We start from the raw sequence: 71,590 nt of genomic DNA, 5'->3' as shown, positions 1-71,590 counted from the left end.
AGAGCGCGGCTCAATATTTAAGGTTTATTTTATTATGTTCACCTCCACCCCCAGCAGTTAAGTGCAGTGGCTTTCAAACTCGCTCACCCATTTTTATGCTATTATGGCATTCCTTTGCATTTTAATTGCAGGTTTCCATTTTCAAGAGGGCGGCAAATGTCCCCAAAAGTTTCGAAACTAGTAAAAAGCTTCATTCAGGGCACTGCTCTCAGCTGCACTCATTTTTTTAAATAGGAGGCAAAAGGAAAGCTGCTAAGAAAAATGACGGGATCCTGAGAGAACATAAAATGAGATGCTTCAGTGAAACAGTCCAACTTGGCTTTAGGCCAGTTGCCCATATATGTGTGTGTGTGTAAAAATGGGATGTTAGCTTGGTTAACGTAATGTATCAAATAAATCCAGGGTTGTTTATGGACAGTCAGTATTAGCATTTCCACTTGGTGCTCACCAACAGCAAGAGGGGGTCCTGCTTACCTGACCTCCTGCCACCACCATTGCGGTGGCGTACCAGGAGGATGTCAGAGACTGGCTGGATGAGGAAGAGAGGTGACAACTGCCCAGTCAAGAGCTCGCCAGGGAAGGTGCAGAGGAAGAGGATTTCGAGCCTGGGGATTGGTGGTGGGACACAGGCCACACCTCAGAGGAGAGGACAAGCTGTTTATGGACAGTCAGTATTAGCATTTCCACTTGGTGCTCACCAACAGCAAGAGGGGGTCCTGCTTACCTGACCTCCTGCCACCACCATTGCGGTGGCGTACCAGGAGGATGTCAGAGACTGGCTGGATGAGGAAGAGAGGTGACAACTGCCCAGTCAAGAGCTCGCCAGGGAAGGTGCAGAGGAAGAGGATTTCGAGCCTGGGGATTGGTGGTGGGACACAGGCCACACCTCAGAGGAGAGGACAAGCTGGGACATGCTAGGAGCAGGGCACTAGAGAGATAGCAAAGAGATGGAAGCAGGCACAGGCAAGGTGAGAAGGTTTCCAGTTTGGATGCAGGCACCGACAGAGATGACAGAGGAGAGGTAGACCCTGGAGCTTTCCCTCAGAGCCACTCTGACAGCTTCTCTGCTGACAGCTCACCGGCCCCACTCCTAGAATGAAGCGTTTATTGCATATTCCTGAGCAGTGAGCCAGGCAGACACAGAGAGAGTCCCAAAGATCACATAGAGAAGGGCCCGACACAGAAGATTAGGGAGTGATGGAAGAGCTTCAAGCCAGTTCAAACTGTTTCATTAAGTGTCAGGGACTGGGCAGAAGAGGAGTGGTGGAGACCGCCTCCCCATCCTGACTCTTCCAGGGAGGAGGAAGAGGAAGACAGTATAGATTTACAACAGGGGTTTGAGGGAGGTCCCAGCTCAGAGGCAGATGAGGGGAAAAGCTGGGAAATAATGAGAGGAGGAGGAGGAGCAGTCAGAGCCAGAGCAGCAGCTGGCTGACACGTCGTCATTAGAAAACATTCCAAACCCTCCATCTCCCAGAACCTGGTGGGCCTTAAAAGTAGGAGAGCAAAGAGCTCAAATACTTCTTCTTTGTGGCTTCTTCCTTGTGGAAAAGGAATTCAGTAATATGAAGCACCCATCATTCCTATGCTGGACCACAAAGCCATCTTCCTAGCCCCCTCACTTGTAAAGCTTAGATCCTCACCATACTCATCTACATCTTATTCCTGGTTCCTTATATTCTCCTTCTTGGTTATTTTTTTTTTCAATTACAGAGAAAAAGCTGCTATGGAGTGGAGAAAGGAAATGTGGTTGTATGAATCAGTCCCAAAGTCACTCATAAAGTTGATAATTTGATGTGTACAGGGTTGTGAATGTATATCTATCTGCCTCAACTTAATGGGTTACAAACTAATCTAAAATGTTTCCCCAATAGTAAAAGTTAATATATCCCCCAAATAAAACTATTCATTACCTATGATGGAGATCCATCTTGACAGTGCTGAGATGCAGTCTGACTGTTAACTGCTTTTGGCTTTACCAAGACTTAAAGCATATCCTCTTTGTGACATCACACATGACATCAGAATGGCATGTTTGCATTCAACCTAGACTATCTCCATGCCAACAGTAATGGCCAGTAAACTTCTGCAACCAAGTAACCATCAGCCTGACTACCCATTTGTTTCTGTCTAGACTATTGGATGTTCATTTTTTGCTCTCATAATCAAAGCCGGAAGAATGGCTGTGTATAATATAAAAACCTGCTTCTACTGTTAAAGAAAACTAATTGTCAGGGACTGGGCAGGGGTCAGACCTCCTCCTCATCCTGCCGCTTCCAGGGAGGATGAAGAGGAAGGCAGTATAGATTTACAACAGGGGTTCGAGGGAGGTTACAGCTCAGAGGCAGATGCGGTGGGGGGGGGAGTTGGGAAATCATGGGCGAGTCAGAACAACACTCGGCTGACACCTTGTCATCCTTGTCATTAGAAAGCATTCCAGACCCTCCATCTCCCAGAACCCAGTGAGCGTTAAAAGTAGGAGAGTAAAGAGCTCAAATACAGAGGAAACTTAGAGGCACCCGTAGAGGAGGTGATGATGATGACGAATAAGGAAGTGGGAGAGAAGGGGGTGGAGATTAACTTGGGACAATGCCGTTATCCAAGATGCTGGGTTCTATAGTCTTCCTCCATAAATATTGAAATAAAAAAGGACTGTAAGAAACTTTTCCTTGCCTTTATACTTTCCTGGGCAGTCAGCCGGGAGCCACTGACAGCATCCTGACAGAAAGACAGGGTCACCCTTTAGAAGTCTCTCTGTGTTCTTTGTTTTGCTTTCCTTAATAAAGAAGCTGACTGCAATTTTGCCATGTGCTTCTCTCTCTTTCTCTGACCTGCAAACAACCTGCTCCACCTGTGGGCTCCCTGACAGTTGACAAGTGAGAGTTCACGGCGGCAGTGAGACTGATGCTGTGCATGCAGGCTGTCCGAGCCAAACCACACTGCCCTTGGCACTGCCTCTGATCAACACCACCCAGCACACCGTAGCTGGGTAGCAATGGGAGGTTAGGTCAGCAGCCCTGCATCAGCAACCATGACTGGTACACATATTCAAACTGTGTGACCTGAGGAGTCAGGTTGTTCAGCTCCTCTCAATGAGGAGTGCAGGCATTTTCTCCTTGTTTAGCCTCTACAGAATCTGTTGAGCATGGGGAAAGAGGGTGGTGATGCCAAAGCAATGTGCTAACCTGGCAGAGGGAGCTAAACCCACCTCCAGTTGCAGCCGCTTTGTTCTAAAATCCAAGAATGGGTTGTGTTATGTAGTGTATTTTCACCCTGGGCCAACAGGGGGATACTGTATATAGTTTTCACTCAGGTCTGTAGATAGTTTTCACTCAGGTCCGCGGCAGTTAGTTTAGGCGGGAACTCTGAGCTGTTGTGGTTACAATGTTGACAGCCGGCTGCCTATAAATACAGGCCGGCTGAGCTGTTCGCAGTCAGTTCTATTCCAGCTTATCTTAATAAAAGAGCTACTTGAAGAAATCGCTGTGCCGGCTGCTATGTCAACCCACTACTTAATACTGGCGACGAGGATGGGATTGGATGGACATCAGAGCACAGCCAGATGCGGCCAGCCTCTGAACTGAGCTAAATCACAGAGCGAAATCACAGAGCGAAATCACTGAGCGAAATCACTGGGCAGAACCAATTCAGAGCTGACTGTTCTGGCTAGAGCACTGTGTTCCATCCATCGCCCTTCACGCCGGCATCGGAATCATGGCTTCATTTGTGCCTCTACCGCCGTTTGCACCAGCCTCTGAGTCATGGGACTCCTACCTCGCTCGGTTCGACTGCTACCTCCAAGCCAACGAGCTGACAGCAGTATCAGTGGATCGGAAGCGGGGCCTATTCCTCAGCCTCTGTGGGCCTGAGGTGTTTGAGACGGCCCGAGCATTGGTTGCGCCGGAAGCAGTCCAGGCAACACCATGGGACACGATCCAAGAGAAGCTCCGCAACCACTACGCACCAAAGCCATCCAAGATTGCTGCCCGCCATGCGTTCTACCACCGGAACCAGGCAGAGGGGGAGTCAACCAACAACTACGCCACCGCCCTGCGACAGGCTGCAATGCACTGTGAGTTCCGAGACTTAGACGATGCCCTGATGGATCGAATCGTCTGCGGGGTCCGGGACATCCATCTGCAACGGCGTCTCCTAGCCAAGCCAGACCTCACGCTACAGAAAGCCATTGAGGAGGCTGTGGCCTCAGAAGCTGCTGAACGCTCCGCCCAGGAGATCCGCAAGTCCAGCAGCCCGCGTCTTGCTAGGGGGCCAGTTCCGGTGCATCATGAAGAGGCCAGCAGTGATGAGGCATCCTCCCGTGAAGACGATGACGTGCACCAGACAAAGCGGGAGCGCAGGAAGCTCCAACAGAAGTCCAAGGGCCAACTGGAATGTGCTGGCTGCGGAGGCGACCATTCCCGTGCCAAGTGTCGATTCAGAGACGCCATCTGTAGGAGGTGTTCCAGAAGGGGCCACATCGCTAAGGTCTGCCGATCGGCTCCGTCTGACACCCCCCCTTCATCGACTCGCAAGTTCAAGTCTTCACTCCAGTCTGCCAAGGAAAGTTGTTTCGCTTTCACCAACTGCCGCTGCCCGTCTGGAACCACGATTGGCCAAACCGACTCGTCTACGCGACGCAAGCTGAACGTCACGGTGCTCATTGAAGGAGCTCCATGTGACATGGAGATCGACACCGGGTCTGCCCTGTCCGTCGTGTCATGGAGCACCATCAAAAGACTGGTACCCAGAGTATCCAAAAGGCAACTCGACTCTCACCGCGTACACCTGAGAGACTACCAGGGAAACGACATTCCCGTGGTAGGCGTTGGCCGGTTCCGGATCGACTTCAAGGATTTTTCGGGCCTGCTCCGGTTGGTGGTGGTCGAAGGTCAGCGGCCAAGCCTCCTAGGGCTAGACTGGTTCGATGCCCTCGGCCTGGAAGTCACCGGCATCAACTGCATCTCTAACGCAGAGACTGAGGGTCTGGTCAAAGACTTTGCCGAGGTTTTTGACGGCACCTTGGGACAATATACTGGTACGCCCATCTCCTTTAGCCTTGATCCACAAGTCGCCCCCATCAAGCTTAAGCCACGCCGGGTTCCCTTTGCTCTCAAGGCTAAGGTGGACGAACAACTGGACAAACTGATCGCCCAAGGAGTTTTGGAGCCCGTTGACCACGCAAAGTGGGAAACCCCCATCGTCATGCCTGTCAAGCCAGATGGGTCGGTGAGAATCTGCGCTGACTACAAGTGCACAATCAACAAGGCACTTCAGCAGCACGCTTATCCGGTTCCTGTTGTCCAACACCTGCTGCATTCCCTGGGTGAGGGTAAGGTCTTCGCTAAGCTGGACCTTGCCCAAGCCTATCAACAACTGCCAGTCGATGATGCCACTGCTGAAGCCCAGACGATCGTCACCCACCGGGGGGCATTCCGTTGCCGCCGGTTGCAGTTCGGGGTGAGTGTGGCTCCTGGCATCTTCCAAAGCCTTATGGAGCGTCTCCTGCAAGGGCTTCCGGGCGTGGTACCATATTTTGATGACGTCTTGGTGTCTGCAGAATCACACCAGCAGCTGTTCGAGCGCCTCCGTGCCGTGCTGACCAGGTTCCAGGAGGCCGGGCTCAAGGTAAAGAGGGAGAAGTGCCTGATTGCCGTTCCACAGGTAGAGTTCCTGGGCTATCTTATCGATGCCTCCGGCCTTCATCCAACCACATCCAAGATCCGCGCTATCCAGCAGGCCCCCACCCCAAAGGACAAAACGGAGTTGCAGGCATTCCTGGGGCTGCTGAACTTTTATAACATGTTCCTGCCCCACAAAGCCACTGTGGCTGAGCCTCTTCACCGACTCCTTAGCACTAAGACGCCTTGGGCCTGGGGTCATCGAGAGACAACGGCCTTCAACGCAGTCAAGGCTCTCCTTTCTTCAGACAGTGTACTGGTACAGTACAGTGAATCCAGGCCGCTGGTCCTTGCCTGCGATGCCTCACCTTTTGGCATCGGTGCTGTCCTTAGTCACCGTTTCCCAGATGGAAGAGAAGCACCGCTCGCCTACTTTTCCAGGACACTATCTCCGACGGAACGAAATTACAGCCAGCTCGACAAGGAGGCATTGGCACTTGTGGCTGGAGTGAAGAGGTTCCATGAATACCTCTATGGCAGGACTTTTGACCTCATCACTGACCACAAGCCACTCCTGGGCCTCCTCGCCGGTGATCGTCCGACTCCACCGGTCCTCTCACCGCGCATGCTGCGATGGACTGTTTTCCTGGCTGCCTACCACTACCGGCTCATCCATCGCCCGGGGAAATCGATGGGCCATGCCGACGCCCTCAGCCGTTGCCCTCTTCCAGCATTTGTGGAAGACCCGGCTCCAGCTTCATCGCTCCTTCTGATTGAGGATCTTCCGGCAGCACCTGTATCGGCTGCCACTGTGGCCTCCACGTCTGCCCAGGATCGCACCATCAGCCGGGTGCTCAACTGGGTGTGGAGGGGGTGGCCACAAGGGCCTTTTGCATTGGAGTTCCAGCCTTTCGCAACCAGACAACATGAACTCTCAGCTCATCGCGGCTGTCTGCTGTGGGGAGACCGCGTCGTGATTCCCCAGGGACTCCGTCAGCGCGTCCTGGAGGCTCTGCACGTTGGCCACCCGGGAATTGTCAAAATGAAGGCGTTGGCTCGGTGTTACGTCTGGTGGCCTAATATGGACGATGCCATCACTGCCTGGGTATCCGCCTGTCAAGCGTGCCAAGAGTCGAGGCCTGCACCACCGGCAGCTAAGGGACACACCTGGGAGACGCCAAAGACACCCTGGTCGAGGGTGCACATCGATCTGGCTGGCCCTTTTCACGGCCGGACCTTTATGGTAGTGGTGGACGCCTATTCCAAATGGCTGGAGGTCACCCTGATGCCCTCCACCACTACCGAAGCTGTCATCCGGGTGCTGCGAGGCCTGTTTGCAACGCATGGGTGTCCTGATGTCCTTGTCTCTGACAACGGACCGCAGTTCACGTCAGGCACGTTTGAGCGGTATCTTTTGGGACTGGGCATCCGCCATGCCCTAACGGCACCTTTTCATCCATCCAGCAACGGGCAAGCGGAAAGAATGGTGCGCTCGACAAAAGAGGCACTGGCGCGCCTGGACCGGGGAGACTGGCATGAGCGGGTCGCCGAATACTTGTTCGTGCAACACATCACGCCTCATGCGGCCACAGGGAGGAGTCCTGCTGAACTGCTTATGGGCCGCCGCCTCAGGTCACCGCTCGACCGGCTACACCCAGACTTTGCCGTGGCTGAACCCCCAGGCTCTGCCAACGCACCACGGTCATTTGTCCCAGGAAACCAGGTCTTTGCCCGGATCTATGTGGGGGACATCCCTTGGGTGCCAGCCACAGTAGTGGGAGTCACTGGACCTCACTCGTACCAGGTGGCACTCGAAGACGGACGTTTGTGGCGACAGCACATAGACCAGCTTAGGCGCAGGGTTGGCGACTTAGACACTACCGAGGTGCCCCCAACTGCGCTTGCGGCTCCAGAAGAGACACGTACAGATGGTGAGGCCCCACCTACACCTCCCTCGCAAACTGCCAGCGTGGAGCCGAACCAAGCCGTCTCAGAACAGACTCAGACCACTCCACTTGCGGAGGCTCCACCCACAGCAGCGGATCCAGGGGAGTTGGTTCCAACGCCACCTAGGGTCGCACCACAGCCTCAGCGAGAACTGTGTGGCCCTCCGGACTTGGCTACCAGTCCCCGGCGGTCTGGCAGAGTTTCCAAGCGCCGAACTCATTTAAAGGACTACGTTGTTGGACAGGTATCACTGTTGGTCTAAGTATGGGAAATGTAACCGATATGCTTTTGTGCCTAATTGAACCATTACGCGTAGTGCTGTATATAAGGAAACCATTACGATTGTAACTAACGCCTTATCTCGGTGGGGAGGGGTGTTATGTAGTGTATTTTCACCCTGGGCCAACAGGGGGATACTGTATATAGTTTTCACTCAGGTCTGTAGATAGTTTTCACTCAGGTCCGCGGCAGTTAGTTTAGGCGGGAACTCTGAGCTGTTGTGGTTACAATGTTGACAGCCGGCTGCCTATAAATACAGGCCGGCTGAGCTGTTCGCAGTCAGTTCTATTCCAGCTTATCTTAATAAAAGAGCTACTTGAAGAAATCGCTGTGCCGGCTGCTATGTCAACCCACTACTTAATAGGTTGAGGCAACAGCTACCCACAGAAGGAAACAGAAAGCTTTTTCAGCTGGCCACCAGACTACAACAGGCTCTGCTCCTTTAATTGTTCTAAGTTTTGGACCCCTTATCTCATCCCTTCCCCTGCCAGGAAACATGAATCTTGAAACCAAAAGCTGGCAACTCTCTTTGGCCATACAATTTTCATCTAACCATCTCATAGGAACATAAGGAGCTGCCTTATAGTGAGTCAGATCAATGGTCCATCCACTTCAGTATTGTGTACAATGGCTGGCAGCAGCTCTTCAGGATTTCTCTTTCATGGTCCTGAGAGCAGGGCCCCCAAGACTGGCAGGTAGATGAAGAAGCAGAGCTGAGCAGAGCTGCCACAGTCTTTTCTGGCTATTCCTCTGCAATTCACCTGGACTGCCTCTCATCATGTTGTAGTTTACAGCGCCACCTGTATGTAACCAACCAAACCACAGCATGACAACACTCTTACGTATTCATTATATAGCATATGTATTCTTTTCCCATACATTCAACTGGAGTAAACAGTAGAGAGGTTCTAGAGGGCACGCAGTAACTTTTGAATGAGAAATAATGTTTTATGATTTCAAACCCCTGTACACCACTCCGCAACCTGTTCTTAGCAAATCACTGTAGAAATAGTTTCTACAGGTATCCACTTCCCCTTCAGACAATGATTCAGCCCACACTTTTCTCTTGGCGTCCCTCCCAGTTCCTAATCTTCAGCCCTATGGGTGCCATATGGCAGTAGTAGCAGCAAATGCAGCCTCAGCTGTTTCCGTAGAAGATTATTTAATGGCTCCTACCTAGTTAGACTCCTAGCAAGGTTACCTAATTGTGGTTTAGGGTCATTTGCAGGATGCTTTAAGCCAATATGTCTGCCCATACCTCCTATGGTGACCATGAAAGGTATCTGAATACCTGATACATAGGACTAACAAGAGGAGATGTTGAATATCTTCCTTCCCTGGCTTAACTATCCTCAGGCATTGGACCAGCTGTCCACTATTCAAAACAAAACCCTGGACTAGTGGAACCTTGGTGTGATATGACAAGACCATTTTATTTTATTTTGAAGGGATATTCAGAAAATCACAAACTTTCCTGAATCCCCTACTAAGCTTCATTGGTATAGAGAGAAGCACCACAGTTAGTTCTATGTGGATAAGAAATTGGCAAGCAGTAACCCTAGGGACGCAGGTGGCGCTGTGGGTTAAACCACAGAGCCTAGGACTTGCCAATCAGAAGGTCACCGGTTCGAATCCCCGCAACGGGGTGAGCTCCCGTTGCTCGGTCCCTGCTCCTGCCAACCTAGCAGTTCGAAAGCACGTCAAAGTGCAAGTAGATAAATAGGTACCGCTCTGGCAGAAAGGTAAACAGCGTTTCCGTGCACTGCTATAGTTCACCAGAAGCGGCTTCGTCATGCTGGCCACATGACCTGGAAGCTGTATGCCGGCTCCCTCGGCCAATAAAGCGAGATGAGCGCCGCAACCCCAGAGTTGGCCACGACTGGACCTAATAGTCAGGGGTCCCTTTACCTTTACCTTTCACCCTAGGCTATGAGCCCTCCTGCTCCCAATATGTGCATTTTCCAGATGATTTATGGGTGTGTTGCAAAACTGGTAAAACTAAGCACAGTTGCAGACCAGAAGAGCAACCCCCGTCTCCGATGGATTTATGCCTTCTCCATCTTGGTCCTTTTATGAAAGTTGAATGGGATTTTTGCTTCCTACAGGTAGGTTGCAACTTACATGTCCAATCAGCGTCGCACTTGAACAGTTTATTAATTATTGTTGTTATTTTAAAGGGAGAGTTGATTTCAACAGATGCACTTTTGTCCTTATACAACCTCTTCAAGTGCAGCTAAATTTATTCTGGGGAAAGCGTATTTTCAGAACCACATTATCTCGGTGCATAAAGTTTTTAGAAGCCCAGCTAATGAATAACTGTATTTATGGGAGGGAATTGAAAATGGCCCAATTAGAACTGTTCTGATTAAATGCATAATTTACATTACGTGTGCACTGAATGTTGCAAAATAGAGTAGTTAGAGGAAGGTGATTATGTTTCCAAGAAACATAATTATGTATTAAAGATCTGTAATTACCCACCTGAGCTAGGTATCCGCGCTCAGATCATACATACTGTCATAATTATAAAATTTAAATCTTACCATTTATGCTTTGAACTCTTGCTAATGAGAGAGCGTCTGCTGCTTGCCCGGTGTTATTTGGTGGGGGAGTAAGGGATCCTTGCCTTCCTCTAAAAGTCGTTGTTGGCAATTCCCCAGAGCCCATGGTTGGCAACAGCCATCAGATAAACTTCTAGGAAGCCCGTATTACACTGAACTGAGGTTGACAGCACAATCCTAGGTATGCTTACTCAGAAATACATCCCACACTGTTCAGTGGGTTTCCTCCAGGTAATCCTGGAGCATCTAACCCAAGGCAATGTGAACATAAGATCCAAATGTTTATCCACCTATGGGGGCAAAAATATAATAAATAAATTGACCTTGAGTTTCCCTATAATGGTGCCCTCCCCAAAGATGATGCTACTGTTGGCTATTTTCTCAAATGGCAGGGCAGGACCTGAAGACCAGGATTTGGGGGGTAGTAGTAGTAGTAGTAGTAGTAGTAGTAGTAGTAGTAGTATACCAGCCGGTACTGCAGGTCTCAGGGCAGTTCACAAGATAAAATCACAGTATGAAAACACAGCACATTCTACTGCAAGATAAGCACATGGAATGAGCATCTCATATATTAAATATCATTCCTATTATTTTCTTTTTTTATAATGCTTTTGTTTATTTTTAATGTCACAGAAGATACATTTTGATAAAATAATTGTTACAGCAGAAAACAAAAAAAACTTATCCTGATAAAATTACAGACTTTTGCTGTTTTTTGCATAATTTTTATTGAAGCTTTTTTGATGCAACAAAATGAAAAATGGAAAAAGGAAAGAAAGAAAGAAAAGAGAAATGAAAGACAACAAGAACAACAATTATTATCAACACAATCTTCATTATTATTATTATTATTCCCTGCCCATCTGACCCTCCCCCAGAACTCCCAATAAAATTACAGACTTTTGTCATGCTATGTAATAAAGTTTCATTTAATCACTCTAAAAGATCGCACCGCATTTTTCCGTGAGTGTTGGGTGGACTCCTGCCCCACTCTAAAGAATTTGTATAGTCAATAAACATTTGCCATATGTTATAAAAAGAATAGGGATTGTGTTTGCCCTTTGCCGCTCTGACCTGACATGTTCATTTCTCAGCCAATGCTTTCTTGACAGTCAAGCAGATCCCTATTATGATTTTGCATTGCAGAAGGAGGACAAGAATTCATTTTTGCATGAAGGGTTATGACCTGTTCAGAGTTTATGGTGAGAGGGGATGTTGCTATTATCCAATTTTGGCTGCTGCTATCTAATTTTCGTCCTCATTACTTGTACATGTACAATTTTCACAACAGGAAAGAAGCTTGCCTTTTAAAAAAAAATGACCATCTTACAGAATGAATGGCTCTTCAGTAGGTCATCTGAATCCCCCTGCCTTTAGAAAATTTTCCATCATTGGACAAGGTGAGAGAAACCTGCATAAAGATTCTGAGCAGCAGCAGAGGGCAGAGATGTGGGGCAGAGATGCTTAACTGACTTCCCAGAAGGTGAGAAGCTGCTACTTATCGGAAATGGTGAGGCTGGACCAGGTCGGAGCAGTGCAAACACACTGGCTGAGCCCACCAGTGCTTTTGCACCATGCTGCCCTCCCATCTGTTTCATCCCTCCCTTTCTCCCTCCAAGTAAGCAGAAGCAGCTCACCTGCTGTTGGAAGCAGCCTAGAGTGACTGACTATGGTTTTCCCAGTAGTGATGTATGGAAGTGAAAGCTGGACCATAAAGAAGGCTGATCGCTGAAGAATTGATGCTTTTGAATTATGGTGCTGGAGGAGACTCTTGAGAGTCCCATGGACTGCAAGAAGATCAAACCTATCCATTCTGAAGGAAATCAGCCCTGAGTGCTCACTGGAAGGACAGATCCTGAAGCTGAGGCTCCAATACTTTGGCCACCTCATGAGAAGAGAAGACTCCCTGGAAAAGACCCTGGTGTTGGGAAAGATGGAGGGCACAAGGAGAAGGGGATGACAGAGGACAAGATGGTTGGACAGTGTTCTCGAAGGTACGGACATGAGCTTGACCAAACTGCGGGAGGCAGTGGAAGACAGGAGTGCCTGGTGTGCTCTGGTCCATGGGGTCACGAAGAGTCGGACACGACTAAACGACTAAACCACAACAACAAGAGTGACTGAGGCAACCTAGTAAGATGTGTAGGGTATAAACAATAAAATTATCATTGTGGAATGGGACGTCCCTATTTTCATCAGAGAAAAGTTGGAGGGTATGTGAAAGCAATGTGGCAAAAAGGGAGAAGCAGCATTTGGGTTGATTCACAAAGCAGCCCTAAGCAAAGCCTCTATGTTGTCAGAAGCCTTGAGATGACTGTAGTAGTGGCCATCCTTTCCAATGGCTGCTACAGTCACCTGCATAGACCCCCTTCTTCAGTGCTACCCAGCTGCCACCATAGTCACTTGCTTACTTCTTGGTAACACTAAGCTGCCTGAAGCAGCAGTAGAGAGGAGCACACAAGATACGGTGCCCTTCTTTCACCTCACAGTTTAGTGCTTTCAGCCATTACTTTGTACAAAGCAGCCCTCTCGATGGGTAAGCCTGTGAGCCTAAAGGCTTAGTTCGAGAAAGCCATCTGCTTTGAAGTGGGCGCAGAACCACAGGGCAACCTCAGAGCAGTGTTAGAAACTGAGGTATGAAAGCTAAGAGCTAAATGGCACCTTAAACCGAGGTTACGGGAGCAACAAGAGAATGTTTTTTTTTTTAAAATAACAAGAATACAAAGCTGAAAATGAATGAACTGCAGCTAAAATACTGTGTTCATTTCTCACATGATCTAGTCCTCCCCCTGCCCAACCCCCTAATATTCTTAAGAGGGTCTTTTCACCAGTCTTCAAAAAGTAGCTGGAAGTGGGGAGGCAGAAAAAGGTCCTCCTTTCCTTCCACTCTGCAGTTTTAATCTGAAATCTTAGGCACAGTACTGCTCCCAGAGCTCAGAGATGAGATCCCCTGTCACATAATACACCTAGAACTATGGGAGTTTCGAACACTGCATCAGAGCTATGGTGAGCACAGCACTCTGCCCTCAAATGTTGCATTTTTGCGGCGTGCATGTTAAGCAAAATGCATCACGGCACCAAGATGAAAGAGGCCTTTTCAATTTAGCCACATTTTCAATTACATTTCTGAGTAGCAGGGACATTCCAATAGTATATAGCATTGCAGCAGATACTGTAATGACACCCAAACTGCATTTGAGCCATTAAAAAAAATGTACCACTGAACTGCCAGTGCTTCTAATTACATCCTACCCTTTAAACAAATGGCAGGTGGCCAGTGAAATGCAAATATTCAAAAAATGGAATGTGTTCAGACAAAAGGGATGATTAAGCTGTGGTAGGACTTATAGTTATGTAAATGAAGATTTTTTTTCCCCCTCTCCAACAAGTTGTTGAGTCATCCCACGAAATGGAAACATTTGTCTGAATGACTAATTTGACAGGACTCACTTTGCTTAATATCAGATCATGCATTTTTTGTAATTAAAGTGTGGAATTGTCAGGAACAGGGCCAGAGAGCCCAGAATGCGGGCAGCCTCTCAGGATCTTTGCAGAACGCCAGCCAGAAGAGAGATTTGGCAGGTGCAGGTGCAGGATGGAATGAGGTCCAAGCAGAAGGCAAAGTAGGAGCTGGTCCAAGGCACAGAGGAAAGAGGATCCGGTCCTGTAATGTGAGGACAGATTATGCAGAAGGTAGAGAGACAACAAGAGAGGATTGGAGCCCAGGGCAACAAAGTAAATACAGTAAAAACAACAACAACAACAACAACAACAACAACAACAACAACAACAACAGAAATATTTTAAGGACATTAAGAAAATCAGCTGGTTCCAAAAGGGTGAGGACAAAAGAATGACAGAGGTTTGAAGGCAAGCAAAGACAAGGAGGAAGAGCTGCATTCTTCCTACTTTCTTTTGCTGACCCTGATGTGGGGCACTGGGTTCAATGATATGCATTTAGATTTAAGGGCTGTCTGGCCAATACCTGGGAGTCTGGTGGCCTCCCTCAGCAAAATTGGGTCCAGAATATTGAAGTGCACCTGGTGTGGGAGGTGCTTGTCATTTATCTAGGATGACCTGATTCCCAGGACTAAGAAGATTCTAAGCTTCAGTGACGGTGTCAGGAACTGCTAGGTTTGTAACTACAGGTTGTTTTGGACCTGTGTGTGGCTTCCCCATATGGTGAGCCACAGAACTGAAGATTGGAGCAGCAATTGCCTCAACAGTTATGACCTGCAAGCTGGCCATGGGACCTTCCTGGGCAGGAAGGACTATAAACGGGTATGGTTGCCTGGGACCAAGTCTTATTTAGCTCTCCTGAGTGTACATTGCTTTGCCCCTGACTTCTGGTTTGATCTTCAACAGTGGCTCCTGCTTGTCCCACAACTTCAACTTGCTCCTCAGCTCTGATTCCTTTTGCTCTTCATTGTTCACTCCCTGGCTAAACTCTTGCTTTCTGGCTCCTGGCTCCTGAACTGTCTTGGACAGCTGCCTATGACCCAGCCGTGATACCTGACTTTGAATGACTAGCTGTCTTCTCCTCCTCCAACCATCCGCGTGGAACATGGAACCACTGCCTGACTCACAGGGCTTCTGGTTCAAGGGCTGTAGCAGAGGAATCAAAATTGAACTGGGAGCAGGCAGATAACTAATAATAATAATAATAATAATAATAATTTTTTATTTATACCCCGCCCTCCCCAGCCAAGGCCGGGCTCAGAGCGGCTTACAAGCAATAATAAAAACAAGATGAGTGATTACAACTTAAAAACAAAAATAAAATACAACATTAAAATAATGGAACATTAAAATATTAAAATGGAGCCTCATTGCAGGAGAAGGAAAAGAAAAAAGAAAAAGGGGGCGGAGGGAATCAAATTGGCTCCAATCCAAAGGCCAGGCGGAACAACTCTGTCTTACAGGCCCTGCGGAAAGAGATCAGATCCTGCAGGGCCCTGGTCTCATGAGACAGAGCGTTCCACCAAGTTGGGGCCAGTGCTGAAAAGGCCCTGGCTCTGGTTGAAGCCAATCTAACTTCCTTAGGGCCTGGGACCACTAGGGTGTTGTTATTTATGGACCTTGAGGCTCTCCGTGGGGCATACCAGGCGAGGCGGTCCCGTAGGTACGAGGGTCCTAGGCCGTGAAGGGCTTTAAAGGTCAAAAGCAGCACCTTAAATCTGACCCTGTACTCCACTGGGAGCCAGTGCAGCTTGAAAAGCACTGGATGAATATGCTCCCATGGCAGAGACGCTGTGAGGAGCCTCGCTGCAGCATTCTGTACCCGCTGGAGTTTCTGGGACAGCTTCAAGGGCAGCCCCGCGTAGAGCGAGTTACAGTGGTCAAGCCTGGAGATGACTGTCGCATGGATCACTGTGGCCAGGTCGGGGTGGGAAAGGTAAGGGACCAACTGCTTGATGCGGCGAAGGTGGAAAAATGTCGCCTTGGCTGTTGCTGTGACTTGCGCCTCCATGGAAAGGGAGGCGTCAAGGATTACACCCAAACTCTTAACGGAAGGCAATGGCACTAATTGGGCCCCCGCAAGAGAAGGGAGTTGGTCCCTCATCCCCATGCTATCCCGACCTAGCCATAGGACCTCTGTCTTCGAAGGATTTAGTTTCAATCGGCTCCCACGAAACCATCCAGCCACAGCTTCCAAGCATCTGGTCAGTGTGTAAGGGGCCGAGTTGGTGTGGCCATCCATCAGTAGATAGAGCTGAGTGTCATCAGCATATTGATGACAGCCCAGCCCAAAGCTCCAGATAATCTGGGCAAGGGGGCGCATAAAGATGTTAAAAAGCATTGGGGAGAGAATTGCGCCCTGCGGCACTCCACACACCAAGGAGTGGCGTGACGACATTTCCCTCCCTAGTGCCACCCTCTGTCCCCGACCAGAGATAAAAGAGCACAACCAGTTACGGGCTATGCCCTGTATCCCCACGTCTGCAAGGCGATGGTCCAGAAGATCATGATCGACCATGTCAAAGGCTGCTGACAAATCTAAAAGGATCAGCAGTCCTGACCCGCCTCGATCCAGTTGTCTACGGATATCATCTGTTAGGGCAACCAGAGCCGTCTCCGTCCCAAAACCAGGACGGAAACCGGACTGAAATGGATCTAATGCCGATGTTTCCTCCAGAAACCTACCAAGCTGTTCAGCAACCGCTCTCTCAATTACCTTACCCAGGTATGGAAGATTTGAAACTGGGCGGTAATTGGATAGGTCTAAGGGATCTAATGAAGCTTTCTTTAAGAGTGGACGCACCACTGCTTCCTTCAGTTCCCCTGGGAATGTCCCTGTGTCAAGGGACAAATTGATAATTTCAACCAGGGGGGTCCGCGCAACATCTGGACACTCCCTAATCAGCCAAGACGGGCATGGATCAAGGAGGCAGGTGGTGGGCCTACCAACTTGGAGGAATCTATCCACATCAGTAGGGAGTATCCGATCGAAATGGTCCAACACTGGACCTGAAGTCAGTCGAGGGGCCTCCAGTTCAGTCACTGTATCTAAATTGGCAGGGAGGTCACGGCGGAGCAACAGGACTTTCTCCGCAAAAAAGCTCGCGAATGCCTCACAGCTGTGGGTCGAATTTGTGCTTAAATTTGGTTGTCCTCCTAAGGACGTTATTGACCTAATTATTCTAAAAAGTTGTGCCGGGCGAGAGCTAGCGGATGCAATAGAAGCTGCAAAGTAAGATTTCTTAGCAGCTTTCATAGCCATCTCATAGGCTTTCATAAGCGTCCTATAAGATGTTCTTGAGGCTCCGTCACGAGTCCGTCGCCATACTCGCTCTAGCCGTCTGAGATCCCGCTTCATTTTCCGGAGCTCCTCAGTAAACCAAGGGGCCCGGTTTCGACGGGGTCGCAGAGGGCGCTTAGGCGCGATTTCATCAATGGCTGCCAAGAGCCGGTTATTCCAGTCCTCAACAAGGTCATCTAATGAGTCGCCAGGAGGAGCAGGGTTCCGCAAGGCTTGTCGGAATCTATCAGGATCCATCAGTTTTCGCGGACGAGCCCAAATAGGCTCGCCACCCGAGCCGGGGAGGAGCGGGAAGTCAATCTTGGCTTTTAAAGCGTAGTGATCAGACCATGGCACTTTCACAGCGGGGAGCATGATCACATCTATGCCAGCCCCAAAGATCAGATCCAGCGTGTGGCCTGCTTGATGAGTGGGGCCCAAAACAAACTGGGAGAGCCCTAGTGTTGCCATGGAAGTCACTAGGTCTAGAGCCTGTGAGGAGGGAGCGGCATCGGCATGGACGTTGAAGTCTCCCAAAACCAGTAGGTTTGGGAACTCCAAGGCCCAGCCCGCCACCACCTCCAGCAGATCTGACAGGGTGGCTGCAGATGTGCTGGGTGGTCGGTACACCAGCCAGACAGCCAAGCTCTCCTTGGTGCCCCACACGAGACCAACACATTCAATGCCGGAGATTGCCGGTGATGGCAGAGCTCTGAAAGAGCAATCCTCCCGGAATAACAACGCTACTCCTCCCCCCCCCCGACCTACAGTCCGCGATTGATGGAGGACAGAGAAACCTGGGGGTGTTATCTCATGTAGGGAGACTACTTCGCCTTCCCGTACCCAGGTCTCCGTCACGCAAGCCAGGTCAATCCCCTGCGAGACAAAAAAGTCACGCATGGTGGCAGTTTTGTTGCCTATGGACCTGGCATTGCACAGCACCAATGACGGAGGTGTGTAATCCTTGTTCTCCCTACCCTCATCCCTTGGGATGGGGCGTAGATTGGAAGGGGTTCGAGGATCACTGCATCTCGAAACCCTTCGCCGATAGAGATATCTAGCCCTACCGCCATTCCTCCCTAGCCCTTCAATTGTGGAAATCCTAGATCCCATACTAGCCTCCCCAATAGATGGCTAACATCCCCTCAATAACAAGTCATCCTTGGGCCAGGACTCCTGGGTCAAAATGGTATGGGAAAGAGGTGGAGGTCTGATAGGGTAAGTATCCCTAGAAGATAAAACCCAACCAACCGCACCCCAAGCGGGGGGGACAGTCCCATGGTGTTTCATTAACTGTCAATCCCCCTCTCCCTCCTGGGTTAATTGGAGGATTGTTGGTTCTATCTGTGGCTGTGGAAGTATTAATGAGGTATGTGTTATAAAATGTGGATCACTGGCCAACAAAGAGCCAGATTCGAATTCGGAAGATCTGTCCATCCTGTCTCGCCAGGAGTACAGTAGAGAAGGCTGATCATTCTGATAAGTTTTTGGAACATTAGGCAAAGGTCCAGATGTAGAGTTGGTGCTGGATATCTCCAGATTGTCAGCAACATAGAATTCTTTAGGTGTTGTTGCCATAGAAATGTCGGAGGTGCCAAATTCCTCATCTAATTTGGTGTCGTTTGAAAAGGGAACAGGGAGTTGCACTGATGTCTTTCTATGGGATAAAGAGCTATTGGACGTCTTTAAATATTGTGCTCTAGGCTCTACTGTCCTTATATTTTGGGTAGAAATCTCAGTCTTTATACTCATTAGCCTCTTCTTCAGGTCTTGTAATTCTAGGCTTATAGAGTTCTTTTCTTCCTTCGGGCAATTAGTATTTCTAGTGTTGAGCTTGGTTTCCTTTATCCGCATTAGCTTTGACTCTATGCAAGGGACCAATTGCCTCCTTGTTTCGTCTTTAAATACCCTCACTGGGCGGAGAGAGTGGGACCACCATAGAGTATCCTTTATCTCCATGAGTCGAGATGGGAGGGTTGATGACCTAAAGGTCATAAATAGGCGCATGGTGTTTCTCAAGGTAGGCAGGAAGTGGAAATTTTCTAGATCTACATTTCGGTAATGGTAATTCAAGAGCTGAGACAAGGACATAGTAATTTGTCTGCGGTTCATCCACCTATGAGTGTATCGGTGAATCTCAAGCATTATCTGGTTCGTTTGCAAGACTTGACAGGACCTCACTTCATCCATAGTTTGAGTTGGTGAGTTGTTAACAGAGTCATTTCTTATCATCCCTTGGGCATTTAAAGGGGAGGAACTAGTATCCAATTGTTTCTCAATGTTAACTATTCTGGTGAGGATTTCATCCAGTCTTTGGAGAACCAGAACCATAGTATCTGCAGACAACATGCAAATCTCTTGGTAGGGGTGCGTATCCCGAATTGGTTGAAAGCAGGCTCCTCTGCCTTCTAGAGGCATGGGTGGGTCAGCGTTAGGAGTGGGAGGAATCCCTCCTGCTCCTGCCCTCTTGGACGGATTAGCTTTCTCTGGGAGGAGGAGGGTCGGGTCATTGAGATCCTCCTTAAGGGGGGGTGAGGTTCCCCCAACGTTGTTACTCACTGTTTGTTCTATTTGCTCCAATTTCTCGGTTTCCTCAACCCGCTCTGTTTCTGAGCCAGGGCAGATGGCGTTGGCTCTCTGCCGATTCTTTGTTTTAGAGGAATTGTGAGTCTCAATAATGGTCTTCTGGCTCTTTGCACCTCGTTTTCTCCTTCCGGCAGGCATTCTCAATAAGGAAGTGACAGTTGGAGGAGTGTCACTCCAATGAGGAGTGACAGTTGGAGAACTAGGCCTCAAACCTTCCGGCCTAAAAGAGCAGGTTTTAGCAGGGAAAGCCACACCTCTCCTTGAACACACTCAGAGGTGGATATTTAAAGCACAGCCTGGAAAGAACTGGGCAAAATTTAAGTGTGGATAAGCCCTTAGATTTTAAAAGAAGGAGATGTCCCTGCCTCTCTCATGGCGTTCAACCCTTCTGGGCTGCCCTCGGAATTCTAAATAAAGGGAAGTAGGGAGAGTCCTAATTGGACTTCATGAAGATGGTGTCAAACCAAGGCTTGGATTAACATGAGATCGTAAGAGGAGCCCTGCTGGACTGGACTAAAGGCCAGTCTACCACAGCAACCTGTTCTCATGGTCACCAACCAGATGCCTGTGGGAAGCCCACAAACAGTCCCTCAATGCAAAAGCACTCTCCCTCCCATGTCCCCAGCAAGTTGTATCCATACTACCTTTAATAATGGAGGCAACATAGCCATTATGATGACAACTTTATCCTCCATGAATTGGTATTATTATCTTTTAAATACATTCAAGCCAGTGACATTATTACGTCTTGTGATTGTGAATTCCATAGTTTAACTGTGCACTGTGTGTTCTATCTTTTGTCTACCTTGAATCTTCCAATATTCATTCTTGTTGAATGACGCCTGGTTCTGGTATTATAAGAGAGGGAGAAAAATCCTCTCGCTCTACACTATACATAATTTTGTTCACCTCTACCATGTCCCCCATTATGTACCTTTTTTCTAAACTTAGAAACATCAACCAATGCAATCTTTCCTCCTATGGAGTTGCTCCAGCCCGTTGATCAATTTGCTTGACCTTGCCTGAACCTTTTCTAGCTCTGCAATCTCCCTTTTAAGGTGTGGTGACCAGAAAAGTACACCGTAGTTCAAAGGTGGTCCCTCCATAGATTTGTATAATAGCATTTTGATATTGGCAGATTTACTTTCAATCCATTCCCTAATGATCCTTGACACGGAATCGGCCTTTTTCATAGCTGCTGCACACTGGGTCAACCTTTTCATCAAGTTATCCACCATAAGTCCAAGATTTCTTTCCTGGTCAATCACCACCAATTCAGTTCACAATGACATATATATGAAGGTAGGACTTTTTGCCCCAATGTTCATCACTTTGCACCAGCTTACACTGAGCTGCATTGGTCATTTAAATGTCCATTCGCCCCGTTTGGAGAAAACCATTCTTAAGCTCCTCATAATGCCATTTTTAAAACTACTCTGAATAATTGAGCTTCAACGCTAAACCTTGCCATCTCACTGCTCACATTAATGCCAGAACATTTATGAATGAGTTAAAGAGCACAGGTTCCAATTCAGCTCCTGTGGGGCTCCATCCCACCATTATGAGAATTGTCCATTTCTTCCTGTTCTTTACCAGTTACTGATCCTTAAGAGGATCTATCTGTGATTGCTAAACTTAATTGGGAGTCTTTGGTAAGGAAGATCACCAAAGCTTTTTGAAAGTTTAAGTGTACAATGGCTACTCCCCACCCCAAACCATCCACATGCTTATTCTCAATGAACTCTAACAGGTGACATAGACAGGACTTACCTTTGCAGAGGGGACACGGGTGGCACTGTGGGTTAAACCACAGAGCCTAGGACTTGCTGATCAGAAGGTCGGCGGTTCGAATCCCCGTGACGAGCTGAGCTCCCATTGCTCGGTCCCTGCTCCTGCCAACTTAGCAGTTTGAAAGCACGTCAAAGTGCAAGTAGATAAATAGGTACCGCTCCAGCAGGAAGGGAAATGGCGTTTCCGTGTGCTCTGGTTTGCCAGAAGCGGCTTAGTCATGTTGGCCACATGACCCAGAAGCTGTACACTGGCTCCCTTGACCAATAAAGCGAGATGAGCGCCGCAACCCCGAGTCGGTCACGACTGGACCTAATGGTCAGGGGTTCCTTTACCTTTACTTTACCTTTGCAGAAACCATGCTGATATTCTCAGTTGCCTAGCTGCTATATAAAAATCAAGGCTTACAAAACTAAACGCTGCCCTCTGTACATTCTGGGAGTGGGACATGTTTGTAATTCTCCAGTACTGCATTCCATTCCAAAGATTTTCATATTTTGTACTGAGAGTCCAAAATACTGAAATTCCTTGGTCTAAAATCCTCATATGCTGCCTGGGTTTTAGCCTTACTCACTTCCAGAATATTTTAGTTGAGTTGTCAAATACTGTAGACTACTATCTCTCCCAATGTTTTCTGTCTGCAGAGCTTTGTATGCCTGAACAGAGACGTCAAGCATTTTGAGAACCGCTGCTTCTCTCTTTCCCATGCATGCAGAGGTTGGTAAAAATAAGGATTTTGCTGCCACCAAGTGAGAGAGAGAAAAGGGGCTACTGGATGGATATCACACTAAATTTTTGAAGGCCTGGCAAGTTGCTATGGCACAATGGTTTTCCAACTTCAGCAAACCTCTTCCACAGTGTGAAGGTTTAGCAGCCTATTCTCATTTACCTGAAAGCAAGCCCCACTGAACCTATTAGTAGATGTGTTTAAGATGGCACTTTAATTCCAAATTTTTTGAATTCTTAGCACCCACAATTCACCTTACAGGCTTCATTTGATTCAAGGAAGCCACTGTACAACAAAATAGGTATAAATTAGAAGTGAAGACACATTTTCATTCTCTGTCTCCCAGACTCTCCAAGTCCCTGATTTACAGAAGCCGTCCCAGTTTCTGATTTGATCCTGGAAGGTCCCACTTTTCCTTAGGATGTCCCACTTTTCAATGGAGAAATTTTGGAGGGTATGGAGTTATCCGACCCCCGAGCCATCTGAAGGCAATCCTGTATTGGGAAGTTTTGTTTAATGTTTAATGATTAATTGTGTCTTTATATATGTTGGAAGCTGCCCAGAGTGGCTGGGGCAACCCAGCAAGATGCTTGGGGTATAAATAGTAAAATTATCATTATTCTCCTATTTTCATCAGGGAAATGTTGGAGGGTATGGTCTCCTTCTGCCCTGCTCTTTCTACTTAAAAAAGAAAAATAGAGAGAAAGAGCTGCAACCTACTTGTGGGTCCTGATTCATAGTTGAAGAAGACAATTGTTCTAGTACACTCCTTCAGTTCATATGGGGCAAAGGCGAGGCCTGTTTCAGTTTCCCAAGATTTAAGACAGGGGACATGGCTGAAGGTACCAGGGATGGAATCTGGGACCTTCTGCTGGTCAGGTGTGCCAACTCTATTTGATTTTTGTTTGAAGGGGACCCAGTGTAGTGCGCATTGCAGCTTTAGTACCCAGCTCTACCGGAGTGCTGGGCCTCCTCTAAAGGATGTGATGTCACACACATGCGGCAGGGTCCTCTCAATCACAGGGGCAACTTGGTGCCTATGGTCACAGCCCTTCTTCTGAGACTGTACCACACAGGTCTCGCAGAAGGGAATAATAATAATAATAATAATAATAATAATAATAATAATAATAATAATAATAATATCTTTATTGTCATTGCCCTCTCGGGAACAACGAAATTACTTGGCTGCTCCATCCACCCAGGTAGGGCACTCCACACAAAATCAAAACTATAAAAACACTAATTAAAACAATACAGTATAATACAGCAAGGAAGATTAGATGACTTTCAAAGTCCAGGCTTCCCATTCAGGGCCGAGATCGCTCTGGAGAAGAAGCTGTTCTTAAGACGGCTCGTTCTTGTCTTCATCGTCCTGTATCTCCGTCCCGACGGCAGGAGCTCGAAGAGACAGTGACCAGGATGCGATGGATCTTTTACTATGTCCATTGCCTTCCTATGGCACCTTGTGGCATAAATCTGCTCTAAGGTGGAGAGTGGGCAGCCAACAATGCTCTCTGCTGCCTTAACAACTCTGCACAACCCCAACCTGTCCCGGGTAGTACAGCTTCCGTACCACACACATAAGCCATAAGTGAGCACGCTCTCAATGGCACAGTGATAGAAGGCAAGCAGCAGTTTCTGCGGAAGATGGTTTTTCCTTAGAATTCTCAAAAAGTACAGTCTCTGCTGTGCCTTCTTCACAAGCCCCCTTGTGTTGACACTCCAGGACAGATCCTCTTGTAATTCAATGCCCAAAAATCTGAACGTTGTTACCCTCTCCACACAGACCCCATCAATCAAAAGTGGCTGGACATTGCTCTTCTGTCTCCTGAAGTCCACCACAAGCTCCTTTGTCTTCCTTGTATTTATGCGCAAGTTGTTAGCTCTGCACCACTCTGTCAGCCACTCCACCTCATCTCTATAGTCCGTTTCACCCTCCCTTTCAGAGATGAGCCCAATCACGGTTGTGTCATCTGCAAATTTGACCACCCTATTGGATAGCAAGGGGAAGACAAACTATCTTTAGAAAAGGTTGTCTTCCTAACGGCTTCCTCACCAATGTAACCCCGAGAAGCTTCCAAGGAACCTCCCAGTTCCCCGGCAGAGTCTGAAAAAAGGACCTGATGTGGTGTATATATATCTCTCTCACTCTGTGAGAACTTAGGAAAAAATGATTTGCGTACTTGTTCCCACACATCCACATGTCTATCGGCATGGTTAGTATTTTGAAAAGGAGAAAGGAAAAGTTGCTCAATAGTGCATCTATCAATATGAATAGCCTTAGCAAGCAATTGCAAAATTCATTCCAGTAATTTATCTGCCTGCATCAATGACCATTGACTGCTTGAAAATCAAGATCAATATTAATGATAGATTTTCAGTGCCATTCCTATGAACATATATTAATAAGCACAGCACAGAAATGATTCTTGACCCTGTGGCATAAAGGACAGATACTCAATAGCCTCGTGTCCTTGCCCAGAATGAACCCTGTACTTGGATTATGCAAATTAAAAACTAAACAAACTGCTGAGGTTTCGTATAATTAAGAGATGGAACAAGGCAATAAACAGCTTGCGGGTGATTTAGAGTTGGAGCCTTTTGATAACGGCAACAAATTGTTTCAGCCAACCCAAACTTCCTCTCTGTGCATTATTTATTTCACTGATCTGGAAGACAAGGGAATACATTGCAACAAGGGTGGTTTGAAAGTGATGTGCATAGACTCGGGAGACAAAAGCATTACTGGGGTATAAGCAAGTATTGACATGGCTGAAATGAGAAAAAGGTGAGCTCTCAATAGGCCCCATTAAGTAACTGGGAAATCACCCGGATGCAAGAGAGGGAGAGAGCATGATCAGAAGAACTCCGAAGAAATCTGAGAATTTGGAAAAATTACCTTCCCCGTTAGGAAAGGTTCAATTAACAAAAGTGTGCTATTGACAAATTCAAGGCTGTGCTACTGGGGTCAGTTCCCCAGATCCTACTTGAATTCTCCTCCCCATTCCTAGCATCTTTTTCCTTGTCTCGGTGCAAATACTTTTTCTCTATTACAGAGATTCCCAAACTGTGGCCCACAGAAGGGCTCTGCAAGCTTCATACAGATGGTCCAGGGTTGGTCTATGGATTTGTGGTTGAAAACATCCATCACATTAAATGTTCCTATTGGTTTTTAATTGTATTTTTATGGCCGATATTGTTTCTCCTATTATTTCATTACAATTTGAATTTGATGGCATCGGAACACAATACAGTGGTACCTCGAGTTACATATGCTTCAGGATGCATACGCTTCAGGTTACAGACTCCGCTAACACAGAAATATTACCTCGGGTTAAGAACTTTGCTTCAGGATGAGAACAGAAATTGTGCTCCGGCGGTGCGGTGGCAGCAGGAGGCCCCATTATCTAAACTGGTGCTTCAGGTTAAGAACAGTTTCAGGTTAAGAACAGACCTCCGGAACGAATTAAGTTCTTAACCCGATGTACCACTGTACAGTATTATAAGAAATAAAAGAAGCGATTATAAGAAACGACGGTTACCACGGGCACATAAATTGTTAAGCGACCTGCCAAGATCCTCAGCAGTCCTCAAGTGGTCCATGGGGGTGAAGGAAGTTTGGGGATCACCAGTCTCTTAAATTTCATTGGCAGAGAAAAAGACACTGCAGGGGCTAAATTGGAACATGGTGGGAGAACCACATCCTTTAAGGCTCTTCACAGGTGTGTGTGTGGGGGGGTGTTCATGACCATTGGTCCACAACACAGAGACTTTGATTTGTCTGCTGTGGCGCTCTGCCCTCATTTAATGTAACAGGAAAATTGATGTTATTGTGTTGCGTGTGAAAAGAGCAGTGTGTTCAAATAGAGGGATCCACAGAGGGAGTGGATCATCTCATGCTGTGTCTATTTTGTCACAGTGACACTGGCTTGGCATTTGCCCTGTGTTACAAATTCCCAGCTCATAAAATTGCAGCAAAATATACACATGTAACTTTCGCCCATCATAGTATATGGTGGCACACACTCCCGCCCGCTTTCATGGAAGTTATTTAAGGGAAAGAGTTACATTGCTTTTGAAACTAAGGTGGAACTAAATAAGTCATTGACTGACTGCTAACACAAGGACTTTGGCTGAGCAAAAGGGCTGACGGATATCCCTCACTCCCATTTGTGCATTCATTTTCCCCAGAACTGAGCGCTGTCACAGCAACACCAATGCTCATGCTTAAGTTAGTTATTGTGGGCTAGCTGTGCCACCTGGTGCTAAAGTCTGAGAGCTGCAGGGATGTGTTTGCCATGGTTTTCCTAAATTATGGTATACGTACAAAGACCTTTCGCTTAGGCTGTGTTGTGTTGGTCTGGGGATGTGGGTGGTGCTTTGATCTAAACCGCTGAGCCTCTTGGGCTTGCCAATCAGAAGATCTCTTTCTCTGTCTCCCATGGAGGTGGTGGCATGAGCAGTGGCAGGGCAGGTTGGCATCTTTTACCTCAAACAGCAAAACAGGATGCACTGCCCCTGGGGCTGGCCCAGGATGCTTTGAGGCTCAAGGAAAAACAGAAAATGGATAAAGGAGGATACACACAGGAAGGTGATGGACAGAAGGCCCTGTGTGAGAGACAGGGTAGAGAGGATCCCTTAGGGTGGGAGGCTGAGGGAAAGGGACGAGGCTCCCAGGTAAGAGCTAGGCAAGTTCACTCTTCTGTGTGCAGAATAAAGATACAAAGAGCTTGGTACAGTCATGTCTCAGGTTACAGACGCTTCAGGTTGTGGGTTTTTTCGGGTTACAGATGCGCTAAAACCCGGAAGTACCAGAACGGGTTACTTCCGGGTTTTGGTGGTCACACATGCGCAGAAGCGCTAAATCGTGCTTTGCACATGCGCAGAAGTGCCGAATCGCAACCCGTGCATGTGCAGACACGGCACTGCGGGTTGCGAACACTGCGGGTTGTGAACGCTGTAGGTTGCGAACGTTCCTGTCGCACGGATCACGTTCGCAACCCAAGCATCCACTGTATTACTATATTCTTTTCTGCCTTTGCCTTCATCTTTCTTTTCTTCTTTTCCTCTTTCCCGCTTTCTTCCCTATCTTTCTTCTTTAGATTAGTTGGGCTTGTGTTGTATTTTAAGTGGGAAATTTTCAGGGAAAACATGATTTTGAAAAAAGGAAAGAAAATGCTACACAAACACACCCAGCCACCATGACCCACTTCTCCATAGCCCCTCTGCTGCTGCTACCCTCTCTGGGTGGCAGGGAACCAATGGGGCAGGCAGAAGCAGGCAGAAGTAGGGTAGAAGGAAGCGGTGGGGACAGCTAACAAGGGCAGGAGATAGTGAGCAGTGCATGGCTCGGAGGCTGGATCTGCCACCGCTCCCAGCTGTCCGCGGCCTGTTGCCCTGAGGCAACTGTCTCATCATGCTTCATGGACAAGTCGGCCCTCTTGGAATGACCTGCATAATCAAGTTCAAATCTACATCTGAGTCACTACGGGATTCCAATTTAGGAGGGTAGCAATTTCGTTGTTGCCCCGTTCTGTCCCATATCACACTTGCCAAAAGGGTTGCTCTCACCTGCTGGTAATGTTAGCATGCTTTTATTTTAACGGTAGCTGTCCTCTCTGTTTTTCATCCTTCTTCTCAGTTCCTATGCGGAAAGTAAAATGTGCCGCCAACCTTGTCAAAGAAAGAGATGTATGAGTGATCTGTATTCGACGCAAATCACTAAGGTGCCTGGGCTCCAATTCATTATAGCTATAATTATGTCTTACTCAAAAATGGGTGGCATTTTAAATGATATTCTTAACACATTCCCCTCATGCCAAGGTCTTTACAGGATCGCTCGTCTTTATCTCGCTGACCTTTGGTTACTTAGTGCGGTTTTTATGTTCAGTAATTGGACATGCCAATTAAATACCTATTTAAGGATAAAGGCTATATTTAAAATGAGTCTGGAATGCTGAAACGCTTCCCCCGGCAAGGGAAAGGCCATGCAGAATGAATGCACTTGTCAATGCTAGCAAATAAGGGTTCTATCTGCCACTGATGCTGAATTTGCCCCAGTTTATCAAGCTGTTTTATAGCTGATTTGCCCAACTGAGGGAAGTGGGGAGGTGTTTCAGAGAGAGAACAAGTGGAATCAGCTGGATAGCTCAGTTGGTTAGAGCTTGGTTGCTGATAACACCAAGGTTGCAGGTTTGTGCTTTTTTTAAAAAAGAATATTTATTGAGATTATACAAAAAATTACACATAAAGAAAAAACAAACAAAAACTAACAAACACAAGCTAACAAGAAAGTTGACAAAAAAGCAACCTACAAAGAAGAAAAAAAGAAAATAGGAAAAAGAAGAGAGAGAAAAAAAGATATTTAAAAAAAGGATAAATCCATTTTTCAGCATCTTTGATCTCATTTGCTTATTTCCTTGACCTCCTCACACCTCCCCTTTTGTATTCCCATTTCCCAAGTCTTTTCAGCAAATCCTTACCCTCTTTCATTTGTTTTTTTTTTAATTTTTTTTATTAGTTTTACAAAAAAAATTTAAAACAATACAAACATATAAAAAAGACATACAAACACGTATAGTTTCATAACCTTTTTTCATAAACCTTATTTCTCAGACTCCCCCATACCTCCCCTTTCTGCATCCCAATGTCCAAAAGTTTTTAGCAACTCTAAATGTTTCTATCAATCCTCTGTCCTCTTAATCTTTCCTTCAGTCTAGTCTTATATCGCTGTAGCCCTTTCTTACTCAAAACCTCAACATTCTAACATTCATCAAGTTTATAATAGTCCATAAGGTAGATTTTAAATTTCTTCCATTCTTCTTCCGCCGTCTCCTTTCCCTGATCGCGGATTCTGCCAGTCATCTCGGCTAGTGTCATGTAGTCCATCACTTTCATCTGCCATTCTTCCAGGGTGGGTAGGTCTTGTGTCTTCCACCTTACCCTCTTTCATTTGACTTTGCTCTATACTTAACCTATTATAACTATACATTTTCATCCGTATAACTATCTATATTTACCTATTCTTATTAACCTTATTACCAAAACCACTTCTTTTCAGCCCAACATCATTTTAACATTCATTAATTTTACAGTATTTCTGCAAATAGTCTTTAAATTTCTTCCAATCTTCCTCCACCATTTCTTCTCCCTGGTCTCGGATTTTGCCAGTCATTTCTGCCAATTCCATATAGTCCATCAGCTTCATCTGCCATTCTTCCAGAGTCGGCAAATCTTGTGTCTTCCAGTACTTTGCACAAGGTTGCAGGTTTGATCCTGATAAAGGACAGCTGCATGTTCATGCCTTGCAGGGGGTTGGACCATATGATCTTCAGGGTCCCTTCCAACTCTATGATTCTGTGAGTTCACCATGAGCCCCTCAGATTCTCCTCCACTCTCAAATGCCATGCAACCCACTGCAGGACAATGTCTGGCTCAAATTGTGGGCGACAGGGCCTTAGAAATGAAAGAGGGAGCCGAATTGCCTCTCCTGATTCCCATTTCTCCATCTTTCCCAATTCACATTTCTCCATCTCCTCAGAGTATTGCGAAAGAACGATGTCAATCAACATTTGATGATCTCCTTCTACCAGTCAGCAATAGAAAGTGTCCTTTCATACTGCATCACGGTGTGGTACGCTGGTTTGACATCAACTGATAGGAAGTGCCTACATAGGGTGGTGAATACAGCACAAGATATTATGGGCTGTGCCGTGAATCCGCTGGATGAAGTAGCGGGAGAACGTTGCCTCAGGAGAGTGAGGAAAATTCTCAGGGATGATTCACACCCTGGCCGGCAATTTCTTGATCTCCTGCCCTCAGGCAGAAGATATAGAAGCATGATTAGTCGCACCAACAGGGTAAAGAACAGCTTCTATCTGTGGGCTGTTAGGCTGCTGAAGGAAAAGATAACAACAGGGCAACTGACCTTCAGGTTTGGCGGGTGTGCGTCAGTAAACGAGGGGAATTAAGACTAAGACAGCTGAGTGAGGGGTGTAATCGCACTGTATACAAGTTATACAAGTGACAATAAAGTATAAAGTATTTCAATTTCTGAGGGACAATTTTGAGGGTGGAGCAAAACTCATGAGCACCCCTCATAGGTCGTATCTAATGTCAGCCATATCCAGAGTTAGGAGGTATCAGTGAGCCTGTCAATTTCAGTTTCCCTCCGTTTCTCATTTTCCCCCATCTTAAAATCTGTTCTTCACATTTCCACCATCAGTGTGATTATTATTATTTTTTAAAAAAGAAAGAGAAAAGTCATCTTGAAAATTCATCAGCATTTTAGTTCAAAGTTCAAAGGGGGATTTTCTTTTATTCATCCTATTTGTATCCCACTTTCAGGGGGATGTTTTAAATGAGCAACCAAAATGTTAAAGGGTAGGAATGCAAGTCTGTTATACAAACACACTCATCAGGGAGCCATGATGTGAAATGGTTTCCTAAGGTGACATTTTAGCCACATAACAATCCAGGAAAGTAGGTTAAATCGAGAGCCAGTGAATTGTCCACGGACACCCATGAGCACAACAGCTAAAAAAGTGTGCGCCAAGTAGTGGTTAGAGTGTCAGATTGAGGAGATCCAGATTCAAATCCTTGCTGATTGGTGACCTTGAGCTAATCACTGTCTCTTGACCTAGCCTACCTTGCAAGCTGGTGATGAAGATAAAATGGAGGAGGCCATTTTTTATTCCAACAGATAAAGGGGTCATATAAATGCAACCAACAGTGAGCAGCTATTTGAACCCTGGGAGTTCCTCATCCAATCCTACCCCCTTATCAAATGCACCATAAGTGACCCACAACTAGCAAAGGATTCCAGGTAAGTGACCCTTGACAGCTTGCAGTCTTCAAACCTAAACTGAAAATTGCCCCAATCTAGTGTTGAAATAGGGATGTGGGTGGCGCTGTGGGTTAAACCACAGAGTCTAGGACTTGCTGATCAGAAGGTCAGCGGTTTGAATCCCCGTGATGGGGTGAGCTCCCATTGCTTGGTCCCTGCTCCTGCCAACCTAGCAGTTCAAAAGCACATCAAAGTGCAAGTAGATAAATAGGTACCACTCCAGCGGGAAGGTAAACGGCGTTTCCGTGCGCTGCTCTGGTTCGCCAGAAGCGGCTTAGTCATGCTGGCCACATGACCTAGAAGCTGTACGCCAGCTCCCTCAGCCAATAAAGCGAGATGAGCGCCACAACTCCAGAGTCGGCCACAACTGGATCTAATGGTCAGGAGTCCCTTTACCTTTACCTAGTGTTGCCATACGTCCGTAATTTCCCAGATTTAAGGGCGTCCAGGCATCTGGGCGGAAATCACGGAAATGTCTGGGAAAATCCGGATGTATGGCAGCCCATGTCAGTAGTGTAGATTTTGGCGAATTTCATTAAAAATAGCTTCTTCCTTTTTTCTCTTTTTTTTGTTTTTGAGATTTCGCCAAGAAAAGCTCAACATGTTTTTTGTCCGGGTTCCCCCTTTTTGAAATATGGCAACCCTACTCAATCATTTATCTTCTCTCTTCGTCATTTAAACAGACGAGTGGAGTTGAACAGAAGTAGAGCATCTTTTTCCCTCTCCAGTGTGATACGTGCTTTATAGCTGATAAATAGCTTGGGGCGTATCAAGCTTTTGTTCCAAAAGCCACTGCAGATGGGATTTCTTTTCAGAGAAAGGAGGTTCTGCCATTATACTACCAAGCTGCGACAAGCAGGTAGGACATAAAATACTCACAAGGTGCTTATTATTGTGACTACCTGTGAACTGCATGTTGCAAGCAAGCTCATTAGAGTCGATCTTTTACTGTAGACGGAATGCAGAACCCCATTTTCAAGCTCTTTGCAGCTCGTCGCAGAGTGCCCCCATCCATTTCTTTTGTAAAGCGAACAAGGGAACAATATGCTAAAATGCACTTTATAGACAAATAAAAGGAACGCCTGGATCAGCAGAATGTGTTGGGCTTCTGTTTAATTTGTGCCCCAAGGCTCCACCATTTATTACAGCAGAGCAGGCAGATCTCCACTCATCAACCTGGCTCCTATTATGGTTTAAGGCAGGGATGGGAACCAGGAAGAATGGCACCCTGTTGGTTCTCCTGCATTTATCACTAGGTTTTGATACCACTAACTGGGTTACCACAAAGGGATGGAACTAGGTGGGGGGGAGCACAGTGGTTCTCCAGAGTTGAACTCATTCGCAAGAGATGGGATTGAGAAGATGGTCTGAGGAATGTTGCTCTTCACTTTGGCTAGTGGCCTATGACTCCATCTTGCCCCACATGCTGTTTAACATCTACATGAATCTGCTGGGTGAAGTCATTCAGAGATTTGGGTTGTAGAGTCATTGGTATGCAGGTGACACCAAATTCTATGTCTGATTTCCATGTGGTCCTACCAACGCGTTTGAAAGATTGAGCCACTGTTTGGTAGCAGTGAAGGCCTGGGTTAGGCAGAACAGAAACATACAAGTCAGACAACATTTGGAGGACCACATTCCTGATTTAACAGGTACATAATAATAATAATAATAATAATAATAATAATAATAATAATAATAATTTTTATTTATACCCCACCCTTCCCAGTTCAGAGAACTGGGCTCAGGGCAGCCAAAAACCAATTTAAATCACTTAATCATAATACAACACAAAAGCAGCATAAAATACAGTATAAAAGCATGAATGACAATAAAATTCAAAGTTCAAAAATCAATTTGGGGGAAATCCATCCAATAAGCATTAGATAGTCACCAGGGCTAGCTGACTGAATTAGTCCTACTTAGACCAGCGAGGAAGCCAGGTAATCTTAATAAAAGGGGAGGGGGAGGGAAGAGAAGGGAAGGGAAATAAAAGATCAGGCTGAATTCAAATTAAAAGCCAGGCAGAATAGCTCTGTCTTACAGGCCCGACAGAAGGAGGTTAAATCCTGAAGGACCCTAGTCTTATGGGACAGAGCACTCCACCAGGTCAGAGCCATCACTGAAAAGGCCCTGGCCCTGGTGGAGGATAGTCTGACTTCCTTAGGGCCAGTGACCTCTAAACTATGGTTATTCATGGACCTTAAAGTCCTCAGTGGGGCATACTGGGAGAGGCGGTCCCATAAATATGAGGGCCCTAAGCCAGAGGCAATATGGGGAATGGAACAGACAGTGTTTAGCCAACCACAGTGAAGGGATGCAGCGAACATCGGTGACATTTGTTTTGAAAGTAGTTCAACCAAATTTGTATTCCAAATGGGTCATTGTGAAGTTTGGTGTTGTAACTACAGATCAAATATCACAGATACAACTTCCATATCACTTCAAACCTAACACGTTTTGATGGAGCCCATTCACACATCCAGCTTCAAGTTATCAGATCACCTGGTATTGATAAATCAAATTATATAGGTGAACAAATTAATTTATACATGAATATGGGCTCAATTCACCCAATGGTTACAATATACAAAGTTTAGTTTTCCAGCTTGCATGTAGCGTCAGTAACTTAAGGTTTATTTCTTTGTTTTTTGACAGAGACAGAAGGGTTAACTTGGAGAAGTGTCAGATAAAAGAAATGTTCTTGTGTTAATGGTAATTTTATAGCTGTGGGATGATTATTTTCTTAATAAGACTGGGGGAAATCTAGTGTGTGTGAAGCTTCATAGCCCTTTAAAAATATCTACGTATGCTGAGTTACATGAGGCTATTTCTTTTGGAGACTCTTAATATCTAAGAGTTAGGTGCTTTTAACAAATGTGATAAGCAGAACATTAGAAATAGTATATACTAACTTACGTTAGACAAATTAAATCAGGATTGGAATATATGTTGTTGGGGGAAGTGATATGCAGACCCCTTGAGGTTTGGATAGGCAGTTAATGCTTCTATAATCATTGAGAGCATTCATAAAATTTGAACCGAGATGTTTTATAACACATAGCACAGATGTGAAAATATATGGGTGAGTCATTATTGTTCAGAGAAGTTTCATAAGACCATAAAAAGCTGCCCAGGGGAAGGATGCATCACCTGTGAGAATGGAACGAGACTCAGAGAAGCCATAAAAACCCATCCTCAATTTATTTTATGCCTCATACATGCAGGATAGATTCTCCCCTCAGATCGTTGCTAGTGCTTCAGCAAAGACTCTATCGTAAGTCCTTCTGCAGTATTGGCAAGATTACCCAGCTCAAGTCCTCCTGCTGTATCTGCAATCCTTCTGATCCCACTCAAATGTGAAGAATCACATAATCTAGTAGAGCCAAGGGAGCCCACCATAAGGGACTGAACTGGCTGATCACCACCTCTCTTAAGAAACCAACACCCAAGTCATACTGAGTCAGACCACTGACAAATTTAGTCCAGTCATGCTTACTCCAACTGGTAGTAGGGCTCCAATTCTTCATGTCAAACCAGGCAAGTGGGAAGTATGTGAATAGGGCCTGCTGGTATTTTAAAATGTGTTTAAGAATAGCCACTCTGGACACCAGTTTGAAGCACAGAGTACCTTTCTAGTTAAAATCACCCTATGAAGCTATTGAGCAGAACAGTGCCATAGAATTTGCGAAACAAAAGCTGGCTACTGGGATTCATCCTGGTGTTCTCTAAGCACACAAAGAGCAAAAGAATAGGTGAGACCACAGAACAGGTGGAAAGGATGATTTCATCCTATGTACCCTCCTGGAGAGAGGGACGTGGGTGGCGCTATGGGTTAAACCACAGAGCCTAGGGCTTGCCGATCAGAAGGTCAGTGATTTGAATCCCCGTGACGGGGTGAGCTCCCATTGCTCGGTCCCTGCTCCTGCCAACCTAGCAGTTCGAAAGCACGTCAAAGTGCAAGCAGATAAATAGGTACCGCTCTGGCAGGAAGGTAAACGGCGTTTTCGTGCACTGCTCTGGTTCACCAGAAGCGGCTTAGTCATGCTGGCTCCCTCGGCCAATAAAGCGAGATGAGCGCCGCAACCCCAGAGTCAGTCACCACTGGACCTAATGGTCAGGGGTCCCTTTACCTTTACCTATGAAGCTGACTTGGGTCTGTTCTGGTTCCATTCCTGAATTGCTAGATCCCCCTGAGGTCCGCACTGAACCAGCAGAAGAACCAAGTATTTTTGAAACAGAAAGCTGCCTTGTCTCCCTGCTGGAGGAATAGGATTCCTGGCCTTCAATTATATAAGTTCCACACTCTTACCTAGCTAACACCAAATGAACAGGAGACATACCTAGATGAAAACAAGAACCCTCTTCTGTCTTAACATGCATGTTTCATGTACATAATTCATAGAAATCAACCATGTTTTACATAATTGGGAAATCATTTGTGCGTTTATTAATTTATTTAGCATTCATAATACAATGACAATATTGCTGCAATGCTGTTCAACGTATTCTGGATTATGTACATTAAATCCATATAACTTCAGCTAATAATCTATTGCTCTGTGCTTATTGAGATCCCTGTCAATGTCCCTGATAGTAATGCCCCTTTTCAACACAACACAAATATAATTTCCTAATAAATATTAAGGATTTATTCCGACATCAAAAAATAAAAATCCTCCCCATGGATTGTACAGGCAGAAGAAAGAAATGTGTTTTTGACCTCTTGTGATGCTTGCTTTGCTTACGGCTGCCATCAAATAAGAAAGCAGGCTTGCATCTGTTGGTCCATTGTGACCTGGTACATTTGGTTCAAATCAAAGGCAATGAAAAGTGCACCATATTTTGTGTGTGTAGATCTAGATCTATCTGCCTGGACTTGGGCCTATTAATTCTAAGAAAATGATACATGGACTCCTCTTGTCTTCATAAGGAAAACAGCATTCCAAATCTGAGAAATAGGATTTAATAGACAAATCCTAAGGGAGCAATCCTCTGCACAAGAAGCTGGTGTAAAGCAAGCTGGTGTGAGTTAAGCTGATTTAAAGAAAGCTGCACCACATCCAAACTCCGTTCAACAGCATGGCTACTGCTGGCAGAGCTGGCCTGGCAGAGGCAAAGCATACCTTTTATATAGTGTTTAAGTTACATCAGCTTTGGGGCAGGTTGCCAAGCCACATGACTGAGCTGCCAAAGCTTGGAATCCAGCTTAAGTTACCTCTCTCTTGCCACACCCTTTTCACAGACCTTAAAGGTAAAGGTAAAGGGACCCCTGACCTTTAGGTCCAGTCGTGGCCGACTATGGGATTGCGGCACTCATCTCGCTTTATTGGCCAAGGGAGCCGGCGTATAGCTAATGGGTCATGTGGCCAACATGACTAAGCCGCTTCTGGTGAACCAGAGCAGTGCATGGAAACGCCGTTTACCTTCCTGCCAGAGCAGTACCTATTTATCTACATGCACTTTGTGCTTTCAAACTGCTAGGTTGGCAGGAGCAGGGACCGAGCAACGGGAGCTCACCCTGTTGCGGGGATTCGAACTGTCAACCTTCTGATCGGCAAGTCCTAGGCTCTGTGGTTTAACCCACAGGGCCACCCGCGTCCCTTCACAGACCTTATGCAAGCTTAAAATCCACCACCTAAAAAGTGCTGACATTGTTAGACACATGGAAGTCAGAGATATGGGATATCTACTAGTCTATCATCTATCCACCCCTTCCTTAAATGCTACATTAATAGCTCTTGTATTTGAAGATAGTTTTAAAGAGGAGCAGCTTCTAACCATGGTTTGTTCCTATTTTGAAGAGCCTCAATAACGCACCCAAGGTCATCAGAACAACAGTGACAAAACTTTAAACAGGATCCACTACACCAATGAAATGTTGGTCCCCACTTTTTGAGATTTATGGCCAGCTGTCACAAATCCTTCCCAAGCCTTTCAATTTCTTCCAAGAGAAAATCAACATCTGATTTCTTGGTTGCTGGGTTAGAGAAGACCATTCTGAAAAAATTCACATGGTTCCCGTGAGGCTGATAGCTAACCATTGTAGTACCTTCTTCTATCATCCTCGCTTTTATCTTTGGAGCAACCTAGACATGGATACATATAAAAAAGTTGCAATTATGTTCTGGAATAATTTAGGAACTAGTTCCATGAATAGGCAGTAGCAATGGTCTGGATGTGTAGCAGAGTAGATACGGTACTGTAATGTTTAGTTGTAAAGAAAGGATGGAACTCATTGGACATGTGAAACAAGAAGAAGAGTTTGGATTTGATATCCCGCTTTATCACTACCCAAAGGAGTCTCAAAGTGGCTAACATTCTCCTTTCCCTTCCTCCCCCACAACAAACACTCTGTGAGGTGAGTAGGGCTGAGAGACTTCAGAGAAGAGTGACTAGCCCAAGGGCACCCAGCAGCTGCATGTGGAGGAGTGGAGACACGAACCTGGTTCACCAGATTACGAGTCTACCGCTCTTAACCACTACACCACACTGGCTCATCCAGAAGAAGAGATTTATCAGGTGCTTTTAATATTTGGCAGGCATCCTCTCTAAATTTAGTATACCTGAAGGAGCGTCTGCACCACTATCCTTCAGCCTGGACACTGAGATCCAGCACCAAGGGCCTTCTGGCGGTTCCCTCACTGCAAGAAGTGAGGTTACAGGGAACCAGGCAGAGGGCCTTCTCAGTAGTGGCGCCTGCCCTGTGGAACACCCTCCCATCAGATGTCAAGGAAATAAACAACTATCCTACTTTTAAAAGACATCTGAAGGCAGCCCTGTTCAGAGAAGTTTTTAATGTTTAATACTGTATTGTGTTTTTAATATTCGATTAGGAGCTGCCCAGAGTGGCTGGGGGAACGCAGCCAGGTGGGTGGGTTATAAACTTCTTCTTCTTATTATTATTATTATTATTATTATTATTATTATTATTTTGTTTTAGATGACAGCTGAACAATTTTTTCAGCAAACTTACACCACGTGTAATCTATTGAACTATTTTTGTTTCCAAAGTTTTACTGGTTTCTCAATGCTTTGAACAGTAGCTATTTTTATGTATATGTGGGTTTTTGCTGTGTTTTTGGTACAATTTTACTACGTATGCCTCTTAAGAGAGCGCTTTGATTCAGCAGTTTATAAATTTCTCTAAATAAAATAAATACAAGTATTGGAAACAAATGCAAAGAAAGGGCTTACATTATGAGACAATTATGAACAGCCCTTTTAAAAGGGTATCTAGTCACTAGTGCTGTAGTATGATTGGCTAAAACTTCCAAAGATGTAATAAGCACAACAGCTAGGACACTCTCAGGACTAAGCCATGGGCAGCAGCAGGAGGGAACCAGTCTCTAGGAATCAGCATCCAAGAGTTTCAGGGTTGAAGAGTGCACCAAAACACATATAAATATGCGTTTTAAGAAAACTGTGCCTTAATATTCTTGAGAGGCTTTCCCCCTAAAATTGCAGATTGATATGGAAATGCAACAGAATGGAATTATAGATTTAAAAAATATGCAAAACTGCCACAGACCATCCCTAGTTCTGGTGTGTAGATGAAAGAAATTGGGGTCTGCAACAGATCTTCACAACAACAGCATTGGTGTTCCTATTTCTGTACACACTTTCCGTGACTGACAAAAAGGTTTGCATGAGAAATTCTACCTGATGTAGTCTTTTTTCTCTCTCTGGTCCCTTTGGGATCTTTCGAAGGCTGGGTGGGATGTACCAGAAACACACATTGGTGAGTTCAGGCTTAGACAAACAAAATAAAATACAAATTACAAAATGCCAATGTCTATCTTCAACAAATGTTTCCATTTATTAAACCCACCTGGGCAGATTCTAAACTTCACAATTCTTTTCCAGCAATTTCTCTAGTGCAATTCACTCACAAATGCTTACTGTGTGTGAATGTGAAGCAAACCTAAGCCCAATGATTCTCCCTGAGCTTTTAATATATAAAATATTTCAAAAAGATTCCAGAATCTGAAGGAGAGAATCTTGGTTTTCACAATTTCCTTGCACAAAATTAACATGGAAGCCAATGTTTAGTAAGACTCCAAATATATAAAAAGTCCCGGAGATGCTTCATAATCTAGCTGGCAGCTGCAAAACGATCATTACTCAAAAAAAGCCCTACAAGAGTCAGTTGTATGTTACTGTGAAATCTAAATTCATCCCAGTATGATATAAGCCTGGTCTCTGGGAAAGAGCTGGCTTTAAAAAGTGAAAATAAATCATTTAAATGTACCAAAATCCCAGGTGAGATGACTATTGGAAATCCAGATTTATTAGCAAATATGTAACACAAATAGTTCAATAAAATCAGTTTGTCAAATGACAACTGTCAGCACTCTCAGTACAATGTCTGAAAAGTCCAAATTCTAATTTATACAAAAGTATTCATTTATTTGTTGCAAATATAGTCCACCTTTCCTTCAAGGAGCTCAATGTGGAGTATGTAGATCTCTGTTTTATCCTCACCACAACCTTGTGAGGTAGCTTAGGCTGAGAGTGAGTGACTGGCCCAAGATTGCCCAAATTCATTCATGAATAAGGTCTCAGCCAAGAATAAACTCAACCAAGACATGTATTCCAAATGAATTTGTGGATCCGAAAATGAAATGTGTTGACATTCAAAGCTCACAGGGGAAGCTCACAGTAGTTTCTATTGACAACGAAAACAGGTGCTACCTTGGACAGCTCCCAGAGGCCCTACTAAGGCTGCTACAATAGATGCCACCTCTGCAAGGAGCTAGAACCCAATGAAGCTTTATGTACAGGCTAACCAGTGATAAAGCTCTGCCTCCCTGGAGGAGCCGGCTGGCTGGATAAAAAGGCCCTCAACTTATCATCTTCTAGTCCTTGACTTCTGCGAAGCTAGAGAGGCAGAGATAACATAGGAGATTCATCCTTTGGATAAGTTTCTCCCATCAAGGAAGTGGCTTGAACCTCATCCACATCAGAGTCTTCATCTACGAACTGCAAGGGTTGTGGGTTACGACAGGCTGAATTCACTGCAGCCCTAATTCAGTGTCGAATTTGTCATACTTGAAGTCTAACTTTCAGACATTGGGTTGCAAACAGGTGGCTTTGTGCCGCTGGAAGTGTTTCCACTTGCCTCAAAGCAAGAGACCATATTTTCACCACTGCCCTGTTCCAATTGCAGCCCTGGATGCTCTGTTTTGCACTGTCCCCCCAGACCTCAGGAGAAGCTTTTGAGGGTTGGTGACATGCATTGGGCTGAAGGGATTGGCAACCATCAGGCCAATGTGAAAGCACTTGCAGAAGCTAGTGCAAAATCTCCATTGGACACAATCCAATATACTGAAAGGACAGACAGTTTTCATTCGACAGACGGATTTCATTGAACTGCTTCTGTGATATATTGATTAATAAATGATTCCTGGTGTCCAATCTTGGCCAGTTACAGTCATCACACTTAGGATACTGGTGAATCTAAGTGATTTATTTTCACCTTTAAAGGTGCCTCTTTCCCCCAGACTAGGCTTACATCAAATTGGGAGGAAACAGGGTTTCAGCATAGCACGTCTGGGCACAAATGAAACTCAGGCAGCAACATCCCATAAGAACCACACATATTTGGTGGCAGAGCGCGTCTGCATCTCACAGTATATTTACATTATATATTTTACACCGGCCAGCTAGAATCATAAAGCCTCTCGGTTACTTTTAATATATCTTTGGTTCTTACTGAGCATCATTTCCTAGCCTGGTTTTTTTTCCCTCTGGGATATTGCGTAAAACTGATGATCGCTCCTTCAGATACTCACATCTTTATTAAGCATTTTATGCATTACTAGCTCAGGGAAATCAGTGAGGTTACCTTTGGTTCATTACTATACACAGTACAAGTATCTGCATACATTGCAGAAGAAAACTTGCTGGAAGTATTTTATTGATCGTCACAATCCCACACCAGCTGAAGCAACAATTTGTGGCTCGCAGACCTTAAAAAAAACTGAGAAAAATAATTTCCTTATTTTGCCTAATTTATTTGGCTTCTACTTATCATAGGTGTGCCATGTGAGGCATTCCAACTTCAAAGATCACTGGAAATTCTATTGAGTTCCACATAGCCTGGAAATATCCATTTTTTCCTTTTCTTTTCAAAAATGAAAACAGCTCAACATTTGATTACATTGACAGACCATTTTTGTGATTTTTTTAAACTCTATTTTTTTTGTAAATCAGGAGTGGGGAATCTGTGGCCCTCCGGATATTGTTAGACTGCCAGGGTTGCCATATTTTGAAGAGCAAAAAAAAGGGACACATTTGCCAACTTCTGCTTTTAACAATGGATCTCCATGATGACTCTCATCATGGAAAAGAGGATGTGTCCTGGAAAAAGAGGACATATGGCAACCCTATAAGACTCCAATACCCACCAGCCTCATCCAGCATGACCAATGGTCAGGGAAAGTGGCAGTTGTAACCCAACATCTGGAGGATCACAGGTTTCCAATCCATTGGATTGATTGATTGATTGATTGATTGATTGACAGATAGCACAGAGACATTGATCATCACTTCTCCACTTTGCCAAAAACCCAACATGATGAACAAAGTTTAAATATACTTTTTGAAACAATCACTTGAATGGAATTGCCTCGTACCCAGAGTCACATACATGGCCAGATGAATGGAACTTAGTTAACAAAATGGCTCTGGAAAACAGGAAACAGAAGTAGCTCAAAGAGCCTATGCCACAAGCTAGAGGCAGTCACTCCTATTGGGTTGTGTTTGTTTATTAGTAATTACTTAAATTTGTATACCACTCTTCATCCATAGATCTCTGTGTGGTTCACAACATAAAATTACAACTATATATATATATATAGCCAATAATCCCCCCCCAACACATTTAAAAGGGCATCCAAAGTTAATCAGCCAAAGGCCTGGTTGAAAAGGAACATTTTTGCATGACACCAAAAGTGTGTAAGGAAGGTGCCAGGCGAACCACCCTGGAGAGTGAATTCCACAAATGGGGAACCACTACAGAAAAGGCCCGTTCTCGTGTTGACACCCTCCTGACCTCTCATGGAGGAGGCACACCAAGAAGGGCATCAAAAGATGATCTCAGGGTCTGGGTAGGTAGGTAGAGAGAGAGAGAGAGAGAGAGAGAGAGAGAGAGAGAGAGAGAGGATCCATGAAGTATTGCAGTCCTGAGCCTAACCGAACCAATCCATACACAAAAGCTGAGCTTCTGTGGCAATTTATACCCTGGGATTTCAAAGGGATCTCTCATTTTGAAAACAGGACTTCTGTAGTATCTGGGACCTGTTGTTTTTAGAGGCAGGATGCCAGGATCAATGTGTAATCCAGTACTACTCTCCTTGTTCAATACTTACCTCTGCACCATACACAAGCTCATAGTTCTTTCTTGTCTTCAGTTCCTTGTAAAGGTAATCTGCAAGTTCCAGAAATCTGTTGATAAGCGTTTCAAATCCTCGTGTGCCCTGTAAGATATCAGTGGAGGGAAAGAGAGTTCACTTTGCATCTAGACTGTGTCATACTATTTAAAGGATGGAAGGGCAGTAAATCTAGCCTCCTGGCCACTCACAGGTCAGCCTACAAAAACCAGGTGTCCGTAGGCTACAAGTATAGCAGAAATCCAGAACAAACCTGCAGCCCTTCAGATGTTGCTGGACTCCAGCTCCCATTGGCCCAAGCCAGCATGCCAAATGGTCAAGAATTGTAGAAATTGTAGTCCAGGTACATTTGGAGGGCTACAGGTTCCCCATCTCTGAATTAGACAACATGTGCACTGCCTACAGGGAAGAGCTGAAACTCAAAGGTAATGCAACTGCTTTGCATGCGGAAGGTCCCAGGTTCATCTCTGGCATCTCCAGGTGGCGCTGTCTTTAAACCCTGGAGAGACACCTCCAGCCAAGTGTAGACATTAGTGAGCTTGATGGACCAAGCCTCTGCATGAGGTCACAGAATCATAGAATTGTAGACTTGGAAAGGGTCCCAAGGGTGATCTAGTGCAATCCCATGTGGCGCAGGAATCACAACTAAAGAATCCCTGGCAGATGGCTACCCAACCTCTGTTTAAAAACTTGCAATGAATGAGTTTGCCACCTCCCAAGGTAGTCGATTCAACTGTTGGAAGTCCTTCCTAATGTTTAGTAATATCCAAATGCAATGACCAAGTACAACAATGCGATGTAAATATAAACTCTTTATATAATCTATACAGAACATTGAACAATATGAAATATATGAAATATGCACTCTCTGCAAAACCAAATAAACAGAAATCTTCTAAATCTCTGAAAGTCACAAAATATGCACTCTTGATGGATTCTCTTGAAAACATAGAGAGAGAAGCAATGGGTCAGATTATTATCTGCTGAAAACAAGCCGTAAACCTTTGTTGTATGACAGCCAAAGTGGTCTGCAAACAGACGTAGTGAACAGTGATTCCGGATATACCCACTGTTTCGTGGAATTCTTCCTCATCACAGCAGAAGGCTACAGAAATGCTTCATAATCCCATCCATATGGTGAATGGAATTGTATAACAACAATTGCTATGGAGCAGTGGTCATAAAGTTATGTAACCACTCTATATGGTTGCTTCTCTCAGAGACTTGATAAGCCCACAGAGACTTTCAGAGACTTATAAGACTTGTGTTTATTTGGTTCTATGTTTTCAAGAGAATCCATCAAGAGTGCATATTTTGTGACTTTCAGAGATTTAGAAGATTTCTGTTTATTTCATTTTGCAGAGAGTGCATATTTCATATATTCATATTGTTCAATGTTCTGTATAGATTATATAAAGAGTTTATATTGACATCGCATTGTTGTACTTGGTCATCATGTTGCCTTTGGATATTACTGGTATTTGTTTGCAACACAGGGGTTTAATTGTTTGGTTACTTCCTAAGGTTTAGCCAGATTCTCCTTTCTTGTAATTTGAATCCACTGCTTCAGTTTCTACCCTCTGGAGCAGAATAAAACATGTCCTTTGGAATAACCCTCAGAAACTAACGCATCACTCTGCAGCAGATGTTCCTCAGCAGGTGCATCCAGTGTTATTTTTCTACAAAAAGAGATGCCAGAACTCACCATGAACACCTTCCTTGTTCTCTTAGAAATGGCAATGGTGCCCACCTAAGAGGTGCAAGAACTGAGTTCAAGTGAGTTCCAGCTGAAAAAAAGCCCTGGGTTCATCAATATAGAAGAGTTTTGTGGGTTTGGCAACCTCACTTTAGCTGCAGTTCCCCTTCTCTCCCATCCTCTCCCTCCCTTCCATGGCTTCAGATTCATCTTTTCATGATGAACGTCATTGTTATGCAATATATCTCAGCGACTTCCTCCCACGTGGGATTCTGATCCCTGCAAGATGTTTCCTACCTTAGCTCTCCACATTAGCCACAGCTTGAATACGTCAACATGCCGGCCACACTGGACTGCCTTGTCCCCAGTGTCGTAAGCTGTGTCATACTGTTTGTCTGGTTGGAAGAGATATCCGGCACAGAGCTGATTACAGGCTTGGAGAAGACCCTAGCAGAGGGATAGAACTGTTAAGATAATGCTGCATTTGAAATCACGTTTGAAACTATTCAGTGACAGGAAGTAAACATAATTTATTGACATTTTAATGATTTTGTAGAACCTGCTCTGAGAGATTTGCCTGAACATGATATGCATGTGTACAGGGAACATAAAAAAAGAACTCTGCTGGAACAGATCTCTCTAATCACATCTGGCCTGGCATCCTGATCTCCACAATTGTCAGCCAGATGGCTAAGGGAAGTCCACAAGCTGGGCATGATGACAATGGTCAAGGTTTAGCCCCATTGAAATAAATGGCATAACTTAGTCACAATTACCTTAGATACAACTGATTTCAGTGGGGCTACAGCATGAGATTCTACCAGTGAGATCACCTTTCCCCATATATGCCGACTCAGTCTGTGGATCTGGCACTGTTGCAGATGTAGATAATACTCTCTATGGATTTGTAAGAAATTGATCTTTAAGTGTGGCCACACTCACAATCTGGAACTCCCTGCCTATTGATATTAAGTAGATGCCTTCACTGCACTCCTTTCTGTAACTGCTTCAGACATGCCTCCCCCAGATGTGCAGAATGTTTACATGTGTTTTAATATCTATATTTAGCTTATCACTGATTTCAGTGATGATTTCAGCACTTTAAATAGCTGTTTTAACTATAGTCGAATGAAATCGCAGGCAGGATTCGAGACAAAAGCAGTGGAAGAAAAATGATAAGGTCACGGTACGTAGAGAAACTTTTTGTAATCGATCAAGATATAATGCAGCAGAAAAGGTTTGAGTAAAAACATGGTAGAGAGGGGGTGCGAAGTCAATTTATGAAACTATGTAATTACTTGTTATGAAGATTATTATGAAAATGTTGCAAAAATTTGATAAAAAATTGTATTGCAAAAAAATCAGCTGCTTCCAATGAGCAGCGTTTGTGGCCTGATGTGCCGCCTCCTCTTCCCCCAGATACAACACAACATCTTAGCTGTTTTCCCCCGTCCCTCTTGGCCTTTGTGGAGGCTCACGGGTTCCTGTCAAAGCTGCCCATTCAAATGGGCCAATCCACAGTGGCCTCGGGGGCGGGGCATGGGAAGCGGACCTGTGGGAGGCAGGCTTCCATTGAATCTACCCCCCCCATCTATTTGCTCGGCCGATCCGTCAGCGCGGCATCCAGTTGGCCAAGGCCATCAGGACCACCACAATCTGTTTTTTTATAAATACTTTTATTGTCTTATCCCTTTTGTAGACCACTTTAAGCAGGCATCCCCAACCTGTGGCCCTCCAGATGTTTTGGCCTACAACTCCCATGATCCCTAGCTAACAGGACCAGTGGTCAGGGATGATGGGAATTGTAGTCCAAAACATCTGGAGGGCCGAAGGTTGGGGATGCCTTACTTTGAGGTTTATGGTTTTTTAACAATCAAGTAGTATATAAATATTATTAAATAAGAATGACTGAGTTAGTCTGGATACAACCCAAGTATTCATCATCATCATCATCATCATCATATTTATACCCCGCCCATCTGGCTGGGTTGCCCCAGCCAGTGTGTTCGTGTCAAAGAGATCAACTCAAACAGTCTCGGTACAACTTGTGACCCACCAAGCTGAATGCAGTCCACTCCCATAATATGGCCTGCTGGATACTTCAAAATCCTTGACTCTGCACACAGCCAGCATCTAGCAGGCTACACTACATAGCTGATGGACTGCATTCAGCTTGGCATGTCACATACTGTTATGTTTACATCGCCTCCAGATATATAGCCTAGCACAGCCTGGTGCTCTCCTCTCCAGATGCAGACAACTAAATGCACTTTACAACCCAGTCATACACATGTTTTCTCTAAAGCAAGTCCCACCAGGTGCAATAGGAGTCACATCCCAGCATCAGACAGCAAATCTAGTCATGCTTGTGTGGAACTTTGAAAACTGGTCTGGGATCCTGTGTCTGCCCTGAGATATTGAGCTCTGTCCATGGTAGGAAAGGGGGGTGTGTTACCTTCTCACGGACTAAGAAAGCAGAGCACTGCAGCGGAACTCCCATCAGCTTGTGAGGATTCCACGTGACAGAATTAGCCCTAGGTAAAGAAGAAAATTAAAAGATAATGAATATGCCAGGTTTGAAATGGGTCGTATACTCTGAAGCATATAAACGCACACATAAATATTAGTTGGAAGCATTAGTGATGAAGTCACCGACCTAATAATACTTTATAGAGATGTTCATATCAGCAACTTTGATCCACAAGGTTTATCATCAAAGCAACTTGACAGGAGAATGGGGAGCGGGAGGCGGGGGAAGCAAAACGAAAAGTCAGCAGGACTTTCAAGAGAATGGGGACGCAGCATTTAATGCTGCAAAAAAAAAATTGTATGAAATTATGCCAACAGGGAACAGAGTGCAAATAAACTTGTAGGTCTCTTACATCAGGGGAGGAGGGGTCTTGTTCAGCCAACTTTTTTGGGGGGGGTGCATAGCAGTGAGGCAAAGTGAGGCAAAAGGTGGACAGGGGAACAGGTGCAACTCTTTGTAGAAGATGTGTCAGGGACTGGCTGGATGAGGAAGCCCCCTAGCCAAGAGCCCCCCATGGAAAGTGCAGAGGGAAAGGGTTTGGACCCAGAATCCTGGGGGGGGGGGGAACCAGCCACACCACAGAGGAAGGGAAGAGCTGGGAAGTACTGGAGGCTGGGAGCTTGGAGGATGATGAAGAGGAGGAAACAGGACAGGAACAGGAATCAGACTTGGCGGGTCCACCACGGAGCTACTCTGACACATTCTCTAACAGCCTGTAGCCACCCCCCACTGCCAGAACAAGACGTCTGCTGCATACCACAGAACACAGAGCCAGGCAGACACAGAGAAGGTCCCCTGGGGCTCACCGTAGATGGAGGAAGGGGCCTGACACAGAAGGAGTAAGAGTGGAGGGGGAGTTACAAGCCAATCCAGGCAACTGCTTCATCTAGGCAGGAGCAATCCTTAGAAATCTCCATGTGCTCTTTGTTCTGCTTTCTTAATAAAGAAACTAACTGTACGTTAGCTAGTGTTTCACTCTCTTTCTCTGATCTGCGAACGACCTGCTCTCCTTGCCGGCTCCCTGACAAGAGGCTACATTCCAGCCATGTCAAAGTCAAAGGATTCTAGACATATACATGCACACTCCTTCCATCCAGATTTGTCATTGTTGTTGTTTAGTCGTATCCGACTCTTCGTGACCCCATGGACCAGAGCATGCCAGGCACTCCTGTCTTCCACTGCCTCCCGCAGTTTGGTCAGACACATGTTTGTAGCTTTGAGAACACTGTCCAACCATCTCGTCCTCTGTCGTCCCCTTCTCCTTGTGCCCTCAATCTTTCCCAACATCAGGGGCTTTGCCAGGGACCATCCAGATTAAGTCTGTGGTATTCAAGGACACATTGTAGCCAGACACAAGCACTCCAGATTGGTCCTGGGGGGGAGTAGGGAGGGCTGCGGCCTTGGAAGGGTCTCGGGGGCCAGAGAGGGCCACATTCAGCCCCCCACCTGAGGCTCTTCACCCCTGTCTTACATAATATAAAACTTGGTACTGCTCTAGATTTATTTTCCTTTCCCCCTCAAACTCAGTGCAACAACTCGCTTCCACTCCTACTATGAGTCACTATTACTATGGTGACAGGCCTTACAGTCTGCACTTCAGCAAGAGGTCTGAAGCGAGGAGAAAGACTGGCTAATATGTTGATCTCGCTGCAGCATCCCCTTAAAGAACATAATGGGATTACCTTTCAATGCCGCTCAGTTTGTGGGAATGTCTTCTCGACAGAAGCAGGCCACCTCCCCATGCTGCCTATCAGAAACGAAACACACGCTTATCTTTCTGGGAGAATGCCACCGTTCACCAACACCGTTTATTAAAATTTTGTCTTCAACTCATCATAAGTACATTTCGTAATGGAATAAGAATCCAATCTACAGACAATCCTATAGACATTCTGAACTTAGTAGCTATACTACTGATCTCTTTGCTTGGAAGATTGTTTTTTTTAATTTTTATTTATGATTTTCAATTTTATACATTTCAATAATTTTACAAGCATTTAACATTTCAAAACTCGACTTCCAGGAGCAAGATGGAACAGATAGCCAACAACCACCTTACATCCACATGCATCCAGAGCTTATACTTCTCGCAGATGTCAGCTATGTGAACGAGTGGATCGAAAGCTCCATACACAGTTGTCCCAGCTGTGGCACTCACATAGAATGGCACTTTGCCCTGAAAACATATTCAAGATGGCAGCCTGTATTAGTGTACATGCAACAAGGACTTGTCCTTTGTCATAACCTAGGTTGCCATACATCCAGAATTTCCTGGACATATCAGGAACACTGCTGTCAGAAACGTCCTTTTTGCGTTTTGGCTCAACAGCTGTCAGGGACTGGGCAGAGGAGGAGGGGTGGTGGAGACGGCCTCCCCATCCTGACCCTTCTAGGGAGGAGGAAGAGGAAGACAGTATAGACTTACAAAAGGGGGTTAAGGGAGGCAGCAGCTCAGAGGCAGACGAGGGGGGAAGTTGGGAAATCATGGGAGATCCAGAGCAGCAGCTGGCTAACACAATGACACTAGAAAGCATTCCAGACCCACCATCTCCCAGAACCCAGCAAACCTGAAAAGTAGGAGAGCAAAGAGCTTGAAGAAAGAGGGCACTTACCGGCACCCGTAGAGGAGGTGATAAGGTTGACGAATGAGGAGGTGGGAGAGATGCAGGGTATAGAGTGGAGAAAGGAAATGTGGTTGTGTGAATCAGCCCCAAAGTCACCCATAAAGTTGATTATTTGATGGGTACAGGGTTGTGAATATCTATCTATTGGCCTCAACTTGATGGGGTACAAACTGGCAAACCAATCTAATACTTTTCCCCAACAGTAAAAGTTAATATATCCCCAAAATAAAATTATTCGTCACCTATTATGGAGATCCATCTTGACAGTGCTGAGATGCAGTCTGACTGTTAACTGCTTTTGGCTTTACTAAGACTTAAAAGCATATCCTCTTTGTGACATCACACATGACATCAGAATGGCATGTTTGCATTCAACCTAGACTATCTCCATGCCAACAGCAGTGGCCAGTAAACTTCTGCAACCAAGTAACCATCAGTCTGACTACCCAGTTGTTTCTATCTAGACTATTGGATGCTCATTTTGTGCTCTCATAATCAAAGCCTGAAGAAGAGCTGTGTATAATCTGAAAATCTGCTTCCAATATTAAAGAAAACTAATTGTCAGGGACTGAGCAGAGGATGGTGGAGACCCCCTCCCCATCCTGACGCTTCCAGGGAGGAGGAAGAGGAAGACAGTATAGATTTACAACAGGGGCTTGAGGGAGGTAGCAGCTCAGAGGCAGATGAGGGGGAAATTATGGGAGAGTCAGAACAACACCTGGCTGACACGTTGTCATTCGAAAGCATTCCAGACCCTCCATCACCCAGAACCCAGCGAGCCTTAAAAGTAGGAGGGCAAAGAGCTCAAAGACAGAGGGCACTTAGCAGCACCCATAGAGGAGGTGATGATGATGACGAATGAGGAAGTGGGAGAGGAGATGGAACTTCCCTCAGGACAATGCCATGATCCAAGAGGCTGGGTTCTATAGCCTCTCTGTGTAAATATTGAATAAAAAAGGATGGTAAGAAACATTCCCTTGTCTTTATACCTTCCTGGGCAACTAACCAGGATGTCAAAACTTTAAAAAGTTCAACAACTCTGCCCAAAGAAAGCTCAACATTTGTGAAACATCATAATCCTTTGCTGCAGAGCATGGTAAGATTCATTCCTTTTCTTGGCAAGCATCACTGTAGGATATAGTGGCAATGCGATATATCGCAAAGGCATTTTGCCTATATTCTGGAAAAATGAATTGACGCATCACAGGTGGGAGAATCTATTCTTTTTTCCTTCTTTGTCTTGTGTGCACAATCATCATCATTGATTGTCAGCCTACAGATCAGAACTCTTGGGTTTCCTTTCTCTTTGTCCAGCTCATATGTTCTTCAACACTTAAAATATTTTAAAAATTGGGAGGCATTTCAACTTGCTACTATGACAACAGTAGCAGGGGAAACCCCGTTGCACTGGTGGAAGTTTGTGCGCAGGCTTCCACTAGCGAGACTCTCTAGTCCAGTGGTTCTCAACCTGTGGATCCCCAGATGTTATTGGACTACAACTCCCATCATCCCTGAGCTCTGGCCTTGCTAGCTAGGGGTGGTGGGAGTTGTAGTCCAACAACATCTGGGGCCCCACAGGTTGAGAAAAGCTGCTCTAGTCGTTGCTTGAGACTGCTTCATATGGCATATTTTTAATACCATAAAAATACCATTGGCTAAACAGGCTGGGGCTGATGGGAGTTGGATTCTGGTAACATCTGGAGGACCATAAGGTCCCTAGCCCTGTCCTCCTCCTTCACCATCATCCCTTTCACTTTGCAAAGGACAAAGAGGAGCAGGAGATGAAGAGCAGCCACCAAGTCATCCTCAACCACCTGCTAACTTGCCTGGCTAGTTCCAAATAACCTGCCAAAGTCCAATTTAGCTCAATAGGGATAACACAAACATACAATTAAATTCCAGCAGAGTAGCTATAGAACAAGGACCTGAAAGGTTACATGAAGGTGATGGAAGCCAAACCTGTTTTTTAACTTGGATAATGTTTTCCTCCAGTTCAGATGGAATCATCTTCCCCCTGTTAAGAACAAAGCAGCAGTGCTTGCTAAATATTACTCATTGTGCATCCTTCCAAATGCATAACCATTAAGGGCACCATCCGTTTTCCCCAGCAGGCTAAAGTTTTGCATAGTGGAAGAAACCCCCATAAGACTCAATGCACCACTTCAGAGAGGAACAGGATGTTTGGCTCTACATTGGGAGTGTGCAATATTTCTCCCCCCACCCCCAGTTTTGTAATTTGGGCTGGCACCTGAAACCCGCATGGCGCCTAACAGAACCTCCTTTTCGTGTCTGCTATTTTATCTCACATTCCATCTGGAGATTGTGGTCACACCCACACTAAACATTAAAGCATACAGCTTCCCCCAAAGAATGCTAGGAATTGTAGCTGTGTGGAAGCCATGAACTTTAAATGTGCTTGAAATGTTTGCTGTGGACGTGAGCTGTGACCCAAGTGCAGACGCCATGACTTCACTACCAGCAGTGTTCCCTGGTCTTGTCCATTCTGTTCTGGAGAACTGAAAAGCCCCAATGTTATTTTGTGACATTTTGATTGACCTGCTAAAAGTATTCTCCTGATATGGATTTTGGAATTTTTCTACAATTCGTTCATTTCCGTTCATTTCCGTTCATTGTTTTTTCCTTACATAAACCATTAACCGTTGTTTTTGCTGTAGTGACAGAGCTGATTTGGACAGCTATCGCCTGATGTCTGCCACTTTTTGAGGTGGTCACCATTGTAGTTTCCCAGAATGCTTTGAAATGATGCAATGCCCAGTGAATTTGGGGGAGGCAGCCACCAAATGGAGTTCTGGTGCTAAACAAGATGTTAAGCTTCCCATCTTTAAATTGTTTTTTGCCAAGTAGCCCAAAAGAGACAGGACGTCTGAGAAATTATTATCAGACTTGTGAAAAACATGACTGATGGGTGCACAAGCCATTGCGGAATGAAGCCAATTGCTTAGGGAGACCAGGATTTCAAAAGTAAATTGACATCCAGGGGTAATTTCAAAAGCCGGCACTTTTTAGGCAAGTCAATTGAAAAATCAACAACCCTGGGGTTTGTCATAAAGAAGCTCAACAGTTTTTGTGGTTTCCTAAAAAAAGCTCAGCGACTTTCAGGGTGTCCTGGTTTTTACTTATTGAAATATGGCGACTAAACGGGCAGTTCACTGAATGATGTGCAATTAAGGTATTATTTCAGATATTATGCCTAAAATACAGAAAACATTATTCAGTTCGGCATTGCGAAAACAACACATTTGTTTTGGGGGGAAAGTGTTCCTAATATGTGAATCTAGAATATGAAGAAATAAAGGGTTCACACATCTCTGCAAATGCAAGTAAATTGCTTGAGTGGATATAAAAATCATGCACAAAAAACAGCTGAAGGCCTTACCTTTCATCACACTTGACGACAATAACATTATCCATTCCGATCCCAAGAACCGCTGCAGCTTTCTTTACAGAATAATGGCTCTTAGATAGTAAGGTTGAAAAGGTTAAATGGAGGAAAGATCTCACAACATACATTAGAGCTGAAAGATTGCTCTACGATTGCTTCTATGTTAAAGAAATACAAAGACAGACAAGACAGTCGTCTGTTGACATCTAGGGGAGTACAATTCAACTAAAATACTACTTAAATCATTGTTTTGAGGAGAAGAGTGAACATCATACACAGTGAAACTGCCCATTCCTGTGTTTGCTGGTTTCAGAGTAACCATTCCAAAACGTATATCATCTCTAATACTGTTTTGATCCACAGAGGGAGGTATTGTCACCAGCTCATAAGGCATCCTTGAGATTTCTCTGGTTACCAACCATTATTTTATGAAATTGGCAATGGTCACAGCCCAGTTAAGGCCAGCAATGAGCTATGACTAAGCTCCATTGAAATCAATGGAAGATAAAATCTGATATTTGAAAACTTTCCACCTGGTTTTGCAAGTGAAACAAGGCATAAATTTGAGCTCTTTTGGTCACAATGTGGGAACCAGGCAAATCTTTACAGAGTATACACAATCTTTACTTGAAACTTGCAGAATCAGGTTGTTTGTCTCCCCCCCCCCCCCGAGTTCAGCCATGGAAATGAATAGAGATGTTTGAACTAGGGCTGGAATGAAATGGCCCCCCAATTTATCATGAATTGTTGGCAAATCTGGAGTACCCATTTTGCATGCACGCATAAAATGTTTGTTGCAAACTGATTGATTTCAGTTAGATTTGACTTAGGGTGGCGGTTCTCGCAAGACAAGCATAGCAGCAGCGCATGTTTTTACACACACACACATACACACACAGCTTAAACAACAAGAAAAGAGAAGGTTTATTACTGGTCTTATATAAAGACTTACTAAAATATAACAAGTCTCTACAGGATTATCATTAAAAGGCATCATATCACAGGCAAATAACATCGCATCGTCTTTATTGCAAGTGCATACTCACATGTTCAGAAACAAAGAGTATGATGTCTGGAATGGCTGCCATGCCTTTGGTTTTAATCTCAGGGTAACGTTTATAGCGGGCAACTAGAACACTGTAGAGGTTTGATATGCTGCCCCCTGGAAGACAAAGAAAGAAATTACCGTAAGCATCTGCTTGAATAGCTTAGTCTCCTTGGGAATGAATAGTACAACATAACACATGGGTAGGCAAACTAAGGCTCGGGGGCCGGATCCAGCCCAATCGCCTTCTAAATCCGACCCATGGACAGTCCAGGAATCAGCGTGTTTTTACATGAGTAGAATGTGTCCTTTTATTTAAAATGTATCTCTGGGTTATTTGTGGGGCATGAGAATTCATTCATTCCCCCCCCCTCAAAATATAGTCCGGCCCCCCACAAGGTCTGAGGGACAGTGGACTGGCCCCCTTCCGAAAAAGTTTGCTGACTCCTGCCCTAGAGGGATGATTCATTAAGAACCCTTTCGGGTAAGATGGAGATTAATCCCTATCCGCTAGGAGGAACCTCATTTGGCTTTTTCTCTGAGCCGTGGGTCCCAGGTCCAACATCTTGCTCAGCATCTGTTTGTGGAGTCTGCTGTGCAAAGGGCTGTCCAAAAGAATATGGTCCAGTGAGTTTGGTACTTCCTGACTGCAGGCACACAGGCAGGATTGATAAGGAATTTGCGAGTATCTACCTGTGGTCACTGCGGAGGGGAAAGCATTTAGTCTTGTGAGCATAAAAGCTCTTCATTGGGAAGGAAGTGCTTTGCATATCCTATCATTTTTAATTGCCAATCCTTCTTTTTAAGGACCTCACTCACTCACCAGTTTGGAGCTAATAAGATCCGAGTGTTGTAGTGGCATACAGAAATGTTTGGATGGGTACTTCCATCCAATGTCCTCCTCTTGGGCATGGGAAGTAGAGCAAACAAGGCTGGGAGGAAGCTGGGGTCATTAATCTCTTGCTAAACCATAGTTTTAGGGACGCGGGTGGTGCTGTGGGTAAAACCTCAGCGCCTAGGGCTTGCCGATCGCGTGGTCGGCAGTTCGAATCCCCACGGTGGGGTGAGCTCCCGTCATTCGGTCCCAGCTCCTGCCCACCTAGCAGTTTGAAAGCACTCTTAAGTGCAAGTAGATAAATAGGGACCGCTTTCTAGCGGAAAGGTAAACAGCGTTTCCGTGCGCCTGGCTGGTGCCGGCTCGCCAGAGCAGCTTCGTCACGCTGGCCATGTGACCCAGAAGTGTCTCTGGACAGCGCTGGCCCCCGGCCTCTTAAGTGAGATGGGCGCACAACCCTAGAGTTGGACACAACTGGCCCGTACGGGCAGGGGTACCTTTACCTTTACCTTAAACCATAGTTTAGTGTGATACCTGATCACAGCAAAAGAAAAAAGTCTTTCTCTTTAAAGCTTTGATTTGATAATCTAGCCATACCACTTTCTCGGACTTCTCTGCCCTCCCCTTAAGAAACATGTTATTACAGTGATTTTGAGCCAGTATCTATTCATCTTTCTATACACAGGCTCTCTTCAAATTAATGTTCACATTTTAAAATGTCAGCAAATGATCCATGTCGGTTCAAGGGTTTGAATAAGACTCATTGGATGAATAATAATTTCTGATCTACTTACCGGGAGAAAATATGCCATCTGCTTCACTTTCCCCCCATCCAATAATTTCTTGCATTTTTCGAAGTATGATCTCCTCCATTACAATGAATACTGGGGCTATTTCATAAGTAAACCTAATATTTGTTTAAGAAAACAACAAACAAATGGTAGTCAGAAACACAAAATGAACTCATCAGAATAGCTTGATAAAGACAAAGAAAAACCAATACAAATTTCCACCTCGGTCAAGCAACAGAGAATTGCTCACAGAAACAGGCTTCCACACAGGAAGGGAACATGAATGTATTAAGACACCTGGATTTGCTCATTTGCACCTGTATCTCAAGGTTCACCCTGCTTTGAAGGAATTGGCTGGATGCATGCATATATATATATATATATATATATATATATATATATATATATATATGTGAACATTCTCATCTATGAGGATGTGGTTGTTACTTGGGGTTACTTGTGCACAGGTAGAATTCGATCTGGGGCCTTCACATTTCTTTTTTCATCCCTTCTTTCCTGAAGTACTTTTTCTTACCACCCTCTTTTCCATCTTCTGTGTCAAGGGTGGAGAAACCTATGCCAGTGGTGGGTGGAGCCAGAGGCGAAAGTAGGGATGGTTAGAGAGCAAGAAGTGGGTGGGCCCAGAGGCAAAAGTCAGTGGACTTTTGTCTTTGCACTGTAGGCTACATCTAAGCAACAAAACATCTCAGCTCCATTCAGCTGAGCAAGGGGCATTATCACATACCAGGTGGTTAAAGCACCAAAGGAGGGTACTAAGTAGGACTGATATAAGACCCTGATGTTGGGAAAGATTGAGGGCACAAGGAGAAGGGGACAACTCAAAGCTACCAACATGAGTTTGACCAAACTGTGGGAGACAGTGAAAGACAGGAGGGCTTGGTGTGCTCTGGTCCATGGGGTCACAAAGAGTCGGACACGACTAAACAACTAAGCAACAACAACAAGTAGGACTAGCAAGGGGGTGTGGCCTGTGGGAAGTTCCTGAGGACTAGGCAGTCCATCCCTGTCCTGAGGTTCCCTACTGCTTGTTTAAGATGTTAAATCAGAGTTTAGTTGTTACACTTCAGTTTTAACTTCTACGCTGATGACTGATTCCATGGCATGCAGTGATTTTTTTGGTAGGGGGATAGTTAGGACCAGAGGTGCCAGCTTGCAAGGACGATTGAGTCGGGGGTCTGAGCATCGCACCTCCCTCCCTAAGCTGGGAAGAAGCTTCCCAGTCTTTGGGATGGTGGAGGCACAAGGCCTCCAGGATGCTGAAGCCCTGCTACCTCCTTCCCAAAGCCAGTTGAGCTTTGGGGAGGTGATGGGTGGGCTAGTGGACTCTTTAGGGGATTAGCCTAGTCCCCGTAGTCCATTGACCGCACACCACTGATGATGATGATGATGACAACAGTAATGACAATACAGTCATACCTCATGTTACGTCCGCTTCATGTTACGTTCTTTCATGTTACGTCCCGCGGCGACCTGGAAGTACTGGAAAGGGTTACTTCCAGGTTTTGCCGCTCACGCACGCGTGGATGCACAAAATGATGTCAAGTGCATGCGTAGAAGCGGCAAATCACAACCCACACGTGCGCAGATGCGCCGCTGCGGGTTGCATTCTTTTCATGTTGCGAACGGGGCTTCAGAACGGATCCCGTTCATAATCAGAGGTACCAATGTAATGATATTTTTGAACTTACGCAGGTAACTTGTTGTTAATGGACAGCAGTACAGAATTGCTATACATAATAATAAAACATTATTACTGAGAATGGAAGCCTCCAAGAGGTAGCTGCTATCATCATCATTATCAAGCAACTTTCCCGACAAATGCTTGTTCTCTAACCACACTGAGTGGTCCATGTGGTGGAAGAAAACAAAGCCGCTATGTAACACTGAAGCATTCCTTCCTGGCTTGGCACAGTCCACTCTGCTCCGCCCCACCCCACGCTCCCAAAAAGAGGTGTGTTTGCCAGCGAGCCGGTAAACAAAGCTTACTGAACAGTACAGGTAAGTGCATAATGGGTTTCGAGCCCTGAAGCTATGTCGTTGAGTTTCATGCTCCCTTTGATCAAAATCCCCTTTTGATCACACTGCACTTTGTCTGCATGCCTTGGTCCTTTTATCCTCTAAGAGAGGATAAGAGGACCTTATCCTCATCCTGCACTGCTGGCGCCAAATTCAGAGAACAACATTAGCTAACCGTGGGCGTAATGGACATTTCCATCCACAAAGGTACAGGGAAATATTGAAGTACACAGTACATGTCTAGTGCTTGGTTCGTTGAGAGCACATAAACTCCACCAAGAATGTTCCATTAATAGAAAAGGGAAATGTCATGGTGCTCCACTGAATTCAGGCTGATCTCTGTGCCTAATCAGGAAATGTGGAAAGGGCCATCCTAGTGGAAATTTTTGCTGCTCTTCTCGAACTGCTGCCATATAGCCCTGTCTGTTTCATGTTTGGACTTTGAAGCTCTCCTGAACTTCAGAAGCAGAAAGCTGTGCATCAAAGCGGCAGTTGGAATGAACATGAATTCAAAGGTCCACTGGGCATGTAGAATGGATTGCACAGTTGTTTGGATCTTTGCGTTTGTCTCAAAAGCTCTCCAGACTTATTCTAAAATATCAAACTCAAATGGTGTAATTCTCAGTGACTCATTCTGGTGATCAAATTAAACTGGTTTGGATACAGGCTTAGTTACACTTAGAAGGTGTCCCTTGAAATTGACAGGATTTAAGTTAGCCCAATTGATTTCATTGGGTTGAAATCAATTGCCTTTGAGATGCCATGCCACATAGGAGTTTTAAGAATATTTTTGAAATGTCACTCTTTAAAATCAAAGATGTGCAAGAGTAAAATCCATTGTGAAAGTCTGTCTTCAATTCTGAACAACAACAAAAAGGCTTTTTGGAAAGCTTTTGAAGCCTTTGATGCAGTCCTGCAGTCCAAATTTAGTCAATAAGCTATCTTTGTTCCAAGCTCATTACATAATATTTAAGACATCAGAGGAAAACGATTAAATTTGTTAAAGTTTTCCATAAAAACTTGGCATGGACATTATTCTGTTTATATCCAAAGTTATCAACAGTATTTTCATTGACATTTCTCAGACTCCTTCCAACTTCATCTTTTGAAGAGTTTTTACACAATGCCCACTTTGTTAAAATGTCACTATGGAGACTAATTCTGCTGTTCATAGTGTCACAGATGTAATTAAAGTATGGAGGGTAAAGATTCAGCACTGTTGACCTCTCTAGATGTGTCATTTAAGCACTTAAATTTGCTTACAGCAAAACCCACCAAAACTCTGAAAATTTATATATTTCACCTGCAATGCGGGAAAATTGATGGGATAGTTGTTATTTTAAAAATCTTGTAAAAGTGCAATGCGCATCAGAATTCATTGTGTTATTCTTGCAGGCCGGGGGGGGGGGGAAAGCTCTCTATAAAGAATTTTGACAAGTTTGCATATCTTCTCTGTAAATAGTTGCTATTTATAATTAGGCATGATCCAGCCAAAACTAACAACCATTATTTTTAATTCTTAGTGGACTTTTATTAAGGCAGTCGGACAAACTTTGTAAATTCACAGCAGGAACATGTGGTCCTCCAAGATGAGCTGGTCTACAACTGCCATTGTCTCTGACAGCTGGCCATTCTGGCTGGGACTGATGGAAGTTGGAGTCATGGAAGCTGTCTCATACAGACTCAGACCAGAACATTGGTCTATCTAGCTTCCAATCAGCAAGCCCAAGAGGCTCAGTGGTTTAGACCAGTGAGCTCCTGTTGCTCTGTCCCAGCTCCTGCCAACCTAGAATTCGAAAGCACACTAGTGCAAGTAGATAAATAGGTACCGCTGGGGTGGAAAGGTAAATGGCATTTCCAAGTGCTCTGGCCCTCGTCACAGTGTCCTGTTGTGCCAGAAGCAGTTTAGTCATGCTGGACACATGATCTGGAAAGCTGTCTGTGAACAATCCCTCAGCCTGAAAGTGAGATGAGCGCCATAACCCTATAGTCACCTTTGACTGGACTTAACCGTCCAGGGGTCCTTTACCTTTTACCTCTATCTAGCTCAGTATTTTCTATGCTGGTTGGCTGCGGCTCTTCAGGATTTCAGACAAGAGTCTCTCCCAGCCCTACCAGAAGATGCCAGGAATTGAAACTGAGACCTTCTGCCTGGGACCACTGAGATGAGTCCATGTACATCTTGCAGGCCACAGGCTCTTCACTTTTGATTTAAAGAGTTCTTCAATTGAGACTTAAACATGCTTAACGTTGTCTGAATCTTGCCTACAATAATAGGCTCAGATTACCATTGCTATTGCCCTCATGGCAATCTGCTATTTGTCCTGGAAGATACCTGTAATGTGTATGGGTTGCTCGTGCGTAAGTTGCCGCCTTTCCAGGCTTTGTTGCCTTGCTAAACCTTTCAGACTGGGCAGCCCTTCACTTTGTGGCTGCCTCAGTCGCTAGCAGAATCCGTCAGTGCGCATTTCTTAAATCTTTTACAACATAAAAGTTGTTTGACACCCAGTCTCCTCCTACTCTCTCTGCACGGAAGTCTTCTGCGCAGGGTGGGCGTGGGTAGCGGAGGACCCGTGCTCTCCCCGCTGGTGTCCGGTGAAGAGTCCTGGAGCCCTCTCGCCGATTCCCCCATCAGCCCCTCTATATCCCTGGTGTTGCGCTGATTTGCTTCCCCATCTGTGGAGCTGCCTCTCTCCCTGCTGGGCCCTTCTCCAGCATCATTTGAGAGCCTTCCCTCCGCCTCTAGCTCCGATGTCAGTTCCCTGACAATACCACTTGCTGCAAATAGTGTTTTCAAAGCAATAGCTGAAGGAGTAGCATTTTTTGTTTTTAAAAGAGGATATGGAGTGAAGAGCTTGCTCACTCTCCTCTCCTGCTCCAGTCCCAGTCCAGATCAGGATCCCCACACAGAGAGATGCATGTTAAGAAGGAGATGTGACAGGTGCTAAACATGTTTCTTTTTAATCATATCATTTGGCCCTAAACTGAAGCTTTTGTTATTTCAGTAGAAACTGGGCTCCTTAACTCCTTTTTTCTTTCTAGTTTTCCATCCCTCTGAGTCCAATAAGCCAGTCTTCCCAATGCATTTCATAAACGTATTTAGTCTCTGTTTGCTGGATCTCATACATCCTTTGCATTCTTAAAGAGCAATAATAAAAAAGGAGTTTGGTTTCGCTGTTGTTACTTAATTCAGATTAATCTTGTATAAAAATGACAATCTACAGTACATACATGTTTGTATTTGCTGTAGCCGTCAGCCATTCCCCAGCAAGTCCTATAATGTCAAGGCCACTGGAAAGTTGGTTGAAGTAACGAGGATGCCCTGAAATGTGGATAAATTGAAGATAAAACAGGTCGTCCTTTTTGAAGAAATGTTAGGGGCACATCACTTCATCAGCAAAGTTTCTAATTTGTTAGGGTTGCCATATTTCAAAAAGTGAAAGACGAAAAAAAGGAGCTTTTGAGCTATTTTTAAGGAAATTCACCAAAATCTAGACTTCCAAGATGGATTTTCCCAGAAATTTCAGTGATTTCCGACTGGACACTGTTCTGACTGCTGTATTCTGGCTATGTCCAGGTAATTCTAGACGTATGGCAACCCTAAATTAGTGGTAGAAATTAGTGGCAATTAAAATATATTGTGAGGAGGGAAGAAATCCCTAGATACCAGCCTCGAGGGGTTTCTACATAGTTAGGTAGAGCCAAGGGGGGGTGTTTGTACAGGGAGGTACAGTAGCAACTGTGGTAGAAGAAAGCTCTTGGCTTATGTGGATAATTCATTAAACACACACACAAACAGAAATGAACATCTACTTAGTTTCCTCAAGACACCATAGTCCTCAATGACCTTCACTCCAAGAAAACCAAACTCTGAGTAAGCGTTGGAACCCCCTGAAGTCTCACCACTTGGAGATTGTGACATGTGCAACCATATGGCTCTTCCATAAAAGTGAGGAGGGAGAAAGAAGAGCACAAGAATTCAGCATATGTCTAAAGCTCTTGGGTCACTTATTACCGTATTTTTCGCCCTATAGGATGCACTTTTTCCCCTCCAAAAATGAAGGGGAAATGTGTGTGCGTCCTATGGGGCGAATGCAGGCTTTCGCTGAAGCCTGGAGAGCAAGAGGGGTCGGTGCGCACCGACCCCTCTTGCTCTCCAGGCTTCGCGGACCTCTCCGCAAGCAACGGGAGCGCTCCCGCTGCTTGCGGAGAGTTGCCTGCATGCCGAAGCCTGCGTGCACTAAGATCAGCACGTCCAGGCTTCGCGGACCTCTCCGCAAGCAGCGGGAGCCAGCGCTGGGCGACCACGGCTTGCAGAGAGCTGCCGGTTTGGGGGCTGGGGTCGGGGGAAGCTCGGGCCTCCCCAGCCCCGCGCCTGGGGGGGAAATAATTTTGTTCCCTTTATTTCCCCCCCAAAAAAAAAACTAGGTGCGCCTTATGGGACGGTGCGTCCTATAGGGCGAAAAATACGGTATACTATGTGCAAGTAGAATGGTGCTGAATGCAGTCATTTCTGCAGCACATAAACAAGACCAATGGGCAGATGAATGTATGTATGATCTGGCCCTATGTCTACCCTGAAAACAGAAAGTTTGTAAGCCACCAGACTGCAATAGGAAGACGCATGCTAGAGCAGCATGAACAGATCAAGGTGGTCCGCCATCCTGTTTCCCATGTTGGTTGGCCACATGTCTCTGGGAAGCCCACAAGTTGGGCAAGGAGGCAATATCCCTTCCCTGTGGTTGACTCCCAGCTCCTGCCATTCAGACACATGCTCTCTGTGAACCCAAAGTCCACATGGCTGCTAGCCACTGAAACAATGCTGTATAAACACAACGAGCAGTTACCTGTTTTGACTCCATATTTCAAGGTATCCCTACAGTCAACAAGTATTTGTTCCAGAGGTTCTGGCTGATCCGAAAGTTCCACGCTGAAGCCTTCCAACCCTTCCAGAAGCTGGTGAGGGTGGTGGAAATCCAGCACTTTCGTCTTTCCATCGTAGGTCTTTTTGATGTAACTCAGGAGAATACCCACAACTTCATGCAGGAAACGTTCTGTCAGTTCCTCGCCATTCTGATTAGGCAAAAGATCTGGGAGTTGGAGGAGAGAAATTCTGTTTAATGATGTGTAGGATTCAGGAGAAGACTTGGGGCAAAGGCAGATTTGCACGAGGTTGCACATTTAAATCTACAACTGGATAGAAAAATGGGGTCAAGCTTCTCCCAACCATTTTAACCCATGGTCCTTCCATCCATCCCCTGCCCCAGTCCCAGCAAGTAGGACTCCATGTGCACCACACAACAGGACCTTGAGATGAATGGAAGGAACACATAATGACTGTTAAACAGTGATGGGGAAATGGTGACTCTCCAGATGTTGGACATCTGGACTTTATCTCCAGCTGTTGGCCACTAGCCTCAACTTTCAGAGGACCACAGGTTCCCTACCCCTGCTGTAAAAAGTACAGGGGGAGAGTCTCCAGCTTCAGCATCAGCATTGCTTCTTTGCATGCCACCTTTCCATAGTTCCAACCATGCTCCAGGTGGCTTACAATATGCAAAGATATACATAATTTCAAAAATAAGAGAACAGTGGTCACAAGTGATAAATAAAAACTTATTGAAACATACACAACAAAATTAAACAATCCCCACATGCTGTAATAAGATTTTAAAATTGGTATACAAAAATAACACGAGTAATGGCAAAACTAGCATCTCCAAAATTAAATATGGACCACAACAATGACCCCTAAACAACACCCCGCTTCTAGATTCTGCAGACATCCTGAGAAGCAGGTCTTGAAGGATTCACAATGGGGTGATTCAGAAACTGATATATATATATATATATATATATATATATATATATATATATATATATATATATATTATCCTACCTGACTCAAAGATGTTTGAAAAATTGGTCACAAAGCTCTCAATGGTAGAATCTTTCTCTCTCTCTTCACTTTCTCCCTGGAAGCTAGAAAGACGCTTTTGTCTCAGTGGGTCAGGTCCAGTACTGATCTGTTTGTCTGGAAATGAGGAATAAAAAAGGTCAATACAAAGGATAAGTAAGCTTGCTAAAATAGTCATACCCAGTTTAAAACTGCAATGCCCCATCGCTGTATTGGATCAGATTATTACGTGTGTGATCTTTGCTGCCTGTTTTGTAGTATCTTCAGCTTGTAAACCTCCTTGTGTAAATTGCCCTCCATTCCCCTTCTTTTGACACACAAACATCCCCTGTCTCTCAGCCACAGCTGCGCCAACTTGGGCACCACACTGTGGGCTCTCAGGGTGTGCGCCACAGAGTGGCATGTGTGCTCCGACACCACAGTGGTGCCTGGGGCCTCTGTCCATGGCTGCAGTGGGCCCCTTATAGGCCCCGCATCAGTGGCACATCCCAGTCCAGCCGCTGCCTAAGCGCCAGAGGTAAGGCAGTAGCAGCAGCCTGGGGGTGAAGGCCAAGCAGTGGTACTAGTGGGGTACAGAGGTCAGGCACGCACAACAACATTGTGGTTGACCGGCTCCCCAAGGCCCCCTGGAGTTGGTGCCAGTGTTCTGGTCTATGCTTGATTGGCAGACTCACGCAAGCCCTTTTCAGGCATCCTAATGCCTCCATAGCATCTTAAAAAGCAGAGACATCACCTTGCCAACAAAGGTCCGTATAGTTAAAGCTATGGTTTTCCCAGTAGTGGTGTATGGAAGTGAGATGTATGGAAGAAGGCTGATCACTGAAGAATTGACGCTTTTGAATTATGGTGCTGGAGGAGACTCTTGAGAGTCCCATGGACTGCAAGAAGATCAAATCTATCCATTCTGAAGGAAATCAGCCCTGAGTGCTCACTGGAAGGACAGGTCGTGAAGCTGAGGCTCCAATATTTTGGCCACCTCATGAGAAGAGAAGACTCACTGGAAATGACCCTGATGTTGGGAAAGATGGAGGGCACACGGAGAAGGGGAAGACAGAGGACGAGATGGTTGGATAGTGTTCTCGAAGCTACCAGCATGAGTTTGACCAAACTGCAGGAGGCAGTGGAAGACAGGAGTGCCTGGCGTGCTCTGGTTCATGGGGTCACGAAGAGTCGGACACGACTAAATAACTAAACAAAAACAAATGCCTCCATGTGATGAGATCAGAGTGAAGGGAGAGCAGGAACCAGTGCACTAAACTTGTCCCACCTGTTGCTCAATTTGGAACCCTGGAAGGTGATGCATAGTAAAAATGCACACAAGAGTACTATGGGGAGCAAAGAGTTAGTGACTCCAGGAGACTAAAGGTAAAGGTACCCCTGACCGTTAGGTCCAGTCGTGGACGACTCTGGGGTTGCGACGCTCATCTCGCTCTATAGGCCAAGGGAGCTGACGTTTGTCTGCAGACAGTTTTTCTGGGTCATGTAGCCAGCATGACTAAGCCGTTTCTGGCGAACCAGAGCAGCGCACAGAAGCGCCGTTTACCTTCCCGCCAGAGCAGTACCTATTTATCTACTTGCACTTTGACGTGCTTTCAAACTGCTAGGTGGGCAGGAGCAGGGACCATGCAATGGGAGCTCACCCCGTCGTGGGGATTCGAACCACCAACCGTCCGATCGGCAAGCCCTAGGCTCAGTCGTTTAGACCACAGCGCCACCCGTGTTCCTCTCTCCAGGAGGGTACATAGGATGAAATCATCCTTTCCACCTGTTCTGTGGTCTCACCTATTCCTTTGCTCTTTGTGTGCTTAGAGAACACCAGGATGAATCCCAGTAGCCAGCTTTTGTTTCGCAAATTCTATGGCACTGCTCTGCTCAATAGCAAAATACAGCCCTCCCTTGCTATACTGTACACAATCTTCCACACTAAAGAAGAAGGGGTGAGGGAAGATCTCTATCAGAGCTTGCCGCCTGACGCAGTTGCCTCACTTTGCCTCTCACAGTCCTGTGAGAGACTGTATTTCCATGGCCTAACTTTGTGCTGCACTTAGTGCTTCACCAGGTCAGGTATAGCCTCTCCTTCCCTTATTCTCTTTCTTAGTGTGGGTCTGTGGCACATTGTCACACTCACTCTTCAGCCTTGGGTATGAAGGTTTTACCCAAGGTATGTGTATACTGCATTGGCTGGTTATATAGGTATAACCTCATACCTTCCAACATTTCTCCGATGCTATTTAAAATTAATTTAGCAGAACTCAACTCCAGAGACAAAACAAAACAAAACATGAAACATCTGATATTTGTTTTAGTGCATTTGATTTTTGCTGAAATTTTCTGCACGGGGAAAAAAATAGATCATTTACACAGTTAATGACTCAGTTTTACCTGCAAAGCACAGGTGCCTACAAAGATATTTGCATACAATCATCTGAAGGGGCGAAATTGCACCTGCTACAAATAGAAATCTACATTCTACGTGTTAATCCCCCGTTTTTCTCCTAGTGTGTTTTATGGCACATTTTACAATGTGGCTTTGTCATTAAAATATACTGTGCTGAAAATGTAAATCTGTTCTCATTTTGCCCAGAATCCATTTTGGTACATTTAATACCTCAAATGAAAGCGTGAGTTGTAAAGCGACTTTTTTTTCTTTCCCCACTCATGCAAAATGACTGTGAAGTAATTTCAGAGACATAATCTTTTCCTTCTAACCACTTGCAAAAATTTGATAAGGGCGAGGGGTGTGGGAGTGGAAAGATAGAGAGAAAGAGAGAAGAAAAGTGTCAAATTATATCCCTGGACAATTAGCTATTTGCAGTTGCATGCCTTCCGCAGCGCTTCATATTTCCATGTCATTCTTCCTTTTCATATTTATAGCATCTTTGAATGTACTGCCAGTGCTTTTGGAAAGTTACGTATTTTCACTGGGAAAATCTTAAAAGGAGAAATGGTGAGGCAGTGGGTGTCCCTTTGTTGGCAGTGATGCATTGTCTCTGTGTGCAGATCCTCAACAGCCATAGCTGAAGAGATTGAGTTACTGGCCTGGGAGCTCAGTAGGAGACAGAAGAAGAAGAAGAAGAAGAAGAAGAAGAAGAAGAAGAAGAAGAAGAAGAAGAAGAAGAAGAAGAAGAAGAAGAAGAAGAAGAAGATAGTAGTAGTAGTAGTAGTAGTAGTAGTAGTAGTAGTAGTAGTAGTTTGGATTTGATATCCCGCTTTATCACTACCTGAAGGAGTCTCAAAACAGCTAACATTCTCCTTTCCCTTCCTCCCCCACAACAAACACTCTGTGAGGTGAGTGGGGCTGAGAGACTTCACAGAAGTGTGACTGGCCCAAGGTCACCCAGCAGCTGCATGTGGAGGAGCGGGGAATCGAACACAGTTCACCAGATTACAAGACCACCGCTCTTAACCACTACACCACACTGGGGAGCACCCTAATAAGAAACAAGAGGTGGTAGCCAGAGTCCTGAAATTGGGAAGTTATGGCTTGGATCCTAATGAGGCAACTATGAATGAAAGGGCTCCTTCCCTTCAGAGCTCTGACTGAGGATCTTGCCTGCTTAAGGGAGGGGGGCAATTTTCACAGATACCCCCTTCCCCCGAACCATGTCTCATACTGCCCCAGAGGGTCCCCTAAATCTACCTGCCCTCTGGAGAATGTGGGAGGGCACAAGAGGCTATAGGGGGGAGCATTGGAGCCAACTCCTAGGGGTCAAGGTCCCATTGGCTCCCCCAAAAAATATCTGAAGGGGGATGGCCCGCCCAAACTGATAGATTTTGCCATTCAAATGGTGTGGTGCAATGTGTCATGTGATCGATTGTGCAGGGCAGGGCTTACCTGCCCCCCCCCCATATTTTATTCAAGTTGGGGTCCCCTGGAGGGGGGGAGAAGGGGTCAATGAATGTCATCTCCCCTGCCCCATTCTGCTGGGTGAAGCATCACTCAAACAGATCTCCATTTAGAGAGACTCCCATCAGCTGGAAGTCTCTCTGGTTTGTAACACAAGAAAATCTTTAATTAAAAACTAAGAAAGAAAGAAAGAAAGAAAGAAAGAAAGAAAGAAAGAAAGAAAAAGAATCCAAGCCATTGAAATGACTGTCATTAGCCAAAGGTCTTGGATTGCATAATGATTGATTGATTGATTGATTGATTGATCTAAGCATCTCCTACTAAAGAAAGTACAGAAAGACAATACTGTATATGTTTATCCCTGAGGAGGAGGAGGAGGAGAATTTGGGTTTAAATAAGTGTTTGCTGGATGGAATTCCATAGCAGAGATTCGCAGCAGATCATCCACAGCCCAGATAACCAATACAGTACCCTCCAAAAGTTGTTGAACTGCAACTCCCATCAGCCCCACCAAGCCCAGTCAATGGTCAGGGAAGGTGGTAGTCACGATCCAACCACATCTGAAAGTTGCCCCATTAGCAACCCATGTCATAGAGATTTTCTGGACAAACGTCCGGTGTTTCTCAAACTTGAGTCCCCAAGCTGTTGTTGGACCACAACTCCCATCATCCCTAAGCAATGGTCCTGCTAGCTAGGGATGTTGGGAGTTGTAGTCCAACAACATCTGGGGACCCAAGTTTGAGAAACACTGTGGGATAGACCAAAAGTATTAAGACTCTACAGACCTGGAAGAACATCACAGGACCCATTCTCATGTTGCATTTTTAGATTTGTGTCTGCATCTGAATACAACGAAAAGAAATGTGAAATCTGAATCAGCTCTGTGAAGTCTGTCTTTACATCTGTACAGCAACTGAAGAAGAAGCTATGAGAAACCACCAAAGATTTCTTAGAAAAGCTTCCGTTTAACTGTTGAAAATTAACAGCAGAAAAATTTATTTCAAGAAAGCGCACATGAAACATTTCAGATAAAAGACTGAGCTCCTATATGCCTGATAAAAATTAGTTACCTAATAAATTAGTAAAAATTAGTAAAAGAAAACTTATAATTGTTCCTTTTTTGGGGGGGGAGGTTATAAAAAAACCAACACATCGCCACCCCTTGTTAGCAGGAAAGAAAGAAGGAAGCTTTTAAGATTTAATTTCTTTCCTGACAGTTTAAAAACAACAACACCATAGCTTCTCATCATATATAAAGCTGCAGGTGGCTTTTGAGGAAAATAAACAGCAGGGATGAGGAAACAGCAGCCAAGAGACCAATCTGTGCTTGTTGCTCTTGTCTTGCATTGAGGATTCTGACCCCAAATGTTCGGAACCTCACAACCGCCACCCAAAAACTTTGAATGACTTGTCTTTCGCTTTTTAAAATGTACCAGTACAAAACGGAAACCGTGTCCCAGACTGCCTCTCCCTGACAAAGTCATCCTCAAAACAGATTGCTATTTTTAGACGTCTTGAACAGCTAGATATTTTTTAAAAGTAATAATCTGCTAATGATATCTGTGCACTTACTTGTTCTGTTGTTCACCGTCTGGAAATCCATTTCTTTGCCGCTCTGAATAACCATGCACGGCAGAAAAATATCCAGAGTACTAAAAAGTGCAATTTCTCAACAGCCCTAATATGGACAAACACACAATTCTCAAATGTATCTGCTGCTGAACTAATTTGTTTTACATAGTTTGGTATTTGTTGAATAGATAGTGCCTCTGGGCGTTCCAGTTACTTGTTAAAGCGAAAAAGGGTGGAGACAAAGAATTCTGATTTCCTTTGTGTAGGCTTTCTTTTTTTTTTTTTTGGCATTGCTGGCTTAAGGCTCTTAGGATTCTTTAATTATTTGTTAGGTCAAATGCAAGGAATATTTTTCCTTTCTGCTGTGCTCCTACTCTCCCTGCCAAACACACAGACATCCCTATACATTCTTTGCAGCAGTTTGATAACAATGACCGCTCCCCACATCAAATGGGGGGCGCCCTTTGCGTGGTCATGCACAGCCCCCCGGATCCTAGTGCGGCTCCTGGTAGTAGGGGCTGGCTTCGCCCTCCCCAGGCTGGATACCTGGAGGTCTCCGCCTACCTCAGCCAATCGCCCAATCCCGCCTGGGGAGGAGTTGCCAGGGAATTGGCCAGGTGAGGCGAAGGACCGCCCTGCCCACACAACAGAGGGAGCGTCAGTTGGCTCCAGAACTTTTCCCACCCTGCCCTCCCTCAGTTAAACCTTCTTTTGCAGGTTAACCTCTTCTCTTTGTGGCTTAGGGCCCTCGTATTTACGGGACCGCCTCTCCTGGTATGCCCTGCAGAGGACCTTAAGGTCCATGAATAATCATAGTTTAGATGTCCCGGGCCCTAAGGAAGTTAGATTATCCTCCACCAGGGCCAGGGCCTTCTCAGTGATGGCTCCGACCAGGTGGAATGCTCTGTCCCATGAGACCAGAGCCCTGCAGGATTTTTCCTTCTACAGGGCCTGTAAGACAGAGCTATTCCACCTGGCTTTTAATTTGAACTTACCCTAATCTTTTATTCCCCTTCCTTTCCTCCCCCTCCCCTTTTTATGAAGATTACCCACTCTGGGATCCCACAGCTAATTCTCCCCTGGTCTCCTCGCTGGCCCAAATAGGACTAATTTAGCCAGGTAGCCCTGGTGATCATCTAATGTTTATTGGATGGATTTCCCCCCTAAATTGATTTTTGAATTCTGAATTTATTGTTATAAATGTTTTATACTGTATTTTATGCTGTTTTAAATATGTTGTTAGCCACCCTAAGCCCGGTTTTTTTGAACCGGGAAGGGCGGGGTATAAATAAAAAATTATTTATTTATTTATTATTCTCCATAGGTACGCGGGCACTGCTACGTCATGGTCTCTGTTGAAGGGCCGGAAAGGAATTTTCCTGCATTGGCAGGTTAGATTAGCCTCAACCAGAGCCAGGGCCTTTTCAACACTGGCTCCAGCCTGGTGGAATGCTCCTGTCTCATGAGACCAGGGCCCTGCAGGATCTGATTTCTTTCCACCTGTAAGACAGAGTTGTTACGCCTGGCCTTTAACTTGGAAGCAACTTGATCCCCTCCCCCTCTTTCCTTTTCCTCTCTCCTTCTGTGATGGAACTCCTATTTGGGGACTTCCCTGGCTTTTTTCTGGCCCACATAGGACCAGTCCAAAAAGTTGGCCTTGGTGAAGATTTGATATTTTCATCCTCCAAAAGTTTTTGATTTGAGTTTCTATTGAAATGAGGCTGCATTGGGACTTCCGGGTTGGTGCGATCTGGAAATGGCGGATTCCCTCTGAGCTGCGGAGGGAATCTGCTCAGCTGAGGATGGGTCTTGCCGCGCCGGTGACGCGGGGACCCTTAAAAACCGCAGGTGCTGAAGCCTGCGGACTGAAGACTCGGTGGGCGCCTTAAGCGCCCCCCGACTCACGAAGAGCCTTTTTAAAGGCTGCGGAGAGGGTACGGAGGGTGGCGTGGCGCTGAGAGTCGATCGCTACCTCGGTTGAGCGAAGCCGCGAGCCATGACTGGAGAGCGCTGACTTCCTTCCTTGAAATTCGGACTGAAAAGAATAACCCGTGAGTAAGACGGAATTGGATTTTAAGAATATTATCCCGTGAATTTGAGACGACCGGGGTGTGTGCTAAAAGGAAGTCCACCCCCCCCCTTTTGCAGACGACCTAAAGCAACGACTTAAGAACTAAGCTGGAGAGCCTACCCTTTGTGGGGTGAGTTAAAAAAGATCTTAACTTCCAAGATTTGGCAAACAGAAATTTTGAGCTGGAGAGTGGAGCTTTGGAAGCTTTCTTTCTGTTGTAAACAACCCCCCCTCCCGGGCCCGGGAGCGTCCTGTTTTTGAGCTTGTGGAAGAGGTGCGGAGTTTGACAGCTGTCAAAGCTGTCAAACGGACAGTTTAGAGTGGAAAAATTTGTTATTTAAGATCCCTCTGGACTAAAATGAGTTACAACTGATCTAAAATTGTTGGAAACAAAGTAATAACAATAAGTAAGAGGATTGTTGGAGAAAGATTACTAAGTAACCAGATTCCCTCTAGGGGGAACTCTGTGAAACTACAATGGCTGTGGATGGAAAGTTACTAGTGGAAATCGAAAGAATGTTTCATTTTGTGGGAATCTTACAAGAGCAGAGTCTAGCTATGAATAAACAACTTATGGCCTTGACTTCTGGAACAAGTAGCTCTGCTGAATGTATTGAGGACCTGAATGAGAAAGAATCCACAGCTGAATTGGAAATGATATCAAAAGAAGTGGAAGGGACTAAACAAGAAAAAGAGGAAACAAAGTTGGAAAGCACCAACCAGAAGCTGACATCTG

The 71,590-nt window shown here is 45.3% G+C and overlaps 1 protein-coding gene and 2 long non-coding RNA genes across 5 annotated transcripts in view; 1 reads left to right on the top strand and 2 right to left on the bottom strand.

Annotated features, from left to right (window-relative positions):
- The window catches only part of LOC308594035, a 4,128-nt gene extending 2,032 nt beyond the window's left edge, over positions 1-2,096 (bottom strand). Inside the window, exon 1 of one of the 2 annotated variants that reach the window (XR_014011251.1) lies at positions 1,914-2,096. This is a non-coding gene — a long non-coding RNA (uncharacterized lncRNA). Of the gene's footprint in view, positions 1-1,643; positions 1,752-1,913 lie in introns of those variants that run through there. The other variant, XR_014011252.1, reaches the window with a different exon arrangement.
- Positions 2,097-12,863: 10,767 nt separating this feature from the next.
- Positions 12,864-22,235, top strand: LOC308593513. The gene is made up of 3 exons (XR_014010990.1): positions 12,864-13,039; positions 20,926-21,032; positions 22,163-22,235. It is a non-coding gene; the product is annotated as an uncharacterized lncRNA (long non-coding RNA).
- A 14,684-nt stretch (positions 22,236-36,919) lies between these two features.
- LOC308593766 (glutamate decarboxylase 1-like) lies at positions 36,920-68,941 on the bottom strand. 2 transcript variants are annotated; one of them, XM_081206425.1, is made up of 16 exons: positions 68,784-68,941; positions 67,997-68,053; positions 63,347-63,481; positions 62,295-62,537; positions 60,679-60,769; positions 55,414-55,526; positions 53,786-53,901; positions 52,734-52,813; positions 51,296-51,350; positions 48,772-48,888; positions 48,395-48,459; positions 46,638-46,716; positions 44,480-44,629; positions 42,466-42,573; positions 38,756-38,804; positions 36,920-37,182 (listed from the first exon to the last, which is right to left on the bottom strand). In XM_081206425.1, exons 1-16 carry the CDS (start codon positions 68,836-68,838, stop codon positions 37,130-37,132), a joined length of 1,566 nt encoding a protein of 521 aa, XP_081062551.1. In that variant the 5' UTR covers positions 68,839-68,941; the 3' UTR covers positions 36,920-37,129. The 2 variants fall into 2 exon arrangements, with proteins under 2 accessions (XP_081062551.1, XP_081062550.1); XM_081206424.1 differs by having other exon boundaries at positions 38,756-38,845; positions 68,784-68,935.
- Positions 68,942-71,590: the final 2,649 nt, after the last annotated feature.

Source organism: Podarcis bocagei (genome assembly GCF_964188305.1).
Source record: "Podarcis bocagei genome assembly, chromosome: 8".
NCBI classification, from domain to species: domain Eukaryota; kingdom Metazoa; phylum Chordata; class Lepidosauria; order Squamata; family Lacertidae; genus Podarcis; species Podarcis bocagei.
The sequence above is the reverse complement of the archived record's forward strand: the minus strand, read 5'-3'. Positions and strand labels throughout refer to the sequence as shown.

Excerpts from the sequence above, each read along its gene's own strand:
- LOC308593766 (XM_081206424.1), bottom strand. The coding sequence starts at position 68,838 with ATGGTTATTCAGAGCGGCAAAGAAATGGATTTCCAGACGGTGAACAAC. Across the intron at positions 68,054-68,783 it reads GACGGTGAACAACAGAACAA|ATGCAGACACAAATCTAAAA; the intron begins GTAAGTGCACAG and ends CGTTGTATTCAG. Across the intron at positions 42,574-44,479 it reads GGCTAATGTGGAGAGCTAAG|GGCACACGAGGATTTGAAAC; the intron begins GTAGGAAACATC and ends GATATCTTACAG.